The 72,089-nt window shown below is 39.9% G+C and overlaps 1 protein-coding gene and 1 non-coding gene across 2 annotated transcripts; both read right to left on the bottom strand.

Moving 5' to 3' along the window:
- Positions 1-18,258: 18,258 nt before the first annotated feature.
- LOC126031546 (U6 spliceosomal RNA) lies at positions 18,259-18,365 on the bottom strand. Its single transcript, XR_007503380.1, has one exon. It is a non-coding gene; the product is annotated as a U6 spliceosomal RNA (small nuclear RNA).
- Positions 18,366-34,341: 15,976 nt separating this feature from the next.
- TNFAIP3 (TNF alpha induced protein 3) lies at positions 34,342-45,777 on the bottom strand. Its single transcript, XM_049788039.1, is given in 18 exon segments — positions 34,342-34,589; positions 34,591-34,701; positions 34,703-34,770; positions 34,773-34,812; positions 35,850-35,957; positions 35,959-36,029; positions 36,619-36,631; positions 36,633-36,663; positions 36,665-36,882; positions 36,885-36,965; positions 36,968-37,520; positions 38,674-38,765; positions 38,767-38,870; positions 39,868-39,973; positions 39,975-40,042; positions 40,190-40,337; positions 40,960-41,150; positions 45,465-45,777. Coding segments are annotated over 18 exon segments (2,361 nt in total). The 5' UTR covers positions 45,760-45,777; the 3' UTR covers positions 34,342-34,526.
- Between the last annotated feature and the right edge of the window lie 26,312 nt (positions 45,778-72,089).

Raw genomic sequence — 72,089 nt, 5'->3', positions numbered from 1 at the left:
TTCTGGGGTAAGAGCTGAATGTCTGTAGGGTTAACCACAGGGTTAAATTGCATATGAAAAACCTTTTTACACCTGCCGGGCAACCCAAGTACACAGGGTGGCAGTTCCAAAACACTGATTTAGACTACAGTAAGCCCAATATTTTACTCTCTCTTACACACATACACATACAAATACACACACATAAATACACGCTTTATTGGAAAACATGATTGGTCCTGTTGCATGGGATCTGTTACCTAATTCTGTGGCAATATATGATCCACAATAAACACATGTAAGTGTGTGCCAAGATTGGCAAATCCCTTTGCTAAAAAATCATTTTCAGCCTACTTTCCGGTTTTGGTTTGGTTGAAATTACTTAAGACATTTTGCTATATCGTGTCATGTTTTCTCCCAAGAAAAAGATTTTTCAGATTAAGAAGAAGTTCTGAACCACTGAAGTTCTGCTGGGCTACTGGGAGTCTACCAGGCAGCAAAGTAATTCAGTCTTCTCTGAGGCTGCATCCAACTGAGCCCCAACTCATTCATACATGTTCCTATTTACCTATTGCCCACTTTCTCCTTTCTTCTTCCCAAACTAGCCAGAGTACCTTTTAGCTATCCTGAGAAGTTTTGGTGAAAAGGAATGAGTCATTGGCGGTAAAATTTTAGAAGGCCAATTTTACTTTGATAAGGAATCTGGAGGGACCAAGTAGGAAAAACATTAGCTTGCCTAGCTGTTGTTATTGAATGATGAATTCCCCCAGAGGGAGTGCTGAAATCTCTCATTCTTTACATAAATAAACAAATAAATACAATCTTTTGGCTGGTACCTAATAAAAACATACAGGCAAATCAAGTTTAGCACATACTGTGGAAACTCCCAGTTTTCAAACTTCAATAAAAGAGTCATAGGGTATCTGACCCAATTAAAGTACACACATAAAATTCCCACTTAGCTTCACAAATAATAAACAAACAGGGTCTTTTGTGTTTTCCTTCAGCCTCTTTGATGAAGATTTAGTGGCTAAGACTAAGACTAGCAAAGAAAAATCTTCTTAATCTGAAAAATCTTTTTTGGGGAGAGGAAAAAATGCCACAATATATCAAAATGTCTTAAGTAATTTCAACCAAACCAAAACCGGAAAGTAGGCTGAAAATGATATTTTAGCAAAGGGATTTGCCAGTCTTGGCTCCTGTGCTTCTCTCAAAAGAAATGAGAAGTGGAGAAGGTCGGTCAGATCCTACTCTAGCCCCGTGGTGTTAGTTTTATTTGGACCCATTTGAACAGAAGCTTCCCAAAATTGAAGAGTGACCAGCTGCCCAGCATTTAAATAAATCCAAGACTGTCCCAGGTAAAAGGTCAAAAGCCAAAGGTCAAAGCCAAAATGATGAAATAAAAAATCCCCAGCATGTGTTAGTTATTTCTGTTATTAAATAGCACGTGCTAGTTATTTTCATTTTACCTTTTGAGTTTGGAAAGTCTCATCTCAGGTTACAAAGGTTCTGAGGGATCTTTGGGGTTCTTTATCTTTTCTTCAAAGGCATTTAAGGCAGTAATCCCTAGGGGAGTAGGGGGGAACTTTATTTCTTCCAATTCAGAAACTCTAACCTACAGACTTCCCTGGGGTTTTCTAAGGTTTCTAGCAGACTTTTTCAGCTGCATATGACTCTGGCTTGTAGAGCTGAGGACAACAATGAATGACCCTGTGGGTTTCAAGAACAACTTATCAATTATTATTATTATTTATTAAACTTAGGGTCAACTCCAGAATCAATCTTTTTATCAAAGAAACTAATCACAAGGCAGGGAAAACATTAAGAACACCAGATTTTTCCATGAGTCATCCTCACTTTGTCATGTGAAACCCCCTTATTCTCCATGATGCCCAGGTCCCTATTCTTTTCCTTAGCTCAGGATATGGACCTAGGTCTGCACCATTAACTCTAAAATTTATAGTTGTGTAGATGTTTATTATATGTGATTACATTTGTTCTTTTACTCTTGGTAATCTCTCAATTTGTTTACTGTCAATCCCAAGAAGAACTCAGAGAGTGGGTTTTATTTTCTTGAGTTCCTTCAAAAGGAATCTTTATTCAGAAAACAAAATCACAATATTTCATGAATATACACACCAAAAAGTAGTAATAACAGCTATTATTTTATAAGTATTACTGTCTTCCAAGATACTTCATGTACATTATTTTCAAATAAACAGGCTATTTTCAGAGCTATTTTACGTTTATAGAAAAATGAAATAGAAGTGAAAGAGTTCCCATGTGCTTCCATATTAGTTTTCCCTAATGGTAACATCTTGCAATAATGTGGTATATTTATCATTATTGGTGAACTAACATGCTACATATGTAATTACCAATCTAATTTCATACAAGTAGTTTCACTGCTCAAAAAAATCTTCCGAATTCTTTCTGTTCTTTCTTCTTCACTTCTCTCCAGGACTCTGGCAATGACTTAAATGTTTAGTATCTCTGTAGTTTTGCCTTTTCTATAGTTGGAAAATATTTGGAATCATATTACAGATAGCCTTTTCATATTGGTGTCTTTGACTTAGTTATATGTATGTAAAATTCCTTCATGTCTTTTCATAGCAAAAAATGTCATTTACTTTTAGCCTGAATAATATTCCCTAGTCAGGATATAATATGTTTTGTTTTACTTACTTAATAATACCTTGATTGTTTTCATGTTTTAGCAATTATAAATATAAAAAGCATATTCATGCACAGGCCTTTGTGTGAAAATGTTTTCAACTCATAGAGGATTTTGGATAAATGCCAAAGATCATGACTCTATATTTTACAATAAAATGTTGGCTTTATTAGAAACTGGCAAATTATCTTTTGAATTGTTTTACTATTTTGCATTCCTAAAAAGTATGAGTTCTTACTGCACCACATTTTAATTATCACTTAGAATTGTCATTTTAAGTATGGGATTGAATTCTAATAATTTCTAATATTTATATATGTTATATGCAATATTATTTATTATTTTAATTTATAATTTCCTTATATCATGAAATACAGTGTTTGTTCACATGTTTATTTACTGTACATCTTTTTAAGTGAGGCATCTGTTATAATGTTTCATTCGCTTTCGAGTTGCATTATTTTCTTACATTGAATTAAAGTTTTTTGCATAATGTGTATTTGAGGAAATTAAAGGTCAGGTTTTGTAACCAGAATTCTGTAACTTTCTATGCTTATATCTGCTTTTTTGTATCTAACCCTTTTTGTCCTAAAAAAGGAACTTTATACTAACCCTAAGCTCATGTGATACCTTGTACTACCTCAGAATGTCTTAGCGGATGTTATGCCCTTATAAGGAACTTGTACTGCCTCAGAATGTCTTAGCGGATGTTGTGCCCTTATAAGGAAATCATCCCTACCCCCTCTCCCCTTCTTATGGTATATAAGGATGAACAAAGAAAGCCACATGGTCCTTTGCCTCTGTTTGGTTCTGGACGGGCACTGGACCCTGGTCAGCCAGAATAAAGAACTCACTTGAGCTTTTGCCTGAGTGACTGTCTCTTCATTTTTCTGCGTTGGAACAGCATCTGGACTAACGAGCCTTACATATTTAACTTTTTCCATTAAATTTTGCAAATATTTTTTCTCATCCTGTTGATTGTCTTTTATCTTAACAAAGTCTTATAGAAACAAAGCATTTATATTTTTAATAAATTTTATCTTGTCTTTAATTAAATGAATCATGCTATTCATATTATATTGAAGAATAGACTTTACAAGATATTCAGATGGGCTTCACCAATGTATTTATAACAGGCCTTTCCAATACATGTCATTTTGGCATATGGATTATTTTGAACTGAAGTCAATTTAGACCCTTTAGGCTCATGAGAACTTTTTACCACTTATTAACTGCCACGGCATACATAAACTTTTAGGGGAGCTCAACCCACCAGATGTATTCTTAGACTTTCCTGATGGGGAGAACTAAAATAACCCCCACGGGGTTCCTCAAAAGGCCCGCTGTGGATGTCTTTTTCCCCTGCGTGGATGATTGAGGAATTTGCAAAGAGATGTTTGGCATTACATTTTCGGTCATTATTTGGCTATCTCTCCTTCGTAAATATCAGGAAAAATTATGGCCTCTATTAAATAATCTGGCTCAGAAATTTCAGCACCAAAGATTACTAAGACAATGTTTTTTCTCTTTTTCAAATATGTTCATGTAGCTGCAGTCTCTGGGTATCAAGGGCGAATGCAGAACCTGGTTATTGACTCTCCTTTAGAAATAGGGAAACACATTTTAGGGGATTTGGCTTCTTCCTTTACTTGACCTCTAAAACAATAGAGCCCAGCTCAGTGAAGACCAAGTTCCTAGATATTTCCTACTTCCTCCTAATCCTGATTTTGCATTTGAAGTAAGCTTGCAAAGAGCTACCTTAAGATGTAACCTTCTCCTTAGTAACTCAGAATCCTTATAGTTCACACCCATAGCTTAAGTATGTTTGCTGCTAAACTTTGCTTTGTGATTGTAATTATTCTTCTCTATACCTATGGCTGATTTTACCCTTATAAATCTTCTTGCCAAAGATTAAATTTGTCACACTCCTGCCAGAAGATGTGTTGACCCACATACTCTGTGTGTGGTTTCATTATTTCATATTCAGCTGCTCGTGCTCCCGTTTTTCTCTGGTGAAGGATTTGCTCCTCACTAGAGATGCTGAGACACAAAATGCCTGCACCAATTAATATCTCAAAGAAAGAAAATTGTGATTATCATTCAAATAGAATTTCTTTTACAAGAAATAACATTTCAATTAAAAAAAAACTATTGAAATGTCAGGGCAAAATATAATTTCAGACTACATTTCTTTCTCATATGATTTACCACATATGGTACCTGGAGTTCACCAGGGTACTCTGAACAAAGATCTAGCAGTAACCCCCAAGCACCACTGGGTGTGACCCAAAACTAAAAGAAAAATAAAGAAGCAGGTAAAATGGCTGGAGACATAGCAACACCAGTAGAGTGGCTTGCATTCAGCCCACTCAGGTTTCAGCCCCTGAATCATTACCAGCCCCCAAGTACTACCAGGAGCGATTCCTGGGTGCCATCAGGAGTGATTCCTGAGCATCAGTAGGTATGGCTCCCACCCAAAAGGAAGAATAGAGGTAAAATTATTCCAAACTTAGTTTACCGGCCAACTATGACAAAGTTAGATTGATTTGTTGCAAGACAATCTCTCGCACATAAGATAAGTAAGGGAGCACTTTGGTAAGACACAATACTCTCAAGCAAGATTATTAACAAATTGTACAAACGCAAATATTTTATTTTTTTCTTTGTTTAGGAAACACATCTAACTGTTCTAAAGGCTTACTCATGAACTTAGAGTCTTTCCCAGTGGGACTCCTTGTACCATCTACCTTGACAGGGATCGAGCCTGGAGCTACAGAGATGAAGCTCTAGTCTGCCTGCAAGACAAATATTCTATGCACTGTACTATCTCTCATGCCCACAACACAACCAGTCTTTTCTTAAGAAGCTTAATTTATCATTTCTTTAAAAATAATTATTATTTTTAAGGTAGCACGTTCATAGTAATGTTACTGTTTTTGATCTTCAGGAGAAAGTATAGATTGAATAGATCAAAGCCACAAATTTAAATTAAATTAAATTAAATACTCCTTTTACACAGTGATTTGTGTTCTTCATAGCTTAACATAACAAAACCTGGTCATTTTCATGGGAACGTGAACTTTAGATTGCTGTGAGATTTACTTTAGAAAGCAGGGTCTGGAGAAATCAAGGATATGAACACATTTGGCATACATTACCAGGTTAACAAGGTTACAAAGTGAGACCAGGATAGTTTCAAATGCATCTTGAGCGCACTTCAAGAAGGAAGGTATCCCTCATAGCAATAAAACAAGAGCTTCCAAGTCTCTCCCAGAGGACAAGTATAAGAAACTCTTAATCCTTTGTATCTTATGTGCTTCAAGTCACAGCATAAGATTATGATAACGAAAAGGATTTGCAGTAGGGAGAAATAATCAGAAGGTTAAGATGCCACACAAAGGTGTGAACCTCACTCTGACTCCAGACGACAAAATTCAGATTTTGGGTGCTACTTATTGAAGCATTAACAGTGTTTGCTATCCACAACCCAGTAGTCCAAGAACTTCAACATCACTCCTGTCCTCTCAACCTTCTCATTCTCCAGGAAGAAAGTCAGTTGAGAGAAAAGGGGAGAGAGAGTGAGTGAGAGAGAGAGAGAGAGAAAGAGAGAGAGAGATGCATAGGCACTATTTATGGTAGTTTGGATAATGAATTAAATAAATTAACAGGTATTATCAACATTTTAGGAACTTTAACTTTATTATAAAATAAACCAAAGAAATAAAATGAGGCTTTCTTAAAAGAAATATTTAGGGGTCTCGATGTGCTGTTCACACTTAGTGCTTCTCACTGCCACCTCAGTGCCAAGATCCTTTATGACGGACTCTGTGTTACTTCAAGGCCACCTTTTCATTCTTCCCCTTCCCTTGTCAGCTTGTTAATCTCAGTTTTATAATCCAGGACCAAGGGTTTATCATCATTTTTTATGGACTATTTTATTTTTTTGTCCTCAGACACCTTTTAGACTGAGATTACTCATATTAAATAATAAGTTAAAAGAGGATATTAGAAATAGAAATGTTTAGAAGACATATTGAGGAATGATCACAAAATCATGTGGTATCAATAAATACATCTTTCTATAAGAGGTACATTTCAAAATTATACTGACAAACACTACTCGATAGTTTTATTTTTGATATAATTTTATTTCAAAGGAAAGTTACTAAAATGATAGGAGATATGATAAGCTCACAAAAAAAGGAAGAAAATTGTACTCTTGGACAAATTCATTGAGACACCCTCAGGGCTTGCTCACAAAGAGCCTCTAAATAGGAAATGAGTGAAAATGAAAAGAATGGCCACCAAAGAAGAAGAGCTTAAGGGGCTGTCTCTTAATTTGGCTCCAGGATTCTGTTGTTTCTTTAACATATTCTGAGTCTGTCCTCCTGCCAATGGACCTACTTTGCGGTATAAAGGTGTTTCCCCAGTGCAAAGGAGTGGGGATGATGCCAAAACAGAATTGAAGCTTTAGCCATCAATCCTCACTTTCATTTATTTCCTAAACCTTCTTATTTTTCTGTTTGACATGTTGGGCGGAGGAGTTTTAATGAACAGTTTGCTGAGAGACTGGTGGACTGAAGTCATAGAGGACTTAATCTATAGATCAGCACCTGGTCTGGGTGTTTTAGCTACAAATAGTAGAATGTTATATGAACAGAAGGGTCATTTCATATTCTTCAATTCAGTTTAGTTCTGTTTAGTTAGCATTTTTTGTTTTTATTTTTATTTTTTTATGTAGACCCCCCCCCCAAACACACACTCAATGGGAAGTTATGTAGGGCTGAAGGGATTGTGAAGTGATTGCAGCATATTGTATACAAAATACATGCTTTTAAACTGTAGATGTTTGTTGGGTCTCTAATATATTTGACTGAGCAATGGGAACGTTGGAGGATGTGAGATAGAAGAAGGGACAAACAACAAAACACTTGATTTTTCCAAGCTATCCAACCTCTGAGAGGTAATGGCAGAATGTTTAGAAGGCAGATACCACTAAGTGCCCATAAAGGGTATTATTTTTAATATAAAAAATTTAAATGTTGTTTATTTATAGAAAAGAACGGGAACAGGGAATTTCCTTCTGGTAAGAAAAATAAGATGATTGGGGTGGAGAGAGATTTTGAAAAAGTCTGAGAATTTGTGGTAACATAACTTAACTGATGAAAGCAAGAAATAATCCTCAAATGACTTGTTCATAGCTGTTGAGAATAGCTATAACTCTTTTATACTTAAAGTTGTAAATATGATGGATGTCAAACTAGAGGTGAATATGCCCCCAGAAAAACATGGTGTGGGCATTATAAAAAATCATGAAGAAAAATAAACCAAGCATATGGAGGAATGAGGTTTGATTTAATTAGTGGGAATTCCAGAGGCTTGTAGTTCTATATACTTTGGAAACTGGGTTTGAAAGCATAAAGGAAGAGGACAAGAAAGGGACCCAGCCAAGAGAATTATGAGGGTGTGGGTGTCCCTGTGGTTTGGCTTTCCCAAAGTTATGCTCAGCTTCCCTTCTCCCTTTCACTTCCCATGATAAAGTTTAAATAGCTCCAGGGTCTCTTTCCCACACTCCCTTGGAGCTGAAACTGGTCATTTGACCTGTTTCTGGTGAAAAATATATGAACCAGACTTATAGATAGACTTTTGGGAAAGTAGCTTTGCAGTATGTTTAAAAGGACAGGAACATTTCCCTACTTCTTATTCCTGTTTGATATGACAAATAAGGGCAAAACTTTATAGTCATAAGGCAAATCCACAAGAACAAAGCCAGTAGCTTTAGGTTGGCTGAGCAGAAAGATGGACACAGAAACAGTTACTGACCTGCCTACAATCTCTAGAAATGTCTACCTTCAGAATTTCTATAAGCAACCTAATCCAGATTCTCCTGTATATGTAATTACAAACATATTTGACTCATGTTGTAGGAAGGAATTATTTAAGCAAAATAAGATTTTTCTCACTTTGATCCTGCCCATCAACATACACCTTTAGGCTTATCAGTAAATTAAGGAAACAGAAGTTTCCTTTAAAATTATATTTGAATTCTGCACACAAGAAGAGAACCAATGTCTATCCTAAATTTGTGAGATCGTTGATTTTATTATTGAAGAAAACCTAATTGTTGCGGAATAGTTCATGGAGCACCTCCATCTGTAACATCTTAGAAAACCATGGTCATGTAGAGTCATGAGTTGCAAGAATTTATCTTTGAGATTAACTGCTCCCACAAAAGTAGGAACATGTGAGTCAATATGTTCTATTCAAGGTTTTCCATATTTTTGTTTGTTTTGGTTCACACCTGATGATGCTCAGGGGTTTATCCTGGCTCCACTCTCAGGAATTAGTCTGGATAATATGGTATGCTGAGGATAGAACACAGGTCAGTCGCATGCAGGGCAAAAACTCTTTCCTCTGTATTATTATTCTGACCTCTTGGTTTTAAATTGTTTGCCTCATCCAGCTGTTGGGTGAAATCCCAGACACTGATGTTCCATAAACCTGGACTTCTGATGCAAAGCATGGGCTCAGCCTATTTCTTCAGTTCTCTGAAGATTTTTAAAATAATATAAAAGAAAATCACCAATGTGCCATTCTTTCTAAGAAAGGTCTGTCAGTCTCCTCCAGGATTTCTCTATAGTCACCAAGTAAATTCAAGAAGGGAGGCAAGCCTAACCAGGTCGATCCTGAATAGGAGAAAGGCTTGCTTTTCCATCTTAACACATTTTCATAACTTCACCAACAATTATGTTTATTCTCCTTTGTCATGTCTTTGTATCCCCTGCTTTACTAACAGAGAAAATACCTTACCCATATTAATTTCCAACTAAGTGTGCCTTTCTCCAAATTTCTGAGAAAAATGTTTTTAATAATATTTTTTCTTTTGAGACTGTAAATGCTCAGAGATTTCTCCTGGCTCTAACCTCAGGAATTAGTCTGGTTAATATAGTATGCTGAGGATAGAACACAGGTCAGTCGCATGCAGGGCAAAAACCCTTTCTTCTGTATTATTATTCTGACCACAAATGATGCATTAGCTTCACTTTATTCTGTCCCCCCCAGTCTTGGGCTGGAGAGATGGTACAGAGATAAAGGCATTTACCTTACATTTGGCCATTCCTAGTTCGATCTCTGCATGTCAGATTGTTCCCCAATCATGACTGGGGACAGTTCTGAGCACAGAAGGAGGATTAAGCCTCCAAAAGCCTCCAAAAGTATGACGCCCAAAGAAATATCACATGAACAAAAACTATTTTTTACTAAAAAATTTAAGAGTCTTTTACTCCTGCTTTATAAATACCCTTTCTTCAACTTTTTGTTTTCTTTCTCCTACCAAAAAAGAAAAAAGAAAAACTCTTGTCGAGGCCATTTTGGTAATCTCTGCAGAGGATAGAATCTATTTTAGAAGTTTATCTCCGACAAATTTTCTCAGGCAAATTAAATCTGAAATGCTGAATCTCAGGAAAGAGTTCACATATGGGATTTCTTAAAACTCCCTAAGTAATTTTAACATGTAGCCAGAGAGGAAAGCCAATATTCTAGCATATGTATTATTGACACACTGCAGTCTATTGGAATTAGCTAAGTTAAAGTTAGACTAAGCATATAAGGAAACTCCCCATTGAGCAGACCATGGTTAAACAAAGCACTGAAAAAAAAAATAGTGAGGCTATTAGGACTTCCCAAAATGGTAAGAGGTGTCTGAGATGACAATGTGTGGGTGCCACCCACGTTCAGGGGTATGCCCAAAGTTAAAATTGTTTCCAAAAACCCCTCTGTGACCACAGACAGCTCTGAGTTTGTCATACTTATATTTAGAAACAAAGCAATGAGTACGTGAAGGAATTCCACCATAGATAATAAAATTAAAGTATAAACTTCTTAATACTCTCCAAAGAACAATGAACTTTTTATATTAGTTATGTCGTTAAAAAGTGTCTAGTGGAAACCAATTTTTTTCTGTAAACTTAGTGGGAGTAAGCACAGCAATTTCAATATGGGTAATTTTGCAAAAGTTTTCCTAGGTGATTTTGTGAAACTTTTAGGAAGACTTTTGGTTTCATTTAATGATTCAAGTTTCAAGTCCCTTGTGTGTGTGTTGTGTGCTCTGTGTGTGTGCCGTGTGTATAATGTGTGTGTGGTATATATGGGTATGTGTGAAAGAGAGAAAAAAGAGACAGAGAGAGGTCAAGAGATGATGGATTAAACACAGCGTTATTGAAAATTTACCTTAGAATAAAATCTGTTGAAGATAGTATTATTTTCTCCCCAATGCTTAAAATTTTTCATTATACTCTCAACATTTTTCTGAACAATAATGACAAACCATGGAAAATTATAACTAGATAAGTATCAAAATTGATCAGAATATATAAAATTAAAACAATATTCTAATAATATTAGAATAATTAAATTTATTGCTATTCATACACAAACTGGAATATAACAAGCCTTCATCAAAAAAATGGAAGGGGGCTGAAGAGATTGCTAGCACAGCAGGTAGGGCCTTTACCTTGCACGTGGCTAACCTAGCTTGGAATACTGGGATCCTTTGTGATCCCTTGAGCTTGCCAGGCGTGATTTCTGAAAGGAAAAGCCCCTGAGTACTACCAAATGCAGCCCCCAAACAACAACAACAACAAAAAATATGTATTTTATATATATGGAAGAATGTTCTGTACTGAAAGAAGACAGCTCCATACCTTTTTTATGAAAGAAAGAACTACACATATAGTAATCTATTTTTGATAAAGTATGCATTTATTGACCGAATAAGTACAACATTTAAAAGTATTTTTTAAAAGAAATAAAAGTTTTAAAGTTGCTTACTCGAAAGCAAATTCCTCGAGAATAGGGAGTAACTAGTCTGCATTTGAATACATGGTATAATTTAAAATATATTTGTTGGGGTAGAGTGGTAGCATAGCAATAGGGCGTGCTTGCATGCAGCTGACCCAATACAGAGGCAGGTTCAATCCCCAGCATCCCAAATGGTCTCCTGAGCCAGGAGTGATTTCTGAGCACAGAGCCAGAAGAAACCCCTGAGCACCACTGGGTGTGGCTCCAAAACCAATATACATATATATATATTATTTATTAAATTTTATTAAATAATGTAATTAAATAATGAATGATTCTAAGTTTTTTGCTATGCTGTTTTCTATCTTTTCTGCAGATAGTAGATAATAAGGATTTCTTAAAAGTGAGAAGCTATAATATAAAAATATATCCTGTACAAAACTTATGATTATGAATAAAAAGTAAATGGAAATAATATAACTTTTTATTTATGCAATAGAAACATAACAGTGAACATTTTTAATCCTTAATGTATACATATATACATATATGCACACATACAAATAAAAAATAACACTTTAAGTGACTTTTTTATATTTATGGAGATCCCTTAAATAATCAATAGTTAATTAATTTAAAAACACTTAGATGTCAAATAAATTTTATAAATATCAAATAACTTATAAAAGTAACTAAATTAAAAATGAAAACAGGTACTTAGAAATTCTTTTACAGAAGAGAATCGATAGGGGCCAGAGCGGTGGAGCTAGAGGTAAGCGCTAGCCTAGGACGGACCATGGATCGATCCCCAGCATCCCATATGGTCCCCCCAAGCCAGGAGTGATTTCTGAGCACATAGCCAGAAGTAAACCCTGAGCATCAACAGGTGTGGCCCCCCTAAAAAAACCCCAAAATAAAAGAAGAGGATCAATAATATTGTGGAGAATGTTGTGTTATTTTAATTACTGAACACAGGTTGCTGGCTTCAGACTACAAGACCCCCCTAAATTATAAAAAAATCCCCACTATTATCTACCATGTCCCAAATTAAATTTCAGGTGTATACAAAATTTTATATGAAAACAAAAACTTTTAAAACATTGAATGAAAATATAAGGTACTATTTCTATGATCTTTGAGAAGGAAAAATTCTTAAAGGAGATTCTTGGTCAGAACAAGCACAAATTCAAATTTGGCACATTAAAATGAAGACTTTCTCTTTGTAAAGAAATTTAGTCAACAGTGATTTATCTGGGAAATTTATAACAATTCAGGATGAGATACAAAATGTGTGCCTACTAGACTAGCAAAAAAATTCTTCTAAGAACATGAATTGCTGGTGAGAATGAGGGACATTGGATCAACCAATCTTGTTGGCAAAAATGTAAAACTTCTTTACAAACTACTAAAATCATAGTAATACGATTTAAAAATCATCCATGTTTGAACAATCACATAGCTTTCTGCCTGCCATTCTATTTACGAATTTAAATCCAAATTTAAATGTCTACATGGGTATATCAGGAGATCAGGACAAGGGAAAGTAGGATACTAGATGGGGCACATGCATATAGCCAATAGGTAAGCAGTGAAAGCATAAAGAGCTGCCCCCTGACTTATTCCACTGAATCATATGAACAAGTCACAAAAGGAAAAATTATTAGAAATGCAAACCCTTAGAATCAAGCAAAACATTGTTTAGTGTTAAATAGGTATATTGTAAAACTAGTTAAACCCAGACACACAGAGTAATTTTCTCAAGAAGTTGACTTTGTAACAGGGTGCATAGTCATTCTATATACTAAAATCTTGTTTAGGATTGATGGATTTGAATAGGATTGGGGTGGGGGAGAAAGGCAAGACTTCAAAGAGTGGCTTAGTTTTCATTTTTTAAACTTATTTGGGTATTATCACATGCTTTGATTCTACTTATCTTTAAATTATATCCATTGGTTATACATATGCTTTTTTTTTGTGGAAAAAATGTAGTTTCTTGGTTTTGTTGTTGTTCTTAAAGGATAAAAACACTAGAAGTAAGGAGAAACTTTATTGGAACTAATTTGAGCAGTGTATTTCCCTTAGAAACCACATAGAATCAATTGGCCTTTGAGATAAAGTAGTGGTGTTTTAAAATTTTGGCTGTGTGACATTTTTGAGCCTGATAATTTGTTAAAAGGGACTGACAGTTATCTCAGTGTACTGTTAAGTTTAAATTACATCACATAAACACATATTTTATAAAAAGTCAGTGCATTGATTGTGACATATGTGGTTTATTTGCAAAATATATGGTTTTAATATTTTGTTAAAATATACCTCAATAATAAAATGCTCTTTAAAGACAAATAGGAATTGCAGTTTTTTGAAATGAAATAAACTGATATTAGAATCAATTAGAGTTGCATTACTTACACTATTGCTCCCAACTTTGAGGAATGTATTTTATTAAATGTATCAAAAATAATTGCTATGCATTATTTAAAAGCCTTTCTCATGTGTTTTGTGAGGCTCATTTGCACTTGTGATGGGTTTTGTCCACCACAAGTTACTTAGAACTAGTGGGATATTTTAGAGAGCAGGCACTGAAGATTATGTTCACTTTTCATGAAAGGAGATAAAAGGACAGAGAGAGGTGACATTCAAAAGGAGACTAAAGGCGGGCAACAGGTCTGAGCAGACTTCACTGCGAAGTGCTGTCTTCAATTACAGCAGGATTTTGAGGCAGGCAGGGACTGGCTATGGCTGTCAGGAGCTTGGTTTTTATGTGGGTACAACCGGATGACATCATTTAATAAAGTGATATTCAAGCAAATCAGTTTTACAGAGCCAGATAACTAGGCTGGAGTGGTGACTTCCACAAGGAAAGGAAAGAGAGAAAAGAAAGAGAGAAAAAGAAAAAGAGAGAAAGGAAGGAGGAAAGAAAGAACAAAAGAAAGGAAGGAAGAAAGAAAATAAAAGGAAGAGAGATAAAAGAAAGAATAAAGAAAGAGAAGGAAAATAAAGAAAAGGAAGGGAGGGAGGGAGAGGAAGGAAAGAAGGAAGGAAGGAAGGGAGGGAGGGAGGAAGGAAGGAAGGGAGGAAGGAAGGAAAGCATTACCAAAACTTCTGAACCAAATGGAGACCGAATTTCCTCTAATCTCAAGGACCTAAGAAAAAAATGACATTTCCTGGAGACCCACTCGAATTACCACACCCCTCCCCCAGGTCCCCTTTACCACCAGAGGAAGAAATCACAGTAGAGAATTGAAAATTCTATGAGGCAGACTTTCCTTACCCTGTGTGATTCAGTCAGCAAGCAGCCCAAGTGGGGGTGACCAGTTCTTTAACTGTACACTCTGGACTGGCTTTCATGATTAGACATGGGAGTTTTTGAACATTAACACTGGAACAAAAGTGACTGTCATATGCCAGGTCCCCTTTTATCCGCCTTAGGTCGAATTTTAGATTTCTTAGAGGCCGCTTACAAAATGTAATGTGAAACACAATGTACAAGTGAAGCAATCAAACCAAGAGTGTCGGAGCCATCCCCACCCGCTATGATTGATTTTACTACCAACAAGAGGAAAACTGCATTTTACCATAAATGACACCCCTTTCTCTCTGTGAGCAGCTCCTTCCCCTCTCTTTCCAGCATATCTAATCATGCATAACCACTGCAAGGTGATGCAATCCTTTCCGTGTAACCCCCTCTAATCTGGGTCCAGAAAGAGAAATTGGTGTCACTAAGAAACCCCACAAACTGACCCAGTGCTGCCCCTTGTGGCTAAGAGCAGTCTTGGGAGCTTTCTGAAAAAATGGTCTTGTAGGGAGAACTGTGTGTTGGAATCCTTTGCGAAATGGATCCAGTAATCAGGGATGCACTGGCACTCCAGGGCACAGTGTGGTTTTCTCCTACCCAACTAGGTAGGGGTCAATAAATTCAGATTATCATTTGCTTTGTCTGCTTTCTGGTTTTGTTGGTTTGTTTTGCTTTGTTGTTTTTGTTTGTTTGTTTTAGGCTACACCTAACCATGCTATGCTCAGGGGTCACTGTTGATGATGCTGGGGCCAGGTGCATATGGGATGCCAGGAATGGAACCTGGGTAGTCCGCGTGCAAGGCAAATGCCCTACCCACTGGGCTATTCCTTCAGTCCCCTTCTTGGGTTTTCAGAACTCCAGAAAATCTTACTCAAAATACCCAGAGGAAGTTCTGTTTACCTGCCCTGGAACTGAGACTCTTAAATGATCTTTTAACTCACTTTTTTGATTTTTCCACTGACATGACCTGGTGCTATCTGTTGGAGATTAGATTCTAGCAGAGAGTGCTCCATTAACAGCTCCTGTGAACTCTTTCACACCACCAGAGTCAAACCCAAGGCTTGAGGCTAAAACCTCATAGGACTCCCGATCTTGACGAATAAGAGTATCTGCATCACAGACTTATTGGGGCCAGAGCGATAGCACAGTTGTAGGGCATTAGCCTTGCACGTAGCTGACCTAGGACTAGGATGGACCGCGGTTCTATCCCCCAGTGTCCCATATGGCCCCCCAACCAGGAGCGATTTCTGAGCTCATAGCCAGGAGTAACCCCTGAGCGTCACCAGATGTGGCCCAAAAAGCAAAAAATAAACAAATAATAAACAAAACAAAACAAAACAAAAAACACAGACTTATCAGCAAGCTTGAAGACAGAAAACTTGAGAATCCTCGGGGTAAGAGTTTCTATGACATTACAATGTTCTGTGATATTCACTATTCACTATTTTTCGTGAAATTCGCTCTCCCTATTCACCAGCACATGGCAGGAAGTTCTAGGTAGTGTTCAAAGAGTCCTCACTCACAAAGGAGTAGGGACCTTGTAACTAATCCTGGGGGGGGATGAGAGAATACTGAAATCCTCACACACTGGGGCTTGACGGGTGAGCACAGGTTGTGTCTCTTCCATCCCACCTTATTTGGAAAGCTCTAATCAGGTTTTTATATCATAAAATAATCTTATTCTATGTGATACATGAACTTCACAGTACCTCCTATAAAAGTTTAGAATAGAGACTTTCTCAGTTGGATGTGTTCCCTCAGTGAAAAATGGAAGTCCACCCAATTTTGTCCTAACAATGTGACTACTGAAAGAACAGATTTAACTTTGGTGCATTTGATTATTTCCCATAATATCCTCTGGGACTGGGATAAATGTATGAAAATTTCTTATGTTTTAATATTGTGGATAAAAATAGATACCCTACTGAACTCTGTTGCCACTTATAACCTCACTATTTATTTACTTATTTATTGATTTTTGGGCCACACACAGTGACTCTCACGGGTTACTCTTGGCTCTGCGCTCAGAAATTGCTCCTGAATTGGGGGACCATAAGGACGCTGGGGGATCGAGCCTCCCTCCCTCCCTCCCTCCCTCCCTCCCTCCCTCCCTCCCTCCCTCCCTCCCTCCCTCCCTCCCTTCTTCCTTCCTTCCTTCCTTCCTTCCTTCCTTCCTTCCTTCCTTCCTTCCTTCCTTCCTTCCTTCCTTCCTTCCTTCCTTCCTTCCTTCCTTCCTTCCTTCCTTCCTTCCTTCCTTCCTTCCTTCCTTCCTTCCCTCCCTTTATTTTTTTTGGGATTAAGCCCAGAGCTTAACACAGCTAAGGTAAGCATTCTACCCAATAAACCACATCTTTGGATTGCAAGATTTAAATTTTCTCTTTGAGGGGGCTGGAGAGATAGGATGGAGGTAAGGTGTTTGCCTTGCATCCAAAAGGACGGTGGTTCAAATCCCATCATCCCATATGGTCCCCTGAGCCTGCCAGGAGCGATTTCTGAGCATAGAGTCAGGAGTAACCTCTGAGCACAGCTGGGTATGACCCAAAAACCCAAACCTCCCCCCCACAAATTTTGTCTTTGAAATCCTCGCTTTATCTAGAATTCATTTGAATAGGTGGAATGAGCTAGGACTCTAATTTGCTATATATCATTTTCCACCTATGCTTATTCCTACCTTTCCTTACCACTTATCTGTATCACTCTCATCATGTAATGTTTACATGTATCATTTGAAGTAGGACTAGACCTCATCTGGAAGCAAGAAAATACAAATCAGGATTAATGAGATATCACTTTACAGGTCATTTGTTGGATCCCATTAGTCTGTTCCATTGAAAATTTTGTTCATGTCTTAACAAAATATCTATATTATAAATCATTCTTCTAAGATAAATTAATTATGGATATATTTTTACACACAGCTAATTTATCTTCCTCCCTACTTCTTCCCTTTCTCTTCCTCTTTCACTTCCTCCTCTTCCTTTTTCTCTTCCTCCTCTAATTCCTCTTCCTTTTTCCTCTTTCCCCTACAATTCTTCCTCTTCCTTTTTCTTCTCCTTCAACTCCTCTTCCTTTTCTTTTACTCTTCCTCCCTTTCAATTCCTCCTCCTTCTCCTTCAACTCTTTCTCCTCCTCTGAGGGAGTCCAGGAATTACTTCCTTTAATTCCCAACCAACCTAGTTGAATGGTTTAATATAAGTTATGAAGAATGCAGTATTGCTTAGGCTCAGCAGTGCCCAGGACCAATTGAGGCTCATGCAATGTAGGGATTAAATCAATAAGTATCATGTCCATTTGCTCAGACTTCCGTGATATTTCTTCAGCCCTAAAATAGAAGTTTAAACAAATACCACCATTAATTATGTTATAGATAAATGTATAATATTTATATCTATGAATGCACACAGAAAATGATTATAGCAACAGTATCTATACCATACTACACTATTATCCTTACCCACATACTAGTAAACATTCTTTTTTTTTTTAGATGTATGAAAAACACTTTTATAAAAATATGGAACGCTTCACGAATTTGCGTGTCATCCTTGCGCAGGGGCCATGCTAATCTTCTCTGTATCGTTCCAATTTTAGTACATGTGCTGCCGAAGCGAGCACTAGTAAACATTCTTAAAGCACAGGAATTTTCAAGTTGTCTAATAAGCTGATAATGAAAATATACCCATCAAAAATTCCCTCTGTGTCCCAAGCAAAATTTTTCATTATTTTTGAGGTGAGTGGTTAGTGTTCAAAACTTGCCACAATAATATGTTAATGTATATTTTTACTTCCTCTTATATGTCAGACACCTGATTTTCAGACACTCCGATCTCAGCTATATACAGCTCTCTGTCTCTACCTTTTAAGATATAGATTATTATATTAACTATATATCTTTAAAGATACATACTTGTAGATATAGAGAAAGACAGAGAGAGTTACCTAGAAGGAGTGCTTTTCTCTGAACCTAAGCCGAGATATCATTCCAAAGCCAATAGAAATCATTCAACTCTACCAATTCTAAAACTCCCCTTTGCCTCAATACCCTGATTTGTTTCAAGTTGGGCCTCTTAGATATTTTTTGCCATATCAGTTTGACTCTGTTTGGGCACTCTACTTTGAAAATCTAGCCATGCATCTAAATTATACATTCAGGTTAGCCCCTTCCTTCTCATCCTTTATGAATTCCTCTCCTTTCCTCACCTCTCTCTGCCAAGGTCCTACAAGGTTGCAGATAAGCCTTCTGGGGTCTTCACTTTCACTACATTTGTAGTTTAAAAAAATAAAAACTTCACATATATTTTTACATTTTAGTCTTAACTATAAAATAACTCTATCAGGTAGAATGATCAGCTTGTTAGACTTGTGTTTCATAAAATTGATTTTTAAAAGTCAAATAAATTATGTTAACTTAAGTTTATATTCAAGTTCAAAAGATCATTTCCCCTCTTGTTTGGTGTGTTTTTTTTTCCCTACTTGAGCAGATGACTTATCTCCATCCTAAGCTGATCTTACAGTTCATTTTTGGAGACAGCTTGCTTTTCAGGGTAAAATATTAGTGTATTAGGTATTCCAGAACAAGATATTATGAATGAACTAATTACTCTAAAGTATGAGTATTAGAAATAGTTAGTGGTGGGCCCGGAGAGATAGCACAGCGGCGTTTGCCTTGCAAGCAGCCAATCCAGGACCAAAGGTGGTTGGTTCGAATCCCGGTGTCCCATATGGTCCCCCGTGCCTGCCAGGAGCTATTTCTGAGCAGACAGCCAGAAGTAACCCCTGAGCCGGGTGTGGCCCAACCCCCCCCCCCAAAAAAAAAAGAAAAAGAAATAGTGGTATAGAAGCAAGTGGCTATGAAGGACATTTGACAAAATATTCTTTAAGGTTCTCCACACCCCATGTGAGAAAAATGTGCTTAGATTTACTAAGGAGGAAGCTTTGTATAACACACCTGCTAAGTTATTGATTTCATAGTAGGGAAATTTTCCTATAAATATTGTATGGATAGTGGCAGTTGCTACTGTGTTGGTAAGTCCTGTCAAGTTCTTTCTCTAGAGAAACTAAAAACCCAGAAATGACATTTCCCAGGCAAGTACTACATAAAATATGTACATTTTACTAGTAATTTTTCTTAAATTCTTTATTATTTGTTTCTCACAACTACTCTGAACATTATTATCTTGAGATACTAAATCCTTGCATGACTAGGTGGAATTCAATAGCTGTATCTTTATCATAAGATCATGTCAGCATGTGACTTTTGAATTCTTTCTCATAGTCATAAATTGAGTACATGTTGAAACCACCATTGAAACTTCTGTTTCCTGACTCCTTAGTCTGTTAGTGCACACATTCTCTAATCTTTGGCCAACAAAGGGTCTGATTTTTGCTTGAAAGTCTATCTTATAGCCAAAAGATTTAGCAGATCAAGTCTCAACCTAAGATTAAATATCAAGCACCTTTTCTGTGAAAATAGTATTGAACATGTAGGCCATTGCCTGAATGCTTTAAACTTTGTTATTATCTTGCAGTATTTTCATCTGTTTATGTTCAGTTGGAATGAAATTTGGAAAACTCAGTTGTAATTCCATATGTCCAAAAAGGTGGTACCATATAGATTTCTCTACTAAAATCTACTAAATAGATTTCTCTATTAAAATATTCTCTGCTACCTTGTCTTTCATTCATTTTACCCAAGGGAAACCTTAGTTCTATCATTCTATCATCAATGTCCAGTGGTTATTATCCAGATATTGCAATATAGATAAATTATTCAATGCTTATATTATCCTGGTTTATTTCATTTCACATAATTCCTTGAATTTCTTGCTTTTGTTGTGAATGGCAAAATTAATTTTTTAAAAGAGTTTTTTTTTTTTTTTTTTTTGGTTTTTGGGCCACACCCGTTTGACACTCAGGGGTTACTCCTGTTAATGGAAATAATGACTTTGTGTCTGGAGCTTGGGAGCTAGGATCGAAGAGCAGAAATTGTGTTTAGTAAATGGCTATTTCCCCTTGTTCAAAGCTGTTTAGGCTAGCCTGCTACCTTTGTGTCTGTTTTATCCTTTGCCCCAAACCCTTTGGGTTAGGGCTGAAGGTACTTGTTGGATTGATTTTTAATAGTGATCACCCACATCTTTCATTTGACAAACTCTGATTCAATACACACCATCACATGGCTCCCCAAGAATTGCTGGATGTAGTTCTGTTGAGTATGTTCCTGAAAGTTTCTGAGCAACACCAGGTGGTCTAAATATTCCCACAGTACCATCAGGCCCTACCAGCAGCACATTGTTGAACCTTAGCAGTGAACTGCCTGCCTAGTTTCTTGAAAATTGCTGGAAAGAGACATTGAGCCTCATGAGAGTCACTAGGAAGCTTCTTAAGCAATGGGGGGTTGGGTGGGGGTGACAGCATCGGTATAGTGTAGTGGTTTTAGAGAGCCTGCTTTAAAAACACATGGTTACAAATTTGAACACCTAGTGTCTCACATGTGCTGAGTATGTTTCTGGCAACTCTGCTGTTTGAGCATGACAGTTTGTTGCCTTTCATCCCTGGTGACACAAATAATTTTGAGTTGCACTACAGCTAGGTGCATTCAAGTCCAAGTGCCTGGTCAGTAAATGCGACATGTTGAACATGTGTGGAAACCCAGAAATGATCCCTAGCAAGAACCACAACCATAACATGTGTGCCTCAACTAAGAGTGCAACCCCCAGATCACACATGTACAGGTAGAATAGCTAAAGGAGGGTGAGCCTCAGCAAGCACCGTAGCCAAGTAGATGAGCACCAGGAAACTGCTATGCAAGCCCTAGCAAGTGTCAGAACTAAGGATGTGGAAGTGTCACAACCAAGTGAGTCTCAATCATTGTAGGCCTTAACAACAACAAAGGAAAGGGGTAGAGGAGAAGGAAAACTTTTTTGTTTTTGAATTTTGAAATTTTATTAAAGTTTCCACCTTAAGGCTTCCAAAAAATGTGATTTTTCTCTTTTGGAAATAGTCTCAGTGCTAAATATAGCACTTTAAATAAATGACAACTTTTTTCATGAATCATAAGCACAAAAGTTGGAAATCTAAGGAAGAGGCTTCTAGAACTGTGGTTAGTTTTACTTGAGAGTACTTTAAAAAGCAGACATTTGATATTATCCTTGAACGCTTAAGGCATAAAACAATCACCACAGATATAACTAGTCAGCTTAAGTTTTCTAAACTTATAGTTAAGTCATTTTTTAGTGTACATTGCTAAAGAAAAAAATTTGAAGAGTGAGTATGAATAGAAAAAATTATACTTCCTATTTTGTAGCACATGATTCTACTGGAAAATCTGCCAAATGGAATTCATGGAGAAGCATTATATATTTGTTCAACAAATCAACCAGGTTAATCACATTCATGGCATTGCTGATGTGACAGTTGAGGTTTTGAGGGCAAGGATCTGAAGGAGGTTTTGACCACAGGACCAGCAGATGTTAGGGAACCAGATGAACATGAATAGGCGAATGTTGTATAGTCAGAGAGGGGTTTATTACAATACAGACCCAAAGTTTCTTAGTATTAGGAAATTCATGCTTGTGTTTGCCATGATTCCTCAAACTATACCATTGTCTTCTTTTATTTAGATTCCTTTGTATAATTTGTTTATGTAAGAACATATTACAGTGGATGACATTTGAACATGTGTTTAAAGTCATTCTGATATACTCTAAGATTTTCCCTAATTACTACTTCTATCTCAAGATTTTTAGGCAATAACAGGATAAGGGTGAAGATAATTAGGAAATTTTTTTTCCTGAAGTTAAATATGGAAGTGGCTCAGAAATGTATAAAGTGACCAAAAGACACATTGACAGGTCTATTCCTGCAACACACAAAAAACTGCATCTGGAGAATTCATGTGTGAGGTATGCCAGCACAACCTGCTGGAACCTAGAGATTGGTGTATCCCATGGGAACAATATGACCATTACATGAAATCTAGAATTAGTTTCCCCGATCCATTCCCAAGCTTACCTGGAATCCAATCTAAGGACTCTCCTGGGGTGAAATTTTGTGGAGCAATGCATGGATTAGTGCAAGTACACCACTTTGACAAATAATGTTTCTCCCATAATTTTCCTAGACAGGAACAAGAATTTGATTTGATTAATGATGTTGTCTCATAAAAACGAGCTCTTGTGCCAAAAATGACTCAAAGCAGTAATAAGTGCCACCTCATGAAGGTGAAGTACACAAGTTGGTGACCTGCAAGGAGCATCACCTAGTTTCCTAGGTGCCAGCCCCTTTCAAGTGCCTCCCATGTACAATATCCTTGCATTCCTTTTTCTCCTTGTTGCCTCTGAAAAGTTCTGGCAATGAGGACAAATGCCAAAACAGAGAGGGGTTTATTACAATACAGACCCAAAGTTTCTTAGTATTAGGAAATTCATGCTTGTGTTTGCCATGATTCCTCAAACTATACCATAAGCTTCCAGTTACTGCTGACTGATTCCAAACCTTGTGCACATAAATTCATTTGCTTGAATTTAAAACAAAACCTCAATACTGAGTGTCATCCTAAGCTAATTCAAGGTAGGACTCTTGGGGCAATTGTTTGGTTGGAAATAGGCTGAGTCATTCTATTATATTCCAGAGTTGAGAACCGTTTGCTGGGTTACTGAAAGAAGAGAACAGTTGCTGTTAGAATGCGGGGGCGATGTTCCCTAAGATATTTTTAAACCATTTCATGAACACTTTACGGATGAGGAACCCGAGACTCAGAGATATGAGGCAACTTGCTCAATCAAGTCTGAATAACTAGCAGCCCCTGGAACTGAGAACTGTGCTTAAATGTAAAATATTTTTCAAAATATTTCTTTTGTCCAATGATATCTAGGAGAATGAAGACTAGAAGGTAGGTACTCCGTGTAATGCAGGTGAAGGGATAAAAGTGGGCTTAGGGGAGTGGAAGGCCAAAATAACCTCTAGGAAGACCCCCAGAAAAAAGGGTGAAAAGGTAGAGAAATGAAAGGTTGTTCTCCATTATGTTCAAAGAACATAATAGAAAAATGGCAACATGTCTTAATTAATTTAGTTTTTATTTCTTATTGTTGCTGCTGTATGCTTTGCAAACTCAGGTTATATCTGAGGGTTTAAAACTACTTGAGGATTTAGGGTCCTATCACTCACACATGGAAAAATCCATGTTAGCTTGGAATTGGCCTTTGGTTTATATGGATTTTGCAAAAGGTATTCAGCATAGTGTAGTGGTTATCACATGCAGCACACATAGAATGTTGAATCCAGGAATGTGCAACCAGTAGAGTGAAAGAATTCCACATGATAGTAAACCTGTTATTCAAGTAAACCCATGCTATTCAAGAGTCTGCTATATGTTGATAAGGTAATAAACAAATAAATTAAAAGGAAATTAGTAGGGCGGAAGAAAGTACAACAGGTAGGGCACTTGCATTGCATGCAGCTCATACTGGTTCTATTCCTGAAATTCCATATAGTCCACCAAGTCTGCCTGGAGTGATTTCTGAATATAGAGTCAGGAGTAACCCCTGAGCACTGCTGGGTGTGAACCAACCCCCCAAAAGTATATGTATAATAATAGTATATGCTCAAAATCTTTTTTACTGTTATGAAAGTGGAGTCCACTGTTTACAGAAGGTCTTCTCAACCAGGGTTTAGAGCAGTTGAATCTACCCAGGCTCCTGCCCTACCACATGCGCTGGATTCCTGACCCAAGGTGGTTATGGGCATGGGTATTCTGCAGGTGTTAATGGTATGCTGATGGGAACCCTTGGTTAAGAGTCATTGTGTTATGCATGCTTTGCATGCAGAAGGCCCTGGTTAAATCTATAGCACTTCATCCCAGTCCCATAAGTGACACTGGGAGCTCCCCTGAATACTAAACAGGGAGTAGCCCCTGTGTCCATGGGTCTAAAACCAACCCAGAGTAATTAACTATTAATAAACAACAATGACAAAAATAATAATAGCTTTAGAGCAGTGGGGCTCTTAAAGACAGAATCTGAACCTATGGAATCCTTGAGACTAGTCAGTTCTTCCACAAGGTCAAATGATAAAAACACACAAGGATGTTTTTGTTCTCAGTCCCTCATGAGTAGTTTCCCAGAAGATCCATGACATGTAATAAAGTAACTGTTCTGAGAAGTAATAGAAGTAATAGAACATTTGCTTGTATATTTTGTGCTTTAATATACTTTTAGTATTAAGTTAAAAAATGGTCAATAAAATTATATTATATAAAATACCAAAGGAATTTTAAAACAATGAGATAAATAAGTGAGTAATATGTATGTACAAGCATATACATAAATGTATATATAATAATTTGAGGCCACACCTGCTGGTGCTCAATGCTTACTTACGCCTGGCTCTGTGTTCCTGGTGGGTTCAAGGCACTACACAGGTGCTGAGGATCGAACTCAGGTAGTTAACATGAAAGACATTCTTCTTTCCTTTTGTACTATCTCTTTGGCCCTGAGTGAACAATATTTTTAATATGATCTTTACTAATGGTTAAAACACATTTTTCTCTCAATTAAAAAACACAATTAACAAATATGCTAAGTTATTTTTAAAAACCATTGCCTAGCACTTTACGATAAAATTGAGGTCTGTTCTAAGTTCACATTATTGGGATCTTTGATGTTCATGATTGTTAGAGTTGAAAAAAGGCCTACAGAAAACAGAAAAAAGTAGATGTATAAAAAAATCATTGGGGGCCCGGAGAGATAGCACAGCGGCGTTTGCCTTGCAAGCAGCCGATCCAGGACCAAAGGTGGTTGGTTCGAATCCCGGTGTCCCATATGGTCCCCTGTGCCTGCCAGGAGCTATTTCTGAGCAGATAGCCAGGAGTAACCCCTGAGCAACACCGGGTGTGACCCAAAAACAAAAACAAAAACAAAAAAATCATTGACTGTGTTCCTTATTCATGTTTAAAATAATTCATTTCAAGCTATCAATATGTGAATGAATCAATATGTGAAGCTCAGCAAGCATATACTAATCTTCGGTGTTAATTGGTTGGGAATGTGTAGAGGATGTTGGTATTTCTACTATCTGGATTCAATTCCTCTCCTCAAAAACCACTTTATTTGGATACTTTTTATTATATTTTTTGGGTCATAGTTGGCAGAGCTCAGGGGCCACTCCTGGTGTTCAGGAAGTCAGCAGCTTGCAAGGTAGGAGTGTTATTCCCTGTATTATCTTTTTAGTCATGGATTCTCTGTGTGTGTTGTGTGCATGTGTGTGTGTTTGAGGCACATCAAGTGCTATTCAGGGCTTAGTCCTGGGCTTTTAATCAAGGATCATTCCTAGTAGTATTTAGGGATCCATGCATGGTGCCAATTCTCGTGTACTCTCTAACATTCTCCTCCATACTATTTAAAGTTAGAAAATTTTATTTGTAGGGTTAAGTCTTCAGATAAGTGAATTTATAAGTTTCACAGCAACATTGACTTTGGCAATAACTTCCCATAACAAGGATAAAGAAAATAGAATGTATCTAAATATGCAGGAAGGTAATGAATGAGTTAACTCCACTATTGCCCCTTTTAGTTAGGCAACTGACAGTTACTTCAAGATTGCTTAGGTACAGTGACTTCTACATTTAACAAAAGGAGAATATCAATGTTAATTTATGCCAAATATTAGGTAAGTGGAAGCAGTAGTTTCCTGTTTAATTTCCTACAGCTCTTAGTGGAATGCAATAAGATTTGGGAACAGTAGAAAACCACCATTTTATTTGGAGGAAAAATCTGACGAGGTCTATATTTCACCCATGTAGATAACTAGCAAGAGAGACAAAGCAAAAGGTAAAGAAAGAGCTAGGGACAAAGCTAGACAGTGGAAGAATGGCTTTGACCAGGAAGTTAATAATGCCCTTCTATGAAGTTGGAAAGAAGGGGTCATAAATAAAATATATGTTCAATTTTGGATGCTATGACTTTCCACTCTTGGGTGGTAACAGAGCAACATTCTATAGCTTTGAAAGAGAAAATCTAAACAAGTAGAAAGGAAACCTGTTCCTTACAAGTGCTATTTTTAAGTTTTCTGTCATTTTAGAAAGTGATCAGTTTCTCTAAAGTCATTAAAGTGGTCCCACTTTAGAAAAACAATGTCCACACCATGACACAAATTTCTGCCCCAACCCTCAACCATTCATTAGTGCCCTGTGCTAATTGGTTCCTCACTATTCTCCCTGCCCACTCTGCTTCCTTGTCTATGTTCCAGTCTTCTGAGTCAGATTTAATTCGATAATTATAAGTTACTTCCTACTTTAGAAATCATGATGACTTATAGTCAAATGCTTATGTTCATCATGCTGAGTATAAAATTGCAATTTTTCATGCTTGCTGGGAGATGGGAGGAAGAATAGGCATCTGGGCACGTGGTCATCTAGTTCATATAGGATGGAATGGATGGAATGCAGTGGCCACATACATATGCACACACCAGTGGTCACTGATTCATACAGAATGGAATAGAATGGCACTCATACATACAAACACACACCAATGGCCATTAATTCATATAGGATGGCACAGAATAATTAACTGAATGGCTCTAAAAATTAATAGTGTGAAAAATAAAGGAATAAAATTCTTGAGAAATATCAACTTGAATCAAAACAACAGAACTGTCTGAGCTCTACCATCAACAGTATCTCTCTATGTCTCTTTGCTTTCTTGTTTGTTCTTTCTTTGTTTTGTTTTTTTGGGCCACAGCTGGTGATTCTGAGGGATTACTCCTGACGCTGCACTCAGGAATTACTTCTGGCAATGCTAGGCGAACCATATGGGATGCTGGGGCTTGAATCCAGTTTGGCCGCATGCAAGGCAAGTCCCCTACTCTCTCAGGTCCATATTCTTTTAAGCTCATATTCTTTCCTGAATATGTATCCTTTTCCTTTTTTTTTTTTTTTTTTTTACTCTGCTCACCTTTTTCTCAGTAGGTTTTGTTCAATAAAAGCTATCTTGCGTAGAAGCTTCCACCAACAGCCATAATCTACTCTGCAGGAAAGCTGCCCAGCTCTTCCACCAAGCATCGAAAGAAAATAATGGCTTTCAATACTTCCCAGGTAGTCTGGTCCAGGCTGATATCTCTGCAGCATTCTCACAAGGGTTGGGGGTAGATTGTACTTTTTGCATGAACCAAAGCAGCCCAGTGCCACACCCTACACCCTCTGACAGAAACTTTGCAACTTAACCTTATCTGCCAAAGATGCCAAGCAACCACATTTGTTCTAGTCTATAAATCTAGACACTTACAATTTTATATAGTAGTGTCAGCTCAGTAGTATCTCAGGAAATCTAATAGGAAACTTATGTACTTATCTACTCAGCTTTGTAAGCCTAAATAGTAACACAGAAGGCTTAACTAACACACATCACAGTCCAGTAAGTCCTTAGACACTGACTTTAGTAATATGATGGAGAGACATAAATATTTCTAATTGTCCTTTGTTGATCCAAATTTTGATCATTTCGTTTGCCTTTGTGTTGTAATGAACAATATGAAGTAAATTTGTAAATTTGTTTGTGCCAACATAGGCTATGGTGGTGGGTTGGAAATTTGGGGCATTAGTGAAGGGAGAGTCACACTGGTGGTGGGATTAGTGTTGGAACATGTAGTGTCTGAAACGACAGTATTATGAACTACTTAGAAATCACAAGTGTTATAATAAAAAATTAAAAAAAGATCATACTTCATACACACAAAAGCAATAGGACCTTGTAGAGTGACAATAAACTTAACTATTTAGAACTGGCTGACATTAAAGTTATCTAATGAGGCAAAGTATTATGGCTCTATAAAGTACATTTTCTTACTAATTTAGAAATGTATATCGAAAATTTTGTGGATGTGAAGTGTATATCTTAAATTCACATGTATGTCTAAAATTAGCCTTTAAATAACCCAGGAGTGTGTGGTGGGTAGAGGGGAGTATAAAAGAAAGAAATTTGGCAAAACAATGGCAGTTATTAAAATTGGATGATCAATATTTTGGGGTTCATTGTGCTATCGATCTAAAAAGTTATTTTTAAAAAATTTAGTTCCTCCCTCCCTTCTCTCTGTTCTTGTGTTGCACTCACACCCTTAGTTGTGGTGCTTGCTAGGATGTACACTTTAGTTGTGGTATTCACACACTCATTTCTGTTCCAGAGATCACAAGCAGCTGTGCAGCCTAGATTGCTCTTGATGTTCTAAATGCCACTGGGGATTAAACTCAAGGCAGACACTCTACCATTGACTTTTGTCTCCAGGTACTCTGCTTTCTAGTAGGCTAAAAATATTTGAAATTTTTGGGGGAGAGAAAGAGAGAAAATAAAAATTGAGGGGCCAGAGCAGTGGTGTCTGCCTTGTGCGTGCTAGCCTAGGACAAACCGAGGTTCGGTCCCCAGGTGTCCCAGATGGTCTCCCAAGCCAGGAGTGATTTCTGAGCACATAGCCAGGAGTAACCCCTGAGCGTCACTGGGTGTGGTCCAAAAAAACAAAAAATAAATAAATAAAAAGGAAAAAATGATTGAAAAATTTTAAGTGTAATTTTCTAAAATCCAGAAAATTAGCAGGATCTCCTAAGATGATCAAAATGATCAATAAGTATGGGGCTGGACTAGGGGGGATGTGGGGCTTGGGTGACCCCAGCACCCCTCTACCGCCTTGCTCTAGATCTCCAGGGCTTCCCCTGGGCCACATGCCTGGGCAAGCCAGAGAGGGGGTCCCTTGGAGGAGCTTGACTTGGAGGAGCTAGGCTTAACTTGTGGGTGCTGAGAGTTGCTTGGTTGCACTAAAGCAGTCACTGGTAATTTCTTACCAGTCTATATGTTCAAAATGCTCAAGATACATTAATAGTACTCCCTATCCTTGAATTATGTTTTTGTGTATTCAGAATGTCCATTTTGTATTCTGCCCTTTGGCACACCCCTACAAAAGCTCATTTTTCTCTTTAACTCTCTCACCTCCTACCATCTTTACTCCACATTTACCCTTTTTTTTTTGTTTGTTTGTTTTTGGGCCACACCCGGTGACGCTCAGGGGTTACTCCTGGCTATGCACTCAGAAGTTGCTCCTGGCTTGGGGGACCATATGGGAAACCGGGGGATCGAACCGCGGTCCGTCCAAGGCTAGCGCAGGCAAGGCAGGCGCACCTTACCTTTAGTGCCACCGCCCGGCCCCAACACATTTACCCTTTTTAACTTCAGTACTGCAGTTCTAAGTCATAGACCAAAGTGGTGCACTGGAGTTAACACCCCCACACACACAACTATTTCAAAAGGCATAAAATGAACACGTTTTTCTTTTCAAACACACATTTTTTTGTCTGTTTTCTATGACAGCTATAGTTCTTGCTGAATATTTTCTTATACAGTGATGATTTTCCCCATTTTTTTAATCTTCTCTTTGTGAACTGTTCAATAGGGAATTTGGTGAAAGAGTCCCTCAGTTTAATTCTTATGTTTGAACCAAGTCACAAGTATTTTTGGATGTGTTCTTATGCCTCCATATACACCGATAACACCATGTGGCTTTATTTCTTGTTTGCATAGGCACATTAAAACGGGAAAATACTATATATACAAATAAGTTCTTATCTAATAGAGATGGGAACACACAACTCTTGTAGTGCAATGGGACCTTACATCCTGAACATTCACATAATGACCTGGCACAGGCCTCAGAAGAATGGGCATTCTCCATTCACCCCTGATATAGGGAAGCCATCTACGAAACATCCAAGGTTGTCTATAACATCACCTGAAAGCAATCCTCTACCAGGGAAGACCCTACCGCTGCTCTGACATCGACCTACTCATAAGAGAACACTGAGAAGACTTAACAACAACAACCTTCTTACTGGACAGGCCTTTCTGCATTGCCCTTTAAATGAGAGGATGCTCCACACCAGCCTGACTTTAATGTAGGATATGCAGATTCCAGGATCATTAATACAGGAACCTGATGCCAACAATAGAGACTGCGTGAAAAATAAAACTGTATTGGCACTACAGACAATGACCTGGATTGTACTAGTTTGCCTGGAGCCTAGTGTTGGTCTTATGCCAGGAAACTTCAGGGGTAGGGTCTCCTTGTATTTAGGCCAAGGCTTTTCCTTTCCATGTCCCCCTATTTTGGTGGGCCTATGCAAACAATATTTGCCACTCTAACACCCGTTTTTACTGTGCTCCTTTGACTCTGAACCTAAAAAAAAGACCACTTAAACTTTTGATGTTAACTTAAAACTAATATGCATGTGCATGAAAATGTAAAAAAAAAATATTCTGCCTTCAATGTTTAAGGAGTCACATAAATTTCATGGCCTTATATTGCTTTGTGTACTGCCACGAAAAGTCATAATGTACTACAATCTGGGGACTTGTGGACAAAGTAATTGTACATGGGTTCTGTTTTATTTTTCTTAAAGTTCTTTGACTGTAAGTTCAAAATTTAGGCATCAGCAAGGGGATTTCTCCTGAGAACTCTGTTTATGGGTGATTGTCCTTCCACTGTAACTTTACCTTGTCCTCTTTCTTTGCATCATTGTTCTCATAATTAAAAATAAAAATTAAAATAAAAGTATGAGGCTGGAGAGATAGCATGAAGTTAAGGCATTTGCCTTGCATGCAGAAGGTCAGTGGTTCAAGTCCCGGCATCCCATATGGTCCCCGAGCCTGCCAGGAGTGATTTCTGAGCATAGAGCCAGGAGAAACCCCTGAGCACTGCCGGGTGTGACCCCCAAACCAAAAAAATAAAAATAAAAAATGATCAATAAGTAAACTTGAGTGGTGGTGCGGAGTGGTAAGGCCTTGCCACCACTAGCCTAGGACAAAGCTAGGTTCAATCCCCAGGTGTCCCATATGGTCCCCCAAGCCAGGAGCGATTTCTGAGCACATAGCCAGGAGTAACCACTGAATGTCACTGAGGTGGCCCCCAAAAAACAAACAAAAAAGTAAACTTGCATAGCACACTGAATATAACAATAAACTCTGATGTAAGTGAAGCAAAACCTAAAAGTATGTAATGCTATAATACAATGCTATTATAATTAAACAGATTTAAAAGAAAGGAAATAATTCTGGAGAACGTAAAACAATAATTTTGGATGCCACATAGTCCTTAACAGCCAGCTCTCCTGCGGGCATTTGTATTGGGTGGAAAATATATCACTGGGTGCCAGGGCAGTGGTGCTGTCATTCTTCATGGCCATCACAGCTACTATCATGAAGGTCTATTTCGACTTCTCTTGCTGCTCTTTCTGTTTCTCCTTTCTCCTTATCATTTGCCCTTTCCCCATTTTCTCAAGGCTTAGGGTAGCACAGAGACTCCTCATCTCTGGGAACCGGGATGATGTGTCTGCCATCAAGGCCCAAATGTTTCATCCTAACTCCAGACTCCTGGACCTGATGCCATTGTAATTTTTTCAAATTATCCTTACTACCCATGGGTGACAGAGAGACAGAGAACTATCCACTTTCCAGATATACAGTAAAATAAAGTTGTTTGGGAATCACAGGAGTTTTGCTTGTTTTTATTTTATTTAGGAACTACACACAGTGGTGCTCAGGGTTTACTTCTAGTTCTGTGCTCAGGGAGGCATACGGAGGTGCTGGAGATCCAACCAGCTCGGGCTGACAGCATGCAGAACAAGAGACACTTTGCTGTGCTACCTCTTGGTCCTGGGAATCGAAGTCTCGCAGGCATCTTCCTCTACTCACTTAAAACAGAAACATCAATATTTGTTCTGAAATAATTTATTTTCTTAACTTGGTTTTTGTGAAAAGTGATACTTATGGAGGAAAATGTAAAGCAATCTAACAAAGTAAACTATTAGGGAGAACTACATGTGCAAATTTCAAATATTTCTATAATAAGTATAAATAATTCCTTTTTCACATTAACAATAAAAATATCAAAATGCACAAAATAGTCAAAAGCCAAGCTTTAAAAGAAATAGATAAAAACACTGAAGTTTATTTGAACTCTTTAGAAGGAAATGCAAGCTCTGCAGCAGAAACATGGTGCCCTGGGTAGAGACATGACACATTGAGGCAATGAATCAGAGATTGCAAATATTTTCAGCCCAGAATCTTGAGGCCTAACTCCTGAAAGAAAGAAAGAAAGAAAGAAAGAAAGAAAGAAGAAAGAAAGAAAGAAAAAGAAGAAAGAAGAAAGAAAGAAAGAAAGAAGAAAGAAAGAAAGAAAGAAAGAAAGAAAGAAAGAAAAGAAGAACAGAAAGAAGAAAGAAAGAAGAAAGAAAGAAAGAAAGAAAGAAAGAAAAAGAAGAAAGAAAGAAAGAAAAAAGATGACAGTCACACAAAACACAGACAGAAATCACAGGCCAAGGATTGAAAGAACTTTTCTCAGACTCAGGGGGAACAGGTTTGTGCTGGTCCTAATGTTGAAGGTGTCACCAGATTCAGCATTAGACCAGCAAATAAAACCATCATGAAAAGTCACTGCTTTCCCCTTGACCTTCTCCAATTTTAACCCTGCTCCTTTTGAATCTTATCTGGAAGGAAGTAGGGCTCTCGGAGGCAAAGGCACATGTCAGAGAACAGTTTCTGATGGACGCACTAGGATGTCTTAGGTCCCTTTCACGGAGCAGAATGAGGCTTTTGCTGTCTGAAGCAATTCCTTCTTTCCTGGGGAAGGAGATGAGTGGTTCTAAGGGGCCCAACTTCCCCAGGTGCCAGCAGGAACATGCCTGGTTCTCCCGACATCCTCCAAAGCCAATGTCAGTTCAAGAAGGCACTACAGTACTTTCCCCAGAGCAGAAGAAACATCTTCATTTAAATAAGTTTGCAATAAAATAAATAAAGTAAATCACAGATACAACCAGGGTGTTCCCTTTAACAGGGCAGCTGGTTTGAAGTCCATGTGAGCTATGAATACAGGTGTCGCCCCAACAACAACAACAACAACCAGAAAAATAAGGTTATCATTATTCAGTCTTTCTTACTTACCTCTAGGGCAGCATTTCTTACATGATAAAAAGGATTCCCTCATAATATAGGGCATATTCTAATGTACACACAACTTACACAAAACTCGGTTCAAGCTAACCTCCTTTCAGGAAGTAAAAAGACAGTGACAACCCAAAGAGTAATACCTCTCCCCACTCAAATAATCTGGTTTTTGAAAAGGTGCATATTGTAAAAAAGCAGCTTGTCGACTTTGTGAATGAAGTCAGTCCCAGCAGCCTCAGAATCACAGTCTGTGGATGGTTGTTTCTGCCACACCAAAAGGAACTGGGCAGGCAGGAAAACCATTAAACTACTGACACTCTGACTATGTCCATTTTTTCCTGAGCTTCCAAGCTTCTGCAAAGGATCTGTGACTGTGAGGTGTCAATGCCACCTCTATGGGAAAGGCTGCAGGTGGCCAGCAGCAAGGGCTTAGGATTTTTTAGCCCACCAGACTGCATCGTTTTTCCCTTTTCTTGCAAGAGAATGAAGCAGTATCTTGGTACGCCATGCAGCCCTTATTTTCCAGGCTTTCTGTCTGTGAGGTTAGGAGTAACCCCAGGAATGGATACAGTTATTCTATGCCCCGGCTTCCGACTTCGCTCCCACAGCATCTCAGAGCAAGCTACCAGATTCAAGGTCCTGCTGGAGAGATGAACTTTTCCTTCTCTGTGCAAAGATGCCTGGAGCCAACTGAGGCAGGGCCGCTCCTCTGGCGGCAGCAGAGCATTGGGAGCCTAGCACCATATTGGTGAAGAGCAGGAGGCCCCTTTGAACAGCGGCTGGCCCCCACAGAGTCCCCTTAGCCATACATTTGCTTGAACTGAAAGCACTCATTGCAGTAGCCACTACACTTGGCGTTGCCCAAAGTGATCACAGGCTGGAGCCCGACAGCGCTGTTTGGGGGGCTCTTCTGGACGCTTCAGCATGATGAGTCCTGGGCTGACCCGCGAGGGCCCAAGGTGCTGACACTCCATGCCAAAGTTCCTCGCTGCGGCAGGCCAGCATATTCTTGCAGGAGGCCCGGGCACACTTGGGCCGGGAGCATTTTGTGCCGTTCGAGACGCTTCTCTGCGCTGCCTGGATCTCTGAGTAGAAAAGTAGACAGACAAGTGTCATTTGCTATGTCCTCAGGGAAAAATACAGTGTGAACTGATTATTGCATTCTGACAAAACAGATTCCCACAAAAAGCTTTGCGGGGTCCTCGAGCTGCTGCCATAGCAAGAGAAGGGGAAATCAATCCAGGTCTCTGGTTCTCTAAATCACTTTCTCTCCTGCCCCCAAGAAAAGCCATCAGGAAGAGACAAAAAGGAGCACACTGTCCATGTGTCCTAGCAACCTAACCCAAGCAGCCATCTGGTTCTACTCTCATTTTCACTTAGAAAGAAGCTGCCCTTGGCTAAAACAGATACCCCTACCAGCTAGTAAAATTCTAAAGAGAAGCATTTCTAGCCAGAGTTTGCTGTGTTTTTTCTGTGCTATGAAGATGCTCTCTCTGCCTGTCTCAACAATACTGGCTTATTTAAGGACATCTGGGCTTCTTTCAAGAAGATGGTTCAAAGAACTAGTATAGGGGCCAGAAGCAATACCATAGCAGTAGGGCGTTTGTCTTGCACGCAGCTGACCCAGGGCAGGCCTGGGTTCAATCACCAGCATTCCATATGGTCCCCCTGAGGCAGGAGCCAATTTCTGAGCACAAAGCTAGGAGTAACCCCTGAGCGCCACTGGGTGGACCCTCAAACAAAACAAAACAAAAAACCAAAGAGCTAGTCTAAATGTTTTGCATATGGGATGCTCAGGCTCCATCCCCATCACTGCAGGGTCCCCTGAGCGTCAGTGGGTGTGGCCTCAAAGCAAAAACCAAAAGGAGTCTGTGGAGCCCTTAAGACTCTCATGCTCAAGAAGTCTGAGTCTATGTCTGATCGTAAAGAAATTCAAAGGACCCTTGACCTATGCGAATGGAAGATAACTGCTGTACCTTCAACCTGGGACCCCCCTTTCTTTTCCCTCTCAGGTTCTCCCCTGGGTCTGAGCAGAGCAGAGAATTGGTGTATCTCCTTTGAGAAAAAAAAGGGCTTCAGCCAGGCCTGCCAATAGAGTAGAAAGTCTCACAAAATGGCTCACCAGCTGGTCTTCAGTTCTTTTGGCCTCATGAAATCGCTGACTCTGGGCTTCAATGAAACACTTCTGGCAGTATCCTTCAAACACGGTGCTTCCAACTGTGCCACATTCCCCTCCCCAGGCAGGGGACTGTGTTCTGGAACTAGAAGTAGCAGCACTTTTTTCCGGAGGGAGCAATGAAATCTGTGAGAGGAAGGAAACGTCCATCAGTCAGTTCTCACAGATGCATTCCCCGTCGACAGACACTAGCATGAGAGGACAATGCACTTCATGCACTGATCAAAGCTAGTCCTTAACAGTACGAGAGAGCAAGCAGCCTTTCATCAATCCAGCACAACCCTAAGGACAGTATGGCTATTAGGAAAACACTTTCAATTTCGACACACTCTTACTCTGAACAGGCTGCCTATGTTACTTCCATATAGCCTCTGAGCAAAGAAGGCATTTACTGCCTGCCCTTTTGAACTGGAGATCCCTCAAAAACACTGATGTTTTCTTACATCAGTACAAGATTTCTTTTTCTCCAGCTACTGTTCGCACAATTGTGGAGACTTCACGAGAAGACCTGATTTGAACCGAGTTTTATACATGCCAGGTACTTATGTATATGACCTCATGAAGAGAAATACTGTGAACTCTCTGTGCAAGCCACAATCTCCTGCCTGCCCAGAGAAGACTCAGGGCTGGTAGTTCAGGAACAAAGTCCCCCTTTGAGACAGCACTTTTGGAATAGGGCCCAGTTCAACAGTCACAGATCACCCATTTCACTCACGTTTATTTTCCTTGGTACTCGAAGAAACACAGTGTGCAAAAGCCTGTTTTCCGGAGTCCCAAAGTACATGCAGCCGGCTTTTCTGCACTTGCTCGTCCCTGTCCTGTCCCCTGGAGTCCGGGTGGCTGGAGCGAGGCAGCCCGAGGAGGCTTCGTGCCCAGCTCTGTGGCAAGAATGTGGGGAGAGACTCTGGATGAGCTGTGAAGGGTCTGACTTGGACCGCTGATGGCAAGAAGGAGGGAGTGCTACAGCTGAGCTGGAGGATGGGCTCTGCCTTAGTCCCTTTTGAAGCAAGTACTGCAGATCCCATTAAACGTTCCTGGTGCATCCTGAAGGCAGGCTTGGCATACTTACCAGGGTCCAGGTGCCTGGTGGTATCGGGAGGGCGGCTGGCGCTGAGTTGCCGGGAATTGTGGCAGCGCTCACAGAATCCATTATGTAGCATGTTCAGGGTGAAAGGGCAGCCAGGACTCCTGCACTTCATAGCTGTGGTCTCGCTGAACAGAAACAAGCTGGGTGCTGTGGGCGGGGCTGATCGAGGACCCCCAGCTGGCTCCTCTGGACTCCAGGCGAGGACCTCACCCCGAGAAGCCCCAAGAACCATGCCTGGGGTAGCCTCGGGGCCTGGCTTGGGATTCCCCTTTGTGGATTTGTTTTGGTTCTTGAGTTGCCTTTCCGAGCACTCATGGCAGAAAGGGTGGGTGTTGACAGACATGAAGAAAGGACAGTTGGGTGTCTCACACTTTATGTCCATGAGAGAAAGCTGGGGAATGGAAGGTTCAAGAGGGTTGGGAGCCTGGGTGTCTCTTCGTTCCTGTTCATGGTTCTCCTGCCACTTCTTGTACTCATGCTGAACAAGTTCAAAGTAGTCATCAACCAGGTTGATTTCTTTGTAAGTTGGCCTCATCCCAACCTGAAATCCAAAAAGACAAACTGTTAAGACTTCATGCATAGACATACATTCATAAATACATACATAATTTTATATCAGCTGCTCTTATAGTAAATTTTAAAATTTTTACTGGATGATGGCAAACACTTTATAGCCAGCCACCAGAAGGCAGACCTTTCATAAAGTTCATGCCTCTCATAAAACAAAGTCCATGTATCTAACATATTTTATTATCAAATATGATTAAATTTAATCTTCTGATATGACTTTATTCTGTTGATCATCACAGTCTCATTGTTAATTCAGTACCATCCCGTATTATAAAGAATTCTAAACAACCAGGAACTATGGGGACTATCGCTATCTGTTCCAAATCTGCTGCAATCCTTGTAGAAGGCATTTTTACTTTTTAAATTCTCTGTGATCAAATTTCTAGTCAAACATTACAGCAGGTATTCACCTAGAGTATTCTTCCTTATAGCACATACTATTCTGAATGCTATGTCCTGTGTTTCACTGTTATGATTAAGTCTTGAGCTCTGGAAGAGTTATATTTATGGACAGTAACTAGAAGGCAGATCTAACTATAGGAGCTGTTGACTTGCTCTTAGCTGTCTATGACTTTTTCATCTTCCCTCCTCAGAATCTTATTTTTTTTGCTTCCAGGGGTGACCAAAATCCAGTGCATTTTAAGCTCCATAAAAGAGCCACTTTGTGAATGTTAAAGCAAGAGTTTAAGATTCGGATTATTTGTCCTGACATATATAACCCCCTTTCATGTGGTAAAATCACGTGGCCATGACATACACACCTTTGAGATTATTAACATTATGTGTGTGCCTGCCATATCCATCCTTACCAAAAAGCCAATATACTATTAGGAAAAGTATGAAAAAAGAATAAAAATCAAGACCCACAATTTTTGATATAAAACATGCATTGAAAAAGCCACAATTCTTTCAGCATCCAGAGAACCATCTTTTATGGTAGATTACTGTTGCCATTTGAAATCAAAGTTAGTAAGGCCTGAAAAGAACTGTCTGAATTCAGGCACAGCATTATGTTTGTTACTAGAAACCAGATTTGCAACTTTTGCTGGTGGGGTGAAAACAGGGGAAGGGTCTGCCACTAAACTGGTCAAGGAAGACACAGACTTGAGCTACAACCCTGCTTACTTTGCAGGCATTAATCAAAATGCGTTGGTGCCGTGGTCCCAACCTTGTACCGGGATTTCTATCATTGTCAAGTACTCTTTTCAGCAGCTTCTCCTTCATCTCGTTTTCAGGATCCGTCAAAAAGTGAATTTTTAAATCCTCAAACCCGTCCTCGGTCCTCTGTTAACAGTGAATGGCTCTGATTTCTGAGGGAGAAAATGGCACATAAGCAACAAAACTGCTCTAACAGAAGAGATCATGTGAAGTCATATACATAAAGATAAACCAAAAACACAGAAAGGAAGGAAGGTAGTTAAATTATAGGAAGCTATTATCTAACCATACACACAAACAGGATTTGGTTTGTGCTAAACCCTAACATTCATGGTTTCTAGGAAGCTTCCAGATCATTAAATAGCCTGGACACAATGGCTGCTGATGCTTAGCTTGGCAAGCTTCAGAATCCAATGAAACTGGCATGGAATACTGACAGTCACCATCAACTTTTGTGATATTCGGCAAGTGACTAAACTTTTCTGAGTCCCAACAGCCTCATCTATATTGATAGGGTTGCCAGTGCTTGCAGCCCATGAAGATGCTGTGAAGATGAAGTGAAATTCTGTATCTGAAGCAGTATCTATGACCCAAGAAGCTATTAGTACAACAGCTAACTTTATAGACGCTGATATGCTCACAGCTGGGAACATGTGGGCCTTAATGTGTCAGGAATTAATAATAATGGAAACTAAACCAGACTTTTGGTGGGGACCATGAGATAGTGTATATTCTATTACAATCTACCTGAAACTTAACAGGAGATATAAACCAATGATACCTCAAATGTTATTAATAAAAATAAATGTCTCATACTGACATTATAAAAATAGAATAGTCAGAGTAGTCTGTATCTCTAATAGTATATATATATATATATATATATATATATATATATATATACACACACACACACACATATGTTTCCTACTCACAACTAACACGATTAAAGTTTTTCCACACCATAAATTAAAGACAAGAAGGTATTACGATTATAGCTATTGCTTAATGTGGTAAGCAAAGGGCAGAATACAATAAAAGTATTTCACATAAAGACGCTACGTCCATAAAGAGCAAACCTGGACACACAATGCCTATATCGACAGCTAATAGGAGTGACAAATGTGAGTGGCTGTCCAGTTTTCTTACCAGGCCCGCTGTCCTTCAGAGTCACCAGGGGTACAAAGTGTTGGCTGTCGTAGCCAAGGAGGATGGGGTATCTGTAGCATTCCTGGGGCGGGGCCCAATGGAGGGGGCAAGTAAATCCCGCCCACTTTCAAAGGAGCGAAATTTGAACCCGACTCCAAACTTCTCAGCATTTTGTCTGTTTTAGAAAGAAGACAGAAAGAAAGTCTTCAGTGGACTGGCACTAACATCTGTTCGGATACGGTTCCTTGTAACTACGGCACTTGAAGTTTTTCCTAAGAGCTAAAGAACTCCAGCTGAACAGCACTGGATGGAACTGTCTCACCTGCAATGACAATGACCGGCCTTCTGAGAATGTTGCAAAGGACAAAGATGTGTATTTCCTCCAGGGAGTGGTACTGGAGTCCACCTCGGGCCCCTGGGGTGTCTGTGGCTGCCATTTTGACAAGGTTGTCCCATTCATCAGTCCAATTCTAAGGGAGAGTGGGAGGAAGGGAAAATAACTGAATACATTCTGCATTATAAAATAATGCTGACATCACTTTGTTATTATTAAGTTCTATAACTCAGTTTGCTTTTCCCCTCTTTTGAAATTCTCGTTCAAATGGTCCCCATCCCTCCCTGTTTTGCTTTCCTTCCATTGCTCATCTGCACTAGAAAGTGGAGGCAAACCATGTGAAAGGCTGCAGCATCTGCTTTCAGAAAAATCCCTGCAGGGCGAGGCGTGACCTTGTTGAAGCTTTTTATCCAAATGTGCACGGAAATCCCAGACTTGTGACTGAGACTGGGCAGGCACACATCTGAGCTGCAGTGCCTGGCTCAGGAAAGCATGCCAAAGCCATCAAATGGAAAAACACACAGACCACCAGGGAGGAGGCCAAATTTAGGGGCCTTTCTGCTCAAGATCTCTATCCCAACAGCCACCCAGCACGGACAAAAGCCTGGTGCTTTCCAGAGAGTGTGCTTGGCTTGGCCCAGTTCACACGACCTAGAAAATCACACGCTCCTTGAAAGCAGGGGCTGGTCACTGGTACCCCGCATGCATCCTCCCCACGCTCAGTATCCACAGAGGTCTCAGATGGGAATAGAACATACCCAAGTGTCATAGCAAAGTCCTGTCTCCACAAACTCCTGGGACTTCAGAGACTCCAGCTGCCAACGGAACTTGAAGTTACGTGTGTCTGTCTCCTTGAGTGTGCTGAAGAGAGCCTTCCTCAGGACCAAGTCGGTGTCCTGCACACCCCACATGTACTGAGAAACTGCATGCATCAGGCAGTTTCCATCACCTGAGAAGGAAGAAAGCAGATTGCAGCCATCTACATCTAGCCAGTGTCACGGTGTCCCCCAGTCCTCAATAAATCTGGGCCTACTAGCCTCCCATAGGGAACCCCGTGAAGACTCATGCATAACTTTTCACTAGGAAATAACAGCTTTAAGGGAACAAATCACTCTTTCTCGCCCTCAAGACAGACCCCTTCCTCTCCCTATCCTCTACTTCCAGATTTTTTTGTTTGTTTGTTTGTTTTGTTTTTTGGGCCACACCTGGTGGCTCTCAGGGGTTACTCCTAGCTCTGCACTCAGAAATCACTCCTGGCTTGGGGGACCATATGGGATGCAGGGGAATCAAATCAAGGTCAGTCCTAGGTCAGCCGTGTGCAAGGCAAAGGCCCTACCGCTGCACCACTCTAGTCCGTACTTCCAAAGTTTATTAAGTAACTAATGTCAAGGACATGACCCAGTTCCCCTGTTGGATGGAACTTTCCTACCTATTTATTTACCTACTTATTTCTCTGCGTGTCCCTTCCCCCAGAACTACACTCAGAACAGAAGGCAGGCCTGCTGGATTCACAGGATCCTAGATGTTTGGAGTTCTCATTCTGTCACTCTTACTTATTTTATTTTGGGGGAATTGAGGTATTTTCTTAAGGTTTACTTCTGCCTCTGAGTTCTCTGAGATCACTCCTGATAGGGTCTGGAGGACACTATGGGAATACTGGAGATCTCAAACGTGAGTTCCATACCAACTGACATTTCTCCAGCCCCCAATATCACTCTTAATTTTTAATAAATGGCAGCTACCGAGCAAAGGAACCAGACACTAGTAAGCAGGAGCCCAGACTCCAGGCCTGCTGGCTCTGCCCAGTATTGGTGATCTTTGGGGGGGAATTCCTTAACCTTACTGAGTATTTGCTTGCTCTGTGAAAGGAGGGCACTGGTTCAAATCTCAACAGCTCAGCCCTTTCTTGTTTTGTTTTGTTTTGTTTTTGGGCCACACCCGGTAACGCTCAGGGGTTACTCCTGGCTATGTGCTCAGAAGTCGCTCCTGGCTTGGGGGGCCATATGGGACACCGGGGGATCGAACCGCGGTCCGTCCAAGGCTAGCGCAGGCAAGGCAGGCACCTTACCTTTAGCGCCACCGCCCGGCCCATTTTTTTTTGTTTTGTTTTGTTTTGTTTTTGGGCCACACCCGAGCTCAGCCCTTTCTAACAGCCCTCCATAAGGTTGGCCAGGAAGCTGGTACCCAGGCTCCCTGATGTTAGCACAGAGCATGCAGGGTGTAGGCACAAAGCAGAAAGCTGCCTGGCTCTCTGTAAGAGGCAGGGACACTGTAATGACTCAGTGGTTAATGACTTGACCATTCCACTGAGAATTTCCTCTCCTGGTTGGTACAGTGGGACTGAGAGACAGTCCTACCCCCAGGCTAGACCAGCCAAGAACCCTCCCTCGCTCCTTAGCCATGCAGTTTTATTTCAGCATTGGAAAGTGCCTGATGTCTTCCTTGGAAAAGAAGTCGGTGTTTAACGTTGGCATGATATGAATTCCAAGCATTTAAAGAGAGCTCTATCTTTCCTTATTAGCTTATGTGGTGGGGGTTAAAAATCCATCGTGTGAGAGACTTGCTGTGCCCACATCCACCCAAATTCCAAACAATTCAGATTTGATGTTATGTGTTATTTTTGGTTTGGAGGCCACTCTCGGTGGTCTCAGGAGTTCCTCTTAGCCTGGTACTTAGAGGTCCCTCCTGGTGCTGTTCAGGGAAGCATGTGGAAACGTCCTTTAATTTATTTCCTCAGCCCTCGGGGTAAAAAAAAATAAATTAACTTCTCAATTTTCTGTAGCAAGAACATTGTTCCAAAGAAAGGTTAAATCATTTCCTTTGTTACTCTCTTTGGGGCAATAAAGTTACTTGAAATTTCCTCCAATTTTAATTATAGTTAATCTGCAACCAAACCAAACCAGAAATCCCTCACAAATATTTGCAAGCCACGATCGCTTCCATTTACACACTTAGAAAGACTAGCTAATTAAGTATTCAAACAAATGAATAAAAAAGATCCTTCAAGCCTCAGGTCTTGGCACAAGTGTGGCTGCGACTGCCTTCTGTTGAAATTTCCCCTTTGCAAAATCTAGAGCAAAGATAAGGCTTTTTTTTTTTTTCCTTCTTCTTCTTCTTGTTGTTGCGCTGACTTTCAGTTCTTTATTGAGATGCACTAGTACAAAATTCCCGAAGTAACATCTGGAATTCCCCAGTGCAAAGTTATTTGACTAGCAATTGAGCAACATTATTGTACTTTTTGTTCTGGTGTGTAGACATTTAAACTGCGAAGTGCACCCTGGACTTTCCCAGTGGGTGTGTCGAGGGTGAGCTGGAATGGGCTACTCATTATACAAGTGAAATCGCTGCAGCCAATAGACGCTGGGATTTTTCACATGAAGTTTCAATTTTAGGCATCTCCTCCCTTCCTCATTCACAGCAATCTCATATCCTCAAACACAAACTAGTGAAGTGCTCCCTCCCCAGACCACAGACTCTGAAGAACACTCCTAGAGGAAGGGGGAAGGTTTAAAAGAGTGTTCACAAAAAAAAAAAAAAAAAAGCCCAGCTTAGCTCTTCCCTGTGCAGCTGGCATTTCTTCCTTTTTCCAGCATTGTTAAAGACTTTTCTGGAAAGTGGGGGAAATAAAAGAATTCCGAGCCTCAATCCCTAGTTTTTCAGAAAATGCTGTAAGATGCACTTGTGTTTTCAGCTTCACTGGTTGTGTGCATCCTTCTTGTTTTAAGTACCTGTCTTCCCAGAATAAATGTTGACTATGTGCGTCCCATTCTTTTCCCCTTAAGGAAACAGAGCAAGTTAAACCTAAAGTGTCAGTTAATTCTGTTAATGATAATAAGGCTTTTCTCATTTCACAACCTTTCTAAGTGGGCAGAGTTTTCTTTTGTGCAGATACAAAATTCTGCTTCTAACTCTTCTAAGGTTAGATCCATCTCATTTTTTGGTAGTGAAACAGGAGAGAGTTAAAACCACAAACTGTCAGAAATATAAACCTCTCAATGATGACTTCACATAATTACCTACTTCTAGGCATTACTTGATTTATTGCCAAGAACAATATAAACACTAGCTACCCCCAGTTTGCTTTTTCCCATGTTTCTAAGAACCTATGCCTCAAAAATATAAGTAAGATATTGAGGTGATTTGCAAGACTCCCCTGAACCAAAATAAAACAAAACCCCCCCTCACATTCCTCAATTATCCTATTATACAAGTAAAAAATAGCCAAAGTTAATGTACTAATTAAATTTATTAAATTAAATCTTTTCAGTTCATTGTCAGCAAGTATTTACTATGCTTAGATGTACAATTTTCATTGAGAGGGTAGAGGATCTAAGATGTGCCTTTTTCTAGAACATAAATATATTATAATTTGGTCAAGGCATATGCTCCTTATAATAACCAGCTACAGCTATAAAAGCAGCGTTTTGAATCTGCATGAAATATTATGCTTGGATGTGTTTATGATGGACACACTATACTACCTTTGACTCAAAGGAAATAATTAAAACAAAACAAAACAAAACAGTCTAGCTTAAAACAGGAAACAGCTACTAGTGGGAAAACGTCACTGTCTGTAAAACGCACAGACAGACGCAGACAACAAGAAATATCAGTCTCAGGAATTCCTAAGAATAATAAAGCAGTGGTCAAACCACTGTGCAAAGAACTTTGATATACATCTCCCTATTACATCTCACAGGACCACAGGCAGCAGGACCTCAGACAATGGAGTCCCTTCATCATCAACCACCATTCACTTGTCAACCCACGAAATGCCATTGAATCAAGTGGAAGGCCATGGTGACAGGCATTTTCAAAGACAGTGGGAAAGAACACGAATACCAGTTTTCACGCTAGGCTTTCCCTCCGAACTTAAGCCTCTGACTATTTCCATTACTGGCCAAAGAAGGGTATTTTACAGATGATTCAAACTAACGAAGAACAAGACACAAAATTCACCTAAGAGCACAGATGGGTGTTAAGAATACATTCCCTGAGCCTCAATGTAGTCAGCCACTGACACATACAATCAGAAAATACCCTTTTAAAAGCAGTCACCGAGTGAGCTACCTCGGATGGTGCGACCCTGAAGGATGTTCTCTCCAAGGACCCCATGAGACCCGAATGTGGATTTGTACTATTACAAACCTTTGGCTGGAGACTCCGCCAGCATGGGCTCAAGCTATTCCAAATCACTGGCTGGAGACTTAGCCAGCATGTCGAGAACCACCCCCTTGGAGAAAAGGCAAAGTTCTGCTCTTACCATTGGTTTTCAGAGCGACCAGCTTCCTCACTTCCCTACACCAGTTGAGCTTCTTCTGGTTTTCCAGGGTAGCTTGGAGGCTCCGGTCGATGAGAGCTTTGTGGATGATCTCCCGGAACTGGGGACAAAACTGGCAAGTCCTGAACATTTCCAGGGTATATCGGTGCATGGATTTAAAATGATGAATGATTCCATTGGTCGGCTTAGAAATATCTTCTGGAGTTCTCTCTCTAATCTTCACAGCTTTCCTCATGTTGCTCAGATACAAAGCCTGGGGAAGGAGTTGTTCAGCCATGGTGCACTGCAATGCCTGAAGAGGAGGGGACACAAAAGCATTCCGTTAGACTGGCGCGACACCACCCCTAATATACCTGCCTGCAGGAAACCCCAGGGTTTGATCTTTTCATTACCCTAAACTGTAGGCAAGAGATCTTACTCACCTCTACTCCCAGGATACTAGCTGGCCCCACAGATTAACTCACACTGGACTGTTTTAAATTACATCACTTTTAAAGATCAGTCTAAACAAGAGAAAGAAGGCGGAGAGTGGGGACTGAGGAGGAGGGGGAATAACCCGCGCTCTCAGTACAGTTTGCCAGGGAGTTATGTCTGTCTGACAGTGAGAGGCCAGGTGCCTCCCAGCCCACTAATGCACCCACCTTCCTTTGAGGCCACTCGGGGTCAGCCACTGGCTTTTAGGGGTATGGGTTTACAGTGAGCATCAGGGTAGCCCTGACAAGGTGGGAGGGAGTTTATTCCCTGAAACTCCCTCTAGTAAGCCCCACCTGCCTCCAAATCATGACTGAACTCTTGGTAGCATTCCCTTCCTACACTGGAAAAACTGAGTCTTTTGTGGAAAATCTTGGCACGTTATCCTATTACAAAGCTGCTGATGGGACTTTTCTCTTAGCCCCAAAGAGAAACTGCTCTATCTTTTTTTATGATTTATTCAGATAAAATTTATTACAGTGTCCACAAATGAGTGAAAGTCTGAATGTCTTATAATTAACAAATGCAAAGCCCATTTTCAACATGACATGTGAAGGAGAGCAAGCACAGGCTCAGTGATCTTTTCAGAACCTCCACTGAGATTCAGAAGAAGAAACAGAAGAACAACACAGAGAGCAGGTGCAGATGTGCGACTTCAAGGAGTTCAATTCGACCCTCAAGCAAATTTGATTAGCTTCCTTCAGGTACCAAAACTCAGGTGCATTTCCGAACACCTCTTCATCCTGAAGCCTTCAACTGACAGGTGGAAGGGATATGAATGTATAAAGGCAGACAAAGCAATGATTCTTTGTCAGGGAATGGCAAAGAAATGAAAGAGGACTGGAAAAGAAATCAGAATTTGCAGTGCCTGCCCGCACAATGACTGGACTCCTCATGAGATCTTTGCAGGGCAGAGCTATGTGGAAAGCCAGGCATGGAGCCTATTTCCAGTGGTCTAGAAACCTCAGTAGGAAGTAGAAGAAAAGATAATTTTTAAAGGATAGCCGGTTTTCCCCAGGAAGTTTCAGAGTTAGTTCTACTCCTGCATCGTACTATTGGTCAGAGCAAACCTCACTCTGGGAAAAACATTTCTTCCTATGTGAGCGGGAAAAGAAACCTAGATTTTCGAAAACTCACTTCTGAGTGGGGTCTAGATTCACTTGCCCTACGTATTGATCAAGGGGTCAAAGTTCTTGTCTTCAGCTCATAGAAGAGAATAGAATATAGATCTACATGACTCCCCAGATTCCATTAGGGGAGTTTTAGGTCAGCAATTTTGGACTGGAATTCTTAATCTGATCATCACAGGGAGAATTTAGAAGAAGTTATTTTCTGGGTTAGATGACAGCCTTTCCATTGAAGTCAGACATTCCCTGCATCCGAAACTAGGCAAAATAGCAGAAACACTGCCATAGAGAAGGAACAAAAACATCACACACTTTTCTACTTTGTGGCATGGCAAATATCTCCGTCCTGATGCCATACACCCATATGCCCCAAAGCACTCACTGCCGGGTCATCAACTGGTTCCAGACCCCTGCTGGAAGATGGAACTTGCCATCAAAGACCATCTTATTCCTCATTTGAAATCGTACAGCCACCTTGGCCTGCAGCTCAGTCAACAGAGGCACAATATAATTCCTGTGTAGAAGCCACAGCTATACCTAGAGATCAGGTCCTGTAACATATGTCCCTTGTCACAATGACTGCAAAGCAAAGAGGTCTCAGATGCAAACAGGTGGGCAGTTGACTTTCAGCCAGCTCAGTAAAGCCTCCTTTTGCTTTCCCGACTTCATTATTTGTAGCAAAGATCTCAAATAGTGAGAGCTGGAACTATAGGCAAAGCATGGAAATGCCCCTTGTAGGTCCTGTCTTGCAGGGTCTGCAGAATTACCTCCCTGATAGTTAGGGAACCAGATCCACAGCTCCCATAGCGATTAAAAATATAAATAAATAAATAAATAAATAAAGCACGTGTCTGATGTCTGACAGCAATGTCTTTCTAGGCAAAGGCATGCAATACTACTCTTGACATTTATTCTACATGCTTGTTACAGCCTTGATTTTTAAGGTTTCTTTCTTTTTCTCTTTCTTTCTTTCTTTCTTTCTTTCTTTCTTTCTTTCTTTCTTTCTTTCTTTCTTTCTTTCTTTCTTTCTTTCTTTCTTTCTTTCTTTCTTTCTTTCTTTTTTTGACAAACACATGACATTTTTGTAAAGAAAATGCAAAGTCTTCCAAAGAATCCCAAAGTCAAAGAACCACTTTTGCCCAGGAGAATGCGGTAGTAATTGGCTGCTAATAACCTAGGGTAGAGGATTAGGGGGATTAGGGATTGTGGCTGTCCAGAGGTCACCCCCACCCACATTGCCCCTAAATCCTGCCTGGAGACTCTTGACCAGACTGGCTTCCCATGCATAGCAAGAAGATCAGAGGCAGGGAGAACTGAAAACAGGAGCGGTCTCAGAAAGAGCTGAGCTCCTTCCTAACTTAATACCATCGTTTTCCTGAGAGGCCAGGTGGCAGGATGTGGACGGACCCAGGCTGACAGACAAGTCTGCCTGCGGGCTGGGGCTGGATCCTGGGCCCACCAGCCCACCCACGGCCGACCCAGGACTTGCAGGACTGTCTCGGACCATTGCCAGGGGCCAAGGAAGAGCCCAATTCGCATTCCCCATTCCCACCCCGCTGCTGCAGAGATCTCGGCGGAGGGCGGGCAGGAAAGGGGGGGTGGCAGTGGTCTGCATGTTGTCCTTGGCCAGGAGCGTGGGGGGAGCCCTCGCGCCCGCATCCCGCCTCGCCGGCGCCCCGCAAGGTCTTGTGCGTGGTCAGGAGCAGCAGGCTCCATGAGCAGACCCGGCAGGCAAAGGATGGCCGCGGGACCGACCACTGAGGACTTGCGGGGGACACTGTCAGTCCGAGAGTGGGCCTTGCGGAAAGGAAGGCAGGCTGGAGGGCTCTGGGCTGGCCGTCACTGCAGCAGCAGCTGGTGGGTGGCCCCAAGTCCCAGCTACACACCTACATACATGGATGCAGACTCTCTAACACAGACTATACATGCGTGCAACCCAAAGACACGAGTGTGCAGACTATATACACACACCCTCAGACATGTGTGCAGACCATCCATATAGACACACCTACACACTTGTGTATGCACATAGTACATGCGTGCAGATATGCAGTTTATGAATGCACAGACCGTTGCAAAGCCACCGCCTCCAGGGAGCCCGGCAAGCCAGCAGCGCGTCCCCTGTACCTGTGGATGCCGATCGGGGCCCCGGGTCCGTGCCGCGGCGGTCAGGGCTGGCTGCAGGCGCGGGAGTCCGGCGCGGGACGGCGCCCCATGGGCCGGCGAGCGACCACGGCGGCCGGCGCAGCGATCCGGGCGCGGGACACACCCTCCGTCCCGTCCGCCGTCTCCGGCCTCCGCCCCCAAGGCAGGCTGGCTGGCAGGCTGTCTGTCAGTCTGGCTGTCTGTCTGTCTGTCTGTCTGTCTGGCTGGCTCGCTGGCTGGTCTGGTCGCTCGCCCGAGCTCTGCCGCTTCTGCCTTTTTCCCTTTCGTTTGACCGCGCGCCGGGGGAATTCCGCGGGGACTTTCCAGACACGTGACCTCGGCCCCGCGCAGGCGCCCAGCCCGCGCCCCGCGCCCCGCGCCCCCGGCCGCCAGGGGGCGCCGCGCCGCCCCGCGCCACGCCCGCCTCGCCCTCGCCTCCTCTCGCCCCGCCCCGCCCCGCCGGCCCCGCCCACCCGCCGGCCCCGCCCTCCCGCCCTGCAGGCCCCGCCCCGCGAGAAACTCCTGCGCCCGCCGCGGGGTCCCCGCGCGTGAGTCACGGGCCTGCGGAAGCGGCGCCGCGCGCGTCACGTCCCTCCCGGCGGAGGCCGGCTGCTGGGAAGCGCGCGCGGGTCTTTCTCGCGGCCGCTTCTGCAGAAGAGCGGCGGGCGTGCAGAAGGGGAAGTAGACGGGGAGGCGGGGAAAGCCCGCAGCCACCCCGCCTGAATCGGCGGGAGGCCCGGGGCTGGCTGTCCTGCTGGCCGTCTGTCAGTCTGTCCGTCTGTCCGTCACTTTGTCCATCTGTCAGTCTGTCCGTCTGCCTGCCTGTCAGTCTGTCATCTGTCAGTCTGCCTGCCTGCCTGTCAGTCTGTCCATCTGTCAGTCTGTCCGTCTGCCTGCCTGTCAGTCTGTCATCTGTCAGTCTGCCTGCCTGCCTGTCAGTCTGTCCATCTGTCCATCTGTCAGTCTGCCTGCCTGCCTGTCAGTCTGTCCATCTGTCCATCTGTCAGTCTGTCTGCCTGCCTGTCAGTTTGTCCATCTGTCTGTCTGCCTGCCTATCAGTCTGTCACCTGTCAGTCTGTCACTCTGTCCATCTGTCAGTATGTCTATCTGTCGGTCTATCTGTCTGCCTGCCTACCTGCCGGTCAGTCTGTCTATCCCTCTGTCAGTCTGTCTGCCTGTCCGTCTGTCAGTCAGTAGGTCAGTGTGTGTGTCCGTCTGTCCGTCCGTCTGTCTGTCGAGCCGGGCGTCGCGCGTGCTGGGCAGGCAGGACCACGGCGGTGGCCGGCTGGCACCCCGGCCCCAGCGGGGCTACCTCTCGCCAAAGATGCCTCCTCGGGCCTCCTGGGCGCCCCCCCTGGGCTCGTGGCATTGGGGGGGGCGTCACCTCCTGCCAGACAAGGCCCTCCATAGGATAGCGGGATCCGATGGCCGCGTGCCCAATGCTCTACTTTGAAATAGCACTCTTTGTCATCATGATGCCGAAATAAAGAATATTATTTAAATAATAAAGATATTATTTAAAAATAAATAATAAAAATAAATAAAAATAAATCAAATCAATAAATACAATGAATAGCACCGCGCGCAGGGCCTGAGCGGCTAGGGTGCTTGCCTGCACCTGCCCCACCCGGGCTCGAGTCCCAGGATTTCATCTGGTCCCCCAGCACCATCCCGAGTGATCCTGAGCACAGATGACATCCACTCTGCCACCTGCAAAGCACAGGGCCGAGTTGTGGATTGAGGGTCTTGATAGGATCTTTCATCACTTTTCGGTCTCCTCAAGCCCAGAGCGGCTTAGCAGATGAAAGAAAGCTAGCCACAGTGTCTCTTCGCAGTTCTTTTTGCTACCTCTGATGGCTTTCAGGTTCTTTTCTGCTTGTTAAGAATGGGAAGGCGTGCTCCTGAGCCTTCCCTAGGAGCTTAGGAGGCACCGACCAAGTAGTGGCAGTGTGAGAGCCCAAGATTTTCCAATTGCTCAAACCCTGTGGTGCCCCAAGCTGGTAGTCACCTGGGCCACCCAGGAGCCTCGAGTTACGCCCCTGGAGATACTGTGGACTTTGTGTTACCCCGAATCTAATCCAACCCCTCAAGTTTTGAATTAGAAAAAGTTTGCCCCTCTTGCCAGTAATGACCTACAGAGACTAGGGTGGAACTTGGTGCACGGAGATACATTTTCTGTCAAGAGAGACTTAGAGCAGAGAGTTGATCTTGGCCAAGATTCCCACGTTCTCAGTGGCCTTTTTCCATACAGGGTAGCAATACTTTATGATTCCCATTCTCCTCTCCTCTTGTTCACCAATGTTTTAGCTACTTACATTTGAGCAATGGGTAGTGAGGCTAGTCCTCATATTACAGCAATTGTAAAAGACTCTTTATTGAGTGCTCACCCAATACCAGGCTCTACGATGTCTACTGTGTATTCTTCTATTTAAACCTCAAAAACTCTTCTTCACACTCGAAAGCGTTGAACTTGAAGTTCTGCCTGAAGACCTTCTGCCTGAGGTTTCTATCTCTCTTCAAGCTATTAATGACACCACTGGGACTGGAAATGGGATTTATCTTACTCTGAATCCGAAACTGTCAAATTTCTTCATTAAATCCCAACTCTTAGGAAAGAATCTCCAAGTTTAAGCTGTCAGGACCCCTGTCTGACCCGAGCCCCAGCCTTACTAGCACTCTGAGCTTACTTGGCCAAACTTCACCCTTGGGCACGAGCAGGAAGGGGCCTTGGGAAATACACAGGTCTTCGAGCTATAGCAATGAAAAATAAGTTATAGAAATTCTGCTTCTGGTCTGCCGGCCACTTTCTCTGCTTCTTCAGTAACTGTATGCCTGGCCTCTCTCATCTCTGTCTGTCTCAGACCTCTCGACCCCACCTGTAGTTGGTCCTTTTTCTGCTTTACATCTGTGCTGATTTATATATACCACTGGAATAAAATAAGGAAAGAAAGAAGCTAACAGATGAGACTTATATGTCACAGGGTACAACCATCTATCCTTATAGGTGTAGTCTACAATCTCAAATTTTTCTCTATCCCCATAATTCTTCCACTAAGCAATAATCTGTGCGGGAAACCTTTTTGTCATGTCATTCCCTCATTTAAAAATGTACATCTACATTGATCATACACTTGTTTGTTTTCTCATTTTGTTTCGGGGGGAGGGAGCATTTTGGGGCAAGGTTTAGAGTTCTTGGGGCTTATTCCTGAAAGGCTTGTGGGAACACATGGAGTGCCAGGATTGACTTTAATTCAGCCATGTGCAAGGCAAATGTCCTATCTGCTGTATAATCTCTCCTGCACTCTTCCTTCCCTTTCTTCCTTCCTTCCTTCCTTCCTTCCTTCCTTCCTTCCTTCCTTCCTTCCTTCCTTCCTTCCTTCCTTCCTTCCTTCTTTTCTTTCTTTCTTTCTTTCTTTCTTTCTTTCTTTCTTTCTTTCTTTCTTTCTTTCTTTCTTTCTTTCTTTCTTTCTTTCTTTCTTTCTTTCTTTCTTTCTTTCTCTCTCTCTCTTTCTTTCTCTCTCTGTTTCTTTCTCTCTCTGTTTCTTTCTTTCTTTCTTTCTTTCTTTCTTCTTTCTTTCTTTCTTTCTTTCTTTCTTTCTTTCTTTCTTTCTTTCTTTCTTCTTTCTTTCTTTCTTTCTTTCTTTCTTTCTTTCTTTCTTTCTTTTTCTCTCTCTCTCTCTTTCTTTCTTCCTTCCTTCCTTCCTTTCTCTCTCTCTTTCTTTCTCTTTCTTTCTTTCTTTCTCTCTTTCTTTCTCTCTCTTTCTTTTTCTTTCTTTCTTTCTTTCTTTCTTTCTTTCTTTCTTTCTTTCTTTCTTTTCTTTCTTTTCTTTCTTTCTTCTTTCTTTCTTTCTTTCTTTCTTTCTTTCTTTCTTTCTTTCTTTCTTTCTTTCTTTCTTTCTTTCTTTCTTTCTTTCTTTCTTTCTTTCTTTCTTTCTTTCTTTCTTTCTTTCTTTCTTTCTTTCTTTCTTTCTTTCTCTCTCTCTTTCTTCCTTTTTTTGCTTACAATCTGTAGTGTTCTCAATCATTCCTATGGGTGTAGGGGGACCATCTGGCATGCCAGATCTCAGCTATATACAAGGCAAGAGCTTTACCTGTTCTTTGGATCAACACTTTTCGGGGAGGGGGTACATGAACAAGTCCAACAACAATGTTCCTGATAGTGAAAGTTAGAGTCTACAAGGAAGATAGGGATAGATAGGCTTTGAGATTGATGAAATCAATGAAAACCAGAGCCCTAGAGCGCCTCCAAATCTTCACAAAGGACTTTGATTCTGAGATAGCCCTTTGGAAGGTGGACAGAATGTTGATAAAGAATGGTTATTAACATTATATACAATAGAGAGAAAACAATGTCTCCTTATTAAAAGAAAGATAAATTCTAACTGTAGAAGTAGAGACTTGTGGGGAGTTCTGAGTTATGTATCATACTTCCAGCATTCTAAAATCATAACTGCAAATACACATAGGACCCTTTGGAAATAGACCATCTATTTATTCTTGTACTACTATACTTGTACCACTTAAGAGAAAAGAGGTACTTCCCAACACACAGGGAATAGGAATTCAACTGAAGAGAGATACACATGACAATTGGAAGGATCTAAAGTTTAGTTCAGTGAATGAAAATTCCTTTCTCTCCACATCCCTGCCAGCACTGACTGTTCTTGTTCTTTGTGATGTGTGCCAGTCTGTGGTGTGAGATGGTACCTCATTGTTGTTTCGATTTGCATCTCCTTTATGATTAGTGATGTGGAGCATTTTTTCATGTGCCTTTTGGTCATTTGTATTTCTTCTTTGAGTGTTTGTTCATTTCTTCTTCCATTTTTTGATGGGGTTAGATGTTTTTCTCTTGTTAAGATCTGTCAGTACCTTGTATATCTTGATATTAGCCCCTTATCTGATGGGTACTGGGTGAATAGTTTCTCCCATTCTGTAGGTGGTCTTTGTATCCTAGTCACTATTTCCTTTGAGGTGCCAAGGAAGGACCGTGATTCAATCCCCCGGCGTCCCATATGGTCCCCCCAAGCCAGGGGCAATTTCTGAGCGCTTAGCCAGGAGTAACCCTTGAACATCAAACGGGTGTGGCCAAAAAACAAAAACAAACAAACAAAAATATAGAAGCAGCAGTGATGTCTTTCTCAGTATGGATGGAGTTTAAAAACACAACTGTTTGGGTCAAACTAAAATTAGATTTTTTTTTCAGATTTTCTCAAGTACAAAGTCCTTTGTACTTCTTGCTCTCCTTTTCCTGCTGCAATATATTTTATTGAAATAAATTTCCATATGAAAATGCTTTAAACAGCTGTAAGAATGACAATACAATTATGGGATGTGGGAGGCTGGAGTGATAGTATAGAAGTTAAGGAGTTTGCTTTGCACGCAACTGACTCCTGTTATAGTCTCTGCATCACATTTGGAGCCCTGAGCACTGGCAGAAGTGATCCCTGAGAACAGAACCAGGAATAAGTCCTAAGCACCACTGGATGTAAGCCCCAGATCCCACAGAAAACCTTCTCTCTTTATATATTTATATATGTTTATATGTATGTTATATACACATATATATATAATTACATATGCTTATATTTGTGTATATGAGGGTAGCTTTGAATAGAGCTTCACATTCTAATAACCTAGCCTGAGCTTTGAGATAACCTCAGAAAAATGTTTGCACTTAAAATATTATGGTAAGGGCTAGTTCTGAGAAGACAACAGAAGCCTTGTGTGGGCACATGCTATGACTATGCTGCTGCTGATGTCATAGATTGCATCACCATGTGAATGCCAACTTTTAAAGTGATACTTATGAGTTAGGAATTTAGATCCTTTATAAATATTTTCTAGAAATCTTATCTGGGGTAAATAGGGAAATCAAACCTACCAAGGTAAAAGGACTTAACTGAGGTTATGGTCACTTAGTGAGTCACTTGTAACTGGAACAAAGACCCACCAATGGAAGGGGCCCATGCCAAGAGCAGCTCCACTTTTTCTTCTTTGCCTAAAAGTATGGGCAGCTGCAATCTGAAACTGGTCAGAGAGCTCATTCCCCAATGAATTCTGATTTAATTTCCTATCAACACTCAACTGAAATACTTGGCAAAGTGATTATATCTTACATCATGAACATAAACTCGTCCTATTTTTCTTTCTGTGGAAGATGCTGTTAGTGACCGAATAAGAACCATGTTTAAAAGGTTTGAGTTGGGCGTTTGGGGGAGCCAATTGGGGAACAGCATTAGATTTAGCAGTTGTTTATTAAGAAAAATAAATTAGGGCCCAGAGAGATAGCACAGCGGCGTTTGCCTTGCAAGCAGCCGATCCAGGACCAAAGGTAGTTGGTTGGAATCCCGGTGTCCCATATGGTCCCCCGTGCCTGCCAGGAGCTATTTCTGAGCAGACAGCCAGGAGTAACCCCTAAACACCGCCGGGTGTGACCCAAAAAAAATAAAGAAAAATAAATTACTGTTATTTGAAATAATGCCAGATATTGTGAACTTTGCTCTATTCGCTCCCCTTTAATTTGTCTCTCAGTTCTCAGTCCATGAGCCTATTACTCCTGCCACCTTTCCCTCTCGATTTGCCACCTCACCTCTATAAACTTACAAAATAATTTCAAGTTTTATCTCTGAGGGACCTGTTTTCTGGGACTGACTAATCTAGTAATTCATGTCACTTTCAAAAAATGTAATAAATGTGCCATTGTGTTATTATTCACTTAGAAACCAGAACTTTCTGGAGATCACTGGAGGAAATTCTATGCACCTGGATTAGATTTATTTTAAAAATTCCAAAAATCCAGTGTTATAAGACATCATATATTTAGTAACCAAGTTGAGGTTAGCTTTGTTCTATGAAATTTGCACATATTTCTTTTAGTATCACAATAAGTGATACATATAGCGTAAACTTTTTTGTTGTCTTCATTGTGTAGTTGTGCAAGGATGGAAAAGACTTCCTTCTCTCCAGGTTCAATCGCTGGATCAATGAACTGACAGGGCTGGAGTATAGGATAGTACAGTGGGTAGGGTTTTTGCCTTGTACTCAGCTAGCCTTATTTCCTCAGCGCCTGATATGATACCTCGAGCCTTCCAGGACTGATTCTGAGTGTAGAGCCAGAAGTAAGCTCTGAGCGCCACAGGGCATGGCTCCAAAACAAAAATAAATAAACACACACAAAAAAAACTAAAATTGACAGCAGATAGATTAAAGGGAAAAAGGTAAAAAAGTTTATTCTTTTTAATATTACATGCTTAGGAAATCACAGAGAAATCAAATACACAAAAATGAGTTGAGATGGTGGTTAGTAGAGAGAAAATGAACACATCCTCCACCTCATTTTTCTAGAGCTGTGTATTGAACCCAGGGCCTCACTCATACCAGGCTTATTCTCTATAACTGAGCTCCTTCCTTCGCTAAGAAAGAATGGTTTTAGGAAAAGTGAAAAGTCCTTTGAGGAATAGATGGTACAGATGCCGAAACTCTGGGAAGGGAATCTATGACAATTGCAATCATTTCAAAATACCCATTTGAAAGCAGCAGATACATTCAGAAAAAGCCTCTCCCTAATTTTACTGTATTTTCAAGATCCTTCATCTGAAAACAAGCTGTATATTAAAGTGTTATATTTGGGAGTAACATGAGCTGAATTTTAACAAAATAAAGTGTAGCACTGCTCATATTTTCTGTAATTTTTGTTTCTAGCTCATCAAGACACTCAATTTGAATTATATATATTTATATGTAATATTATATTTATACTGTTTTTTGTCACATCTAGAGATGCTCAGGATTTTTTTTCTGGTCCTTCACTTGGGAATTTCTCTTGGCAGTACTCTGGGGACCATATGAGGTATCAGGGATCGAAGCCAAGTTGGCTACATGCAAGACAAATAGCTACCCACTGTAATAGCGCTCTGTTCCTTAGATTTCTAATTGCAGAATAGAATAGTCTTCCAAAATATTTTGTAATCCTGTATTGGATTCCAAGAGAAAAATAGAAGAAAAGTGCATGAAAGTGATCTAAGTGAAGCAGATGTTTATCATTAGGGAAAAGACCAAATTTCCATCATTTTTTGTAATTTAGAAACCTTAGATACCTTAGAAACCTCAGGTACCTTAGAAAGGTACCTACGTTGAAATGAACTGTATAAGCCTATACTAGAGATATAAACCTCAAAATAATCGGCTTATATAGTATCAATTTCCTTTCGAAAACTAGAATACTTTGAATATCCTACTACACACATATTGTCACCCCACCTCCCACCCCACTCAATGAGTTGCTTTGGTATCCTGATTATTTTGAATGAAAAGTACATGGAAACAGTGAATTCCGAGAGTAGTTTTCTCAAAACTTTCCTTCCCTTGTTCAGGATAGATTCTCCAAATGAGCTTCATCATCATCAATCTACATCCTCTCCACCCAAGAATTTCATCAACCAGGAAAGAGGAGCAACATCACGACATAAAACTACCTCCAGGCAATCATACTTCCCACCAATCTTCACATAATCCTTCTTTCTACTTAAAAAAAAATAATTTCCTCTTTTTCATGCTGTTTTTCCTTTTATTATAAGATTGCCCCAGAGAATATTCAACTTTCTATACAAATTGGCAAACCTCACAACTATTTCTAGTGGGTACTTTTTCCCCTGTGGGGCTCTCATACATGTAGCATTAAAATGAATAAATTCATGTAAGGTCTCCCCTGCTAATCGACCTACAGTACATTTCTTTTATAGACAGAGGTATTGAAGTTGGGAGGGTAAGGAAAGTTTCTCTTGCCTCTCTGTCCTGTATAGAAGTTCAGGGACTTTGCATTTGCTGTTTTCTCACCAGGGACTGTCTTCCCACTCTATTCAGTTGTCAGATCTCTTCACAAGACGTTTAATTTGAGCATTTATCTTTCCCATTCTTTCTTTTTTATTTTCTTAGTGGCATTAATCTCAATTAATGGAAATTATTCACTTATTGGCTAAATTCTTTATTTCCCCATCACCAGTTAGCTCCATAAAAACAGGATTGTCAGTTTTCATGGTTCACTTTATCTCTTGTCCCTAGAAGCACATGGGACACATGTTAGATGAATGGCACAGCTCAGTGAGGGAAGAAAGGAATTCTGACCTTTAATAATGACATGTCAAGGTTTGCTAAAGCATAGATAGTTTCTATATCACTGTTTTTCCTGGCATGTGAGGGTTGTCATATAAATTTTAATTTAATTTTTTAGTTAAAAAATTTAAATTTAAAATTTTCAGTTAAAAAAAAAAGCTATTGAACGCCAGGCAAAGTGAGCACTTCTATCATTGGGACACACCCCAGGCTTGTTTTACGTGAACATTTTGCCATATCACTATGCCTGAAATCTAAAAACCAAATCAAAATAAAATAAAGTGTCTCTTGAAATGAAGAAAATAACAGGATTTGTGGAATTCAAACACATCAGTTCTGTTTACTGAAGCTTTCAATCCTAATAAATTATTTATTTATATAGGTTAGAGAGTAAATATTAGGAAAGAGCAGGTGTCTTTTTAAAGTTTTAAATTAATGAGTATTCTTTAAGTGTCTCTGAGTAAATGTAACTCACTGAAGAAGAAATCAGAGTGTGTGTCTTGGTCCTGAAGGAGTGTTCTCTCTTTATTTGAATGAATAAATAATAATACCGTGACCTCTGCTAGCTCTGTTTATTATTATGCTAGTTATTTTTCCCCACTATAGGGAAATTGACTTTTTCCTTCTCAATGTTCACAAATGTTTATGTACATAAAAATTCTTCTGTAAAAATTTTAATATATGTAAAACCATTAATCTTTTACACTCCACATGCCAGTTCTTCTGTTTCTCTTCAGCTGGTATGTTGGGGGCTCTGGGCAGGACAGCTAGCCATAGGCCCCCTGGGCTGACCACTTAGTCCAGGGGACTGAGATCCCCCCATGCCAGACTGGACCCCATTCAGGAGTTCTCTTCTTACTAGTATTCATTTTCAAAAGTGCGCGGGCGCATACTTTTTAACAACACCCAAAAATATTCTTTTTTTTTTTTTTTTTTTTTGGTGTTTTGGGTCACACCCGGCGGTGCTCAGGGGTTACTCCTGGCTGTCTGCTCAGTAATAGCTCCTGGCAGGCACCGGGGACCATATGGGACACCGGGATTCGAACCAACCACCTTTGGTCCTGGATCGGCTGCTTGCAAGGCAAACACCGCTGTGCTATCTCTCCGGGCCCCCAAAATATTCTTAATTCTCGACTGTTTCTAGGAAAAAAATGATATTCCCTAGATTTGGAGGATAATATTTAAATAGGTCTCTAAAATCAGTGTATATGTAGACGTGACTTCCTATACAGTGATCCTCTCTGACTGCCAAGCCTAATCCATAAACAATTCATCTATACAATGTATATAACCCCTCTGATATATTTCCCCTCCCCCACACCAGAGCCCCTTCTACTCCCTCATCTCCCAATTCGGATTCGTTATCTTCCCCTCAATTAACCCTCTTTATCCTCAGTTCTTTAATTTGTTAGGCACCAAGACCGACCTCTGGCCCCAACAGATTCTGCCCTTTTGCACACCCCTACAAAGCTCATTATTACTCCTTAACTCTCTCACCCCCAACCATCAGTACCTCACATTTACCCTTTTTAACTTCAGTACTACACAGTTCTAATCACAGACCAAAGTCGTGCATTGGATTTAACAACCCTCAACTATTTCAAAAGACATAAAATGGGCACATATGTCTTTTGAATATTTATGTGTATTTTCTTTAATAGCTATAACTCTTTCTAAATATTCTTTTAGAATATTTAAATATTCTAAATATTCTACCCACTTTTTTTTCTGAAATAACCCCCTAAGAAGAAATGCCTTAATTTTGGAAGCTTTCATGGTTGATTCTTGGCTTATATTGTTGAACCAAATGAAAATTCTTTGGTTGTTCTCAATGATGTCAGCATCCAAATTTGAACAAATGTGGAATATGAGATTAAACACATTTTTTAATGAAAGAACTTTAATTCTTATATACATTCCTGACTTTGAACTTCAGGAAAATTATTGTTCTCCTTGGGTGGCTGAAAAAATCTTGGCTCTGGGCATTTTAACTATAATCACTCAGAAATGCATGGCCTGGTATATATTATTTCCTTAGTTTTCTTTATAATCATCAAATAATTCATTCAGAACTTTTGAGACTGCTACATTGTAAAAGTGAGTTTTATAGAGGTATCTCAAATTACTTAAATGGAAAACTCATTAAAAGAAAATGTAACCACTCTAGTTAGAAATTCACTTTAAACCAGTTTGTTTCATGCTTTGTGATGTTTGTTTGTTTGTTTGTTTTGGGGGTCACACCAGGCAACCCTCAATACTCCTGGCTCTGTGCTCAGGAATTTTTCCTGTCAGGCACAGGGACGGACCATATGGAATGCCAGGATTCAAGCCACCATCCGTCCTGGATCTGCTGCATGCAAGGCAAACATCCTACTGCTGTGCTATCCCTCTGGCCCCAGTACTTGTTTTTTTTTTTTTTATTTTTGTTGACTTGTGGTCAATTGTGATAGAAATAGAAATTTCAAAAATAAATGCAAATGTCTTGGCTGAGCAAGTTGGTTTATAATAAAATGAAAGCTTTGGATGTGCTGATCTTCAGCCCCCAAGAATTATTCCAGCTTCAACTTGTTATGCTTTTTTAGTTCCAAAAATACAAATTATATATCTCAACATGCTTCCACTGGTTGCCAGGTTGACACCTGCCAGTGACCCAGAGAGTTGCCCTGTCTTTCAATCAAATTCTCAGTCAGATGCTTTAAGAGTTTGAGTCTCTCATGCTACCACCAGAATCAGTGGTCTGAAATGCTCCCAGACCTGCAAAGAGGCACCTGAGGAACCAAGCTCAGACATGTGCCAGCATCCCCTCTTGTGTCTACATCCTGGTCCACTTGATACCTTCTTATATCCATTTGTAACTTCTACTTCAACTTATCTGGTCATGTGACAGTCAAAGTCACATGCTGTTTAGGACTTTCATCATCCCTCCCACTGTCACCTTGGACCAGAGTCCTTGAAGCAAATATGTAATCCTCATCTTTCGTTCCCGTTGGACTGAGAGCTCTTCTGATACATATTGGTAACAATTAAAATCTGTTATGGCGCTCTCCTCCTCAAATAACACAGCAAATGAGTTAGAATTCCAGTAGGTTACAATGAATGCAGAAACCATGACACAGGATGTGGATCACCTGTTAGATATTCCACTGTTGCATAGCTCTACAATTTTACACTTTTTAACTAAATGATCTTGGGAAAGTTACTTTGCTTTTCTGCTTTTCATTCTATATTTGAAAGAGGGAGGGAATGAAAATATCCGAGTTTACTGGGTGGATCAAATAAGCAATACATCTAATGTGCTTAAGTATGTGAAAAGACTATAGTAATGTTAACTATTTTGTTATATATTCATATATTCATTTTATTGATAACACAAATGTTTTTTTTTTCAAACTTTGCTCAAGGGCACTATGCAAACCAGAAATAAAACCCAGGTTTCTGGAGGAATCAGTAAAGCACATTCTACACCATGCTATCCTGGAAACTTTCAATAGATGAAAGAAAAATCAGGCTCACAAACAACCCCAAACCCCAACCTATCTCTAGGAAATACCCAAACTTTGTGTGTGTGTGTGTGTGTGTGTGTGTGTGTGTGTGTCAAGAAAGGTTTCTTCTACTTGATAAAGCAGTAAAGATTAAACAAAAAAATGAGAATTTAGAGATTTAAAATATCTGAAATTAGGTATTTATATAGGTATTTATATTGTGTAGTAAAATATTTAGAAGCTTAATCAAATTTAACTTCCTTGTCTATGGAAAAATATGATTAATTGCTTTTTTAAAGGAAGCATTCCAAAGGCCAAATAATTCATACGTGTCAAACACTGTAGGATTTAGGGAGAAAAAATTCCCTACAGTTCTAAAGTAAGCATTATAATTTGAAGTTTCCTGACAGTTTCTGCAAGAAAAGAAGCACTAGCCTTCGTTTTCCAGGCCAAATGCCAAGTTAGGTAATTACCTTTTGCCCATTTTCTTTCCCCAAGCTGTTTTAATTAGATAAGAACTCTGCCCTCATTTCCTTTTGAGAATGGAATTATAATGTTGCCACATGCCTTTCAACAACTGTTAATGCATTAGTTTGCTAAATGCTTTTCCATTTAGAATAAAAAATACTTTGTCCACAACAATTTGAGTTTCTTTAGGATGAAACAGACTTTTCCAAGGAGCAGGTTTAAGGGGTCATTTTTTTTATGTTAGAAACTAACACTAGACCTTGCAACTTTTCTTCTCCTTCAAAAGTCTAGAGAGAAATCGATAGGTCATAGACCTTCTTGCTTGTCTCAAGAATGTCCTACAGATGTGAAGGAGAAAACTTGAATGAATGCTCAAGAGACAATTGCACAGTAGATCCAAGTTTCTGAGTCAATTTATCCTCCACATTCATACACACCTTGTCCCTTCTGCTTGAAAAACTCCCCTAAGACACTATAGATCCATTGTGTCTACAAAGAAGGTATGGAGTCCACTGGCCTGATTATAATGTATTGTTATAATAACAATATGTCTTTTCCACAGCAGCAAAGTAGCAGTGCCAATAGCCCATCAAAACATGACTTAATACTCACAAAGAACTGAGTTAGGACCAACAACCATACAAGGTTATTTTTGATAAGTTACTCAACTGGAAATCTTTTTCCTTAGACAGACATATTTTAAATGGGAGATGGCTAAGACATTAAGACATTTTAAATGGGAGATGATGCAGGGGCTTAAGTGCCATTCCTTGCAAGAATAAGACTACAAATTCAACCCATTGTCCTTTTACATTGACTGCAGTGTAGCCAAATGTTTATAAAGTTGTGATGAACACCATAACTAAAAGGATGAACTTGGTCTGGACTGAGATCCTCTGGTGAATACCATGACTGTACCTTGATGTTATTTGTTTGTTTGTTTTTGGGCCACACCCAACCATGCTCAGTGGATACTTCTAATTTTGTGCTCTGGAATTTCTCCTGGAGGTGCTTAGGGGACCATATGGGATGCTAGTGATTGAACCAGCTTCAGCTGCATCCAAGGCAAATGCCCTACTCACTGTACTATTGCTCTGGTCCCTGTAGCTTGATGCTTAATCAAGGTGAACATTGCGACTAAATGAGGACCATCACTTTAAAGTAAATGTGTAGCCTATCCTATTGGAATAGCATCAACAGAAGGAAAGGAGTAAAATAGATTGGAGTTGGCTCATATGAGTATATATGATCATTTTATTTAGTTAATGTCTAAACAGTACTCCAGTTCATAGAAGTGCCATGTTTGAACTATGGATGGTTACTAAGGCTATCTTCTGCTGTGGTAGGTAATGCAACAATGTAGGTGGGACATTATGCACTTGGGCATACATCTCTATGTATGTAGAAATACTAGATACACAAACCTTTGTACTGGTAGTTGCAAAGATAATGCCCAATAAATTATTCTCTCTCTCTCTTTCTCTCTCTCTCTCTCCTCTCTCTCTCTCCTCTTGCCAGGAGTATGTATGGATGCTATTTGCTCATAAAAATCTTTGCTAAATTATTAGGTGAAAATAATTTCTCATTGCAAAATGATATGCATTGTTCTTGTTATAATTTAGAGGGACATGTGTTATTATTTTAAATATGTGTTTTACTTTCATATTGTAAGGACCTGTTTTTACTTCCCTCTCTGTAATTGTTCAAATCTCTGGATATTGGTGTTTTGGATATTGGCCTATTTCTAAAAAATTTATGAGAATTATTTATGCACATGACAATTATTTCTTTGTTATAGACTTGAAAATATATATAAGATACATAATATATAAAGATGTATCTTCTGTTTTTAAAACAAATTTAGAGGGAGAGAGAGGTGAGTACATAGGTGATGAATGTGGTGTGGGAATTATATGCATAAGAAACCATCACTTACAATATAATACTGTTGTAAATCAAATAATCTCAGTCAATAAAAATATTAAAATAAGAAAATAAATAAAAACTATTTAGAAAGGTCATTCATACTTCGAACATTTTAAAAGTCTCTTTTTCGCTTGTGAGTATTTTGTGGCTTCATTTTTCACATTTAAATATTTGACCCACTTCCAGAGAGATAGTTCAACAGGCTGAGCACATGGCTTGCTTGCTGAGAAGGCTTGGTTAAACACCCAGTGCCATGGGGAATGAGTCCTGAAGCACAGACCTGGAAATAGTCTCTGAGAACGACGAGGTATGCCACCAATAGCAAAACACCAAGAAATAAAATGTAACCGTTTTAAATAAAGGTGAATAAATATTTTATTTATTAAAACAAATTTTAATTTAAATGGTCAAGCAGAGGTCTAGTTTTGTTTTATTTTGTGGTTATAGTGATTAAACCCAGGACCTCACACATGCAAGGGAAGTGCTCTACCACTATGCTACATCTGCCACTGAAATCTAATTTTATCTTATATTTTCCAAGTGGTCACCTAATTATTTTAATTCCATGTGCTGAATAATAGTAATACATTAATTTTCATATGAATTTATTATCTATTAAGCTCCTGTGTGATTTTTTGGGATATATTTTAGGATTTTCTCATACTCTAATTTTTAGTAAAGGAAATGCTTAATAATAAAAATTTTGTTGTTGTTTTGGGGCCATACTCCACAGTTCTCAGGGGTTACCCCTGGCTCTGAGCTCAGAAATCACTCTTGGCAGGCTCAGGGGACCATGTGAGATACCAGGGGTCGAACTTGGGTCAGCTGTGTGCAAGACAAGCACCCTCTTAGACCCCTAATTTTTATGACTTTTTAATTATAAATCTTAGGGTCATCTTGGTTCTTCTTTTCCAAAAAATTTAATTATTTATTTTGTGAATAGTGCATGGAATTTATGGAGAGCTCAGTAAAACATATTAATCCCGGTGAACTATTTTATTTAGCAATAAGAATTGTCTTTTTATTTACTATTTTTATGTTTCCATTAGTATATTTGAAATTTATACATATGGATATTAGAAAGTGGAGATAACATAGAGGATATGATATGGGAATTTACCTCGGAACTCTAAGGATTACAGCAAAATAATAAAGCTTAACTAAGCTCAATGTATGACCAAGCATATTTTATTACTATATCCTGGTATGTGACTAATCTAATAAGATAAATGGGCCACTCATGAACCTGAAATTTCCATGATTGTGACTCATAGTTGGCTCTACCCTTAAAATAGAAACAATTTTCCTACCTTTGCACTCACTTCCCTTTGTAACTCACCTTTCTGCCATGGCAGTATGGCAGGAATCAGAAGTCCCAGCATGGACCTCTGTACCATTCTAGTCAGGCTGTATTTGACAGGTTGTGACTTCCCTGGCGAACTAAGGTCACTACCAGCACCCAGAAAGAGATAAAAGGAGAGGACTGACAGTTCACATCTTGACAACTCTGGGAATGATATCAAATGCATTATAGATTTCTGTTCTGAAGGTCAAGAATCTCCTTCAACTTGTCAATAAAATGTAGAATCTGTATTATTGTTTTCTGATATTCGGAACCCCATATCTGTATACTTTTCATGACATTTGCTATTTGCTCAGTATTGAAACAAATACCTGATTGTTTTTTAGAATTCAACTTCCCAAAGCGAGTATCATTATTGTCCCATTTACAGAAAAACAAATTGAAAATCAAGGTCAAGAATTCAAAAAGTACAAAACAGCTATAGGAAGTTTGTTTTCATAGTCTCTGTTATTAATATTTATATTTAATTTAGCAGGTCTTGAGCAAGTTAAATAAAATAAAATATAAGATATTGAACTGTTGTTGAACTCTACGATAATACATGCTTCTTCATCTGGAACAGAAACATTCACATGTTTCTTCTGTTATTATTAGTGTTAGTATGATTTTAGTTAATAAAACATGCATATTCTCTAAGGACTATATTTCCTCAACTTCTTGGAAATTAACCTGAAATTTTTCTGGGGAAATTAATGGTCTTTTCAGCTGCATTTACTTTCAAGGAGTAAAATTTACAATTTTTTATGTGGTTTAAACATGCTATACCAATGATATGAAGAATTCAGCTATTTTCAATTTAACCTTGCCTTCACTTTTTACTGTGAATTAATTGAATGGGAAAATTAATGGTGTCGCACCTTTATTTGGTCTTTTCTAGGTAACTATCCAACTTCAGAAATATTTTAACATTAGTGAAAGATAATCCAGTGAATTACTTATTCCCTAAGGGAAAAAAGCATGTGGCCAATGAATCAGGGGAAACTGACTATCCAGAGAAGAGCACACTCAAGGAATTTCAGCATGAGTCACGGCACAAGGACTATCCCATGATCAAAAAAGGTGTATGAACAATGTCAGAGTTCCTTATATAGTTTCCAATTATGTGAAGAACTTGTGCATTTTTTCCACACAGGCTGTTGCGGCCATCAGTAGTAAAGAATGAGGGAGTGTCACCCCTTCCCCCCAAAGGTTTGCTCTGTCAGAGTTGAGAATCCTTTTAGTTGTGGAGAGTCTGATACTGGAGAGCACCTTTGGGTAAGTAGAGCAGGCATCTAGAAGGGCAGCTTAGAAGAGGTTCAACAGTGGGCAAAGTCTATTAGCTAAGAGATCGTCATAGCTATAGCATTTATAGGAAGTGTTGGTTGGACTAGATATCAGGAGAATTAAGGCTGGGACCTAATCTTGGAGGAAGTAGGTTATCTGGCATTTTTGTAAGGCAGATATTTAGGTAAGAAGTCCAACTCACTGAGGTAGAAAGGGGAAGGTTTGTTCCCAGGAACTCTATGTCTGTCTTGCTCATTGCTGTATTTTCTCCAGGTGTTCCTTTTCTTGGCATAGAGAGCACTTATTTAAGTATCTGTAAAGTGAGCATGTGAGACATAAGGCAAGCAGTTTCTGAGTGTAGAACACGTGGTAGGAGCAGATCTCTGAGCAGGGTAGACCTGATGTTGAATCATCTGAACCCTGATTAAGGACAGGGTTATCCCAGAGACTAGGGTGGGGAGAAAAAGAAGTAGGCAGGTGGTTTACTCATGTTGGCGTTATGTTAGTAGTAGGTCCTCAAATTTGATCTAACATACTATAGTAGCCTAGTTGAGCTACTGCAGCAAACAAGCTAAAAACTTGTGGCTTATTAGCAAACGTAATTTACTTTTACTGTCCTGGGAATGGGATGTCCAAAATCAAGACCCTGATAGGGCATCCGTTTCCTGGTTACTAGATGGCTATCTTTGCCCTGTGTTTGCACAAGGGATAAAGAGAATCTGAATGTTCTCTGCTTTCTTTTTTGTAAGGGCAATAATCCTCTTCACATCAATCCATATTGTCCATTCACCTCATAAGACCAGAGCATTGAAGATTAGGTGTCAATATATGCTATACATACAACACACAAACACATACAAGAATTCCATCTATAGAACACCTGGAGAGAGTCCTTTCCAGATCAAATACTCTGAAGTCTTATCAGGCTCTTTAGTTTTCATGAAGCCAGGACAGTTTAGAGAAGTCACATGTCCCAGTCAGGGTTCACAACCTTCAGAGTCGCCATTCAGTTTCAACGTGTCAAAGTATCAAAGACTTGATATATGAGTAATGTTGTGACAGGTCCACGGTTGACATTATCTTTACTTTCCAACTAGTCATCAGAAAGATGCTATTGGCTGCACTTTACCAATGAAAAACTTGAGGATCAGGTTCAGTGTTATACTCAGGGCTACCTAGAACAGGAAATGTCAGAAGAAAACTGTCAGCTCTGGAATCCATGCTTTTTTCACCCTCATCCCCCTATCTGGCCCTCTTTCTAAACCAAAGTTGTTCAAACTTTAATTAAAATCTTACTCACATTGCTAAAAGATTCAGGTTCAGATTCTGAGAGTAGGCTTAAAACTCTGATTTTTCTATTAAGATCCCAAGTATGGCTAGTGCTGTTGGTCTCAGAATTACACCATAAATAATGAGGCAATAGCCGAGGGGTCAAGATAAAACATTATTTTTAGTTTATGGACCAGATGCTGTGTATTACAAAGACTAACTCTTGGGGCTAGAGAGACAACACAGCGGGAAGGACACTTGACTTGCACAAGGCCAACTGGCATTTAATCTCTGGCCTCCTATGTGGTCCCCTTAGCACAGTTGGGAATGATCCCTGAACTCAGAGCAAGGAGTAAGCTCTGAGCACAGTTGGGTCTGGCCCCAAGTCCAAAGGCTTAACCCTGCCATTATAACATGAAGATAGCCTTTGAGGATATATAAATAAGTGATCAATGCTACATTTCAGTAAAATGTTACTGATAGTTAAGTTTCAGATTATTTCTGTGAGTCACTAAATACTTCTTTTCTATTTATTTGTTTTCAGACATTAAAACATGAAAATATTATCTTCTCATAGTTTCCTGACTCCCTGTCGGTATTGAAATGCAAGAGCCTTGATAGTCTGGGAGTCAAGAATTTAGCCAAGGGAGTATTTTGGGTGGTAGTATAGGCCTTGGAGGTGTGAATGCCACTTAGGTGGCAGCTTTTCTCACTTTTAGCAAAGTGACATGGGGAAGTGATTGCTTTGGGCCTCAGTTTCTTCCTTTTAAAGTGAGGAAGAAAAAGGCTAAAATGAATTCCTATTTTGCAGCTGTATGAAGACGTGTGTGTGATTCCTGGCAGTGCTGATTTATCATGTTAAAGTTCCAGTGCTAGAAATAGGATGGGAAGACACATACATGACAGGGCCTCAGAGTCAGCAAATGCCAGGATTGTGAGAGAGGCCTTTATTGCCCAACACCAAGTAGGTTTGAATTATCTTTCACTTACAAACATTTTAAAGAATAAATTAAAATTTTTACTTTTAGAACCATGATTTACCACACAGTTAGTGATAGGGTTTCATGCATATAATGTTCTCAAAACACATTCTCCACTAAAGTGTGTTTTCACACACACACACACACACACACACACACACACACACACACACACACACACACACCATGCCTCCCTCCATCAACAGCCCTCTAGACATACATTAATCCCATACTGGTAAGCTCAGTTTTGTCGACCAGTTGTCAGTTTACTTGATGGATATGGACAATCATGCTGAATGATAGTCAGAATAACAGTTATAGAATAATCTTTCACATATGTGGGATATAAAGAAATAGTTTGCGAGTACAGTGCCCTTTTAATATTTAGGCAAGCGCTTGAGAAAATAAGAATGAAGGTTATTAGAGCCCTGAGGATGATATTAGTCCAGGGTAAGCCAAGGATAAACTCTTAGGAGAGCTATTAGCAAGACATAGGTTTGTGATTGATATTCATTAATACTAATAGCTGATGCTTATACTGTAACCCACTTATTCTTCACATTCACTTTACAAATTGCACTATTATTATCCTTGATTGACAGATATGAAAAACCCTTCTTTTTAGTGGTATCCCAGACTGGCTCCAGTGTCCTTATTCTTGGTACTATACTAAAAACTTTAGCTCCTAAAGCTCTAGATTTTCTGGGTAAGTTTTGCTTGGTCTGGCATGAGGAATCTTAAGGTTGGGGAATCTTTTTTTCTGGGAAGCAAATGGGTTGACTGTGTGTGTGTGTGTGGGGGGGGTGAGTCTTTTATGCAACTTTTATGCAACTTGGGTTATGGCAGAGAAGTCACAGGTCTCTGATGGAAATAGAAAAAGCTCTTTGCCCTATTGTATGTAGTTCACATTCACTAATCACTCAGGTCAGCTCCCTGCCTGAGCAGATAGCCCACAGGTCTAGGCAGACTTATTCTGGATTTTGGTGCAGATTCATTTTCAGACTTGGTAGGCGTGGCACATGTAGTTTTGCTTCAGCCAAGCCTCAGCTATAGATTGTGTACAGGCAATATGAAACAGAAAAATACCCGTTACGGATCACAAGGAAATGTCAATTGAACCTGCTCTCTCCAAATTAGTGCCTGTGATCATTTGGATCCGATGAGTCTAGAGAAAACTTTGGGTGATTCCCCACTTCATGACTACTGTTTTTCCCCATTCATTATCTTATGATGGTTAAATGAGTCTTTTAAAATTGAACTTGGAAAAGAAACTTTCTTTTTAGGTTTTTGGATCACACCCAGTGGTTCTCAAGGGTTACTCCGGCTCTGCATTCAGAAATCACTCCTGGCTGGCTCAGGGGGACTATATGGGTTGCCTGGAATCGAACTGGAGTCTATCCAGAGTTGACCACAAAGGCAAATGCCCTACTACTGTGCTATCGCTCCAGTCAGGAAAAGAAACTTTTAATAAAGGTATTCCTGATTTTCCTCAAAGAATTTGCCCTGGAAAATTCTCTTAAATTTAGTATCTTCCGGGGCCGGGCGGTGGCGCTGGAGGTAAGGTGCCTGCCTTGCCTGCGCTAGCCTAGGACGGACCGCGGTTCGATCCCCCGGCGTCCCATATGGTCCCCCAAGAAGCCAGGAGCAACTTCTGAGCGCATAGCCAGGAGTAACCCCTGAGCGTCACAGGGTGTGGCCCAAAAACCAAAAAAAAAAAAAAAAATTTAGTATCTTCCACATCAATATAATTAGATTCTCTGGATATTCCAGAATGATATTTATCAACTTTTTAAAATATTTTATTTAAAATAAACTTAATTTAAATTATTTTAAGTTATTTAAAAATAACTTTTTAAAATATTTATTTAAAAATAAAATTTGTTTATTTTTTATTTTTTAAATTTTATTATTTTTTTAAAATTTAAACAACATGGTTGCCATTGTTCATATTACAGTTTTCTTTTCACAGATTGAACTAGTCATACAATGTACAACAACCTTCACCAGTGCATATTTCCCACCACCAATATCAACAGTTTTCCCCTCTAACCCTCCCTGATGTTCTCTTCCCTCCCACCCACACTTCCCCACCTGCTTCTGGGCAGGCATTCCCTCCTCCCCCCGCTTTTTTTCTTTTCTGACAATGTGGTTTGTGCTACTATTAATGAAGCAGGTCAGGCATGTCTCTTTTATAGTAAATATTTTTCTGCTCTAATTGCATTCACCACTTTTTGTGACAAGCTTCCTACCATGGACTAGTCCTCCTAGTCCTCATCTCTATTGTCTCTGGATATTATCCCCACACTGTCCTTTATTTTTCTTATATTCCACAGTGAGTGATATTATTCTGCTTCTCTCTTCCCCTCTGGATCATTTCACTCAGCATGTCCATCCATGTATAGGAAAATTTCATGTGTTAATTTTTCCTTATGGCTGCAAAGTATTCTGTTGTGTAGATATACCACAGTTTCTTTAGCCACTCATTTGTTGTCAGGCACCTGGATTGCTTCCAGATTCTGGCTGGTGTTAATAGTGCTGTGATGAACAAAGGGATTTTTTTATTGTTTGTTTGTTGTGTGTGTGTGTGTGTGTGTGATACTATATATATATATATATATATATATATATATATATATATATATATGCTATTTATAGGGTGCCTTTTCTTGATGTCTTTCTTTTTGAGCTGTTTATCATTCTAGTATTTAAAAATAAGTATTCATAAACTCTAACCAAGGTCTGCTTTCCCAATGGAGCAAAATAAGCTCAAAAATCTCTAAATTTCCTAGGGAAGAGTTCCAGGTAATTAAAAGCTCTGGTTTATTTGTGGTTTATTACTGGTTCCTCTGGTTTATTTCTAACAACTGATAGCAAAGTTTTGCACTCTAATTTTGCACGTTTTTAATAATTTTATTGTATTATATATTATATATAACAGGCTAATAATATATAATTTTATAAATATAGTACTTCTACAGAGAAACTAGGATGTATTTGTATAC

This window comes from Suncus etruscus, chromosome 15 (genome assembly GCF_024139225.1).
Source record: "Suncus etruscus isolate mSunEtr1 chromosome 15, mSunEtr1.pri.cur, whole genome shotgun sequence".
Lineage (NCBI taxonomy): Eukaryota > Metazoa > Chordata > Mammalia > Eulipotyphla > Soricidae > Suncus > Suncus etruscus.
The sequence above is the reverse complement of the archived record's forward strand: the minus strand, read 5'-3'. Positions and strand labels throughout refer to the sequence as shown.